The 59,920-nt window shown below is 45.3% G+C and overlaps 4 protein-coding genes across 13 annotated transcripts in view; 1 reads left to right on the forward strand and 3 right to left on the reverse strand.

Moving 5' to 3' along the window:
* nfasca (neurofascin homolog (chicken) a) overlaps window positions 1–975 on the reverse strand; it is a 176,029-nt gene extending 175,054 nt beyond the window's left edge. For both annotated transcript variants that reach the window (XM_080890554.1, XM_080890555.1), the window contains exon 1: window positions 806–975. The gene's annotated coding sequence lies outside the window, so the exon portion shown is untranslated. The remainder of the gene's footprint in view (window positions 1–805) is intronic.
* Window positions 976–7,694: 6,719 nt separating this feature from the next.
* On the reverse strand, window positions 7,695–10,526 carry LOC308402503 (uncharacterized protein). Of its 2 annotated transcripts, none has more exons than XM_080891407.1 (2): window positions 10,234–10,526; window positions 7,695–8,570 (listed from the first exon to the last, which is right to left on the reverse strand). In XM_080891407.1, exons 1-2 carry the CDS (start codon window positions 10,418–10,420, stop codon window positions 7,795–7,797), a joined length of 963 nt encoding a protein of 320 aa, XP_080747533.1. In that variant the 5' UTR covers window positions 10,421–10,526; the 3' UTR covers window positions 7,695–7,794. The 2 variants fall into 2 exon arrangements, with proteins under 2 accessions (XP_080747533.1, XP_080747532.1); XM_080891406.1 differs by having other exon boundaries at window positions 10,204–10,526.
* Window positions 10,527–11,268: 742 nt separating this feature from the next.
* On the reverse strand, window positions 11,269–27,169 carry zc3h11a (zinc finger CCCH-type containing 11A). 3 transcript variants are annotated; one of them, XM_080890563.1, is made up of 17 exons: window positions 26,745–27,169; window positions 25,819–25,891; window positions 23,412–23,536; window positions 23,205–23,324; window positions 22,704–22,827; window positions 19,723–19,887; window positions 19,574–19,639; window positions 19,297–19,470; window positions 19,101–19,160; window positions 18,915–19,013; window positions 18,765–18,827; window positions 18,163–18,675; window positions 17,367–17,422; window positions 16,789–17,284; window positions 14,584–14,744; window positions 14,268–14,452; window positions 11,269–12,366 (listed from the first exon to the last, which is right to left on the reverse strand). In XM_080890563.1, exons 3-17 carry the CDS (start codon window positions 23,463–23,465, stop codon window positions 12,147–12,149), a joined length of 2,556 nt encoding a protein of 851 aa, XP_080746689.1. In that variant the 5' UTR covers window positions 23,466–23,536; window positions 25,819–25,891; window positions 26,745–27,169; the 3' UTR covers window positions 11,269–12,146. The 3 variants fall into 3 exon arrangements, with proteins under 3 accessions (XP_080746689.1, XP_080746690.1, XP_080746688.1); XM_080890564.1 differs by having other exon boundaries at window positions 27,062–27,153; XM_080890562.1 differs by having other exon boundaries at window positions 25,819–27,169.
* A 603-nt stretch (window positions 27,170–27,772) lies between these two features.
* On the forward strand, window positions 27,773–59,089 carry sypl2a (synaptophysin-like 2a). 6 transcript variants are annotated; one of them, XR_013972671.1, is made up of 7 exons: window positions 27,811–27,886; window positions 28,448–28,522; window positions 39,750–39,865; window positions 51,680–51,878; window positions 52,143–52,313; window positions 54,826–57,291; window positions 57,402–59,089. XR_013972671.1 is itself a non-coding variant. In XM_080890569.1 (6 exons), exons 2-6 carry the CDS (start codon window positions 28,454–28,456, stop codon window positions 54,949–54,951), a joined length of 681 nt encoding a protein of 226 aa, XP_080746695.1. In that variant the 5' UTR covers window positions 27,773–27,812; window positions 28,448–28,453; the 3' UTR covers window positions 54,952–59,089. The 6 variants fall into 6 exon arrangements, 5 of the variants coding, with proteins under 5 accessions (XP_080746695.1, XP_080746692.1, XP_080746694.1 ...); XM_080890569.1 differs by having other exon boundaries at window positions 27,773–27,812; window positions 54,826–59,089; XM_080890566.1 differs by having other exon boundaries at window positions 54,826–59,089.
* The last annotated feature ends 831 nt before the right edge of the window (window positions 59,090–59,920 follow it).

Here is a 59,920-nt window from a genome sequence, read left to right on the forward strand (position 1 = left end):
CTGATCAGCATCCACCACAGCTAGTTACGTCATATGAGACATAATAATCAATCGTGATCATTGACACACTGTTAGCTGCCAGCCTGAGGCAGTGCGTGCTCTGTTAACACTGTTAGGACACAGACACTGGTCAGCACCGCTGATGACTCCTCACACAGCTGGGACAGGCTTACCAAAGCTCTATAACACACAGCTAAGTTTCTTCTGAGTGGACGAACATGACAAAGTGCTGTTTGATAGCTGCTGTTGGCGAACACCACACAAACTCCTCTAAATCGGCTTTCCGATGTGATGCAGTTCCGGCGCTCACGGCCATACCTGCCTCGCTGTGCGCACAGGCTGCAGACCCGGGGCCTAAGTTGAAGCCCTTTAAATGTCCTCGTTCGGTCGTCCTCTGCAATGACACCTCCTCTCCCACATCACACAAAGGCCTCTGCAGATGCACACAGCCAGGCTGGGACGCTCAGCTCCGCAGACTATCTTTATTTGCAATTTGCGCAGAGCAGCAGAAATCCCACAAAACCGCAGCATCATCCAGAAAATGCGCAGAGAGAAGCGCGGTGGGGGAGGGGGGGGGGGTATCTGGCGCACCGAGTGGCCGGTAAACGATGCAAATTACGTGTAAACTGCGCTCCGAGCCCCTGGGACGTGGCTCAGGCTGCAGCATTTTTCACATCATCGGTTCTCCTCGGGATCCAGTGCGGCCGGAACCAGGACACCACCCGATGCGTCAGCGCTATGGGAGCCACGACTATGCCCATCATAGAGCCTCCATCACGGTGGAAAGTACAAACGGTCCGCTTACCTGCGATTGTCAGCCGCTCCACTTTCCGCTTCACCACCGGGCACCGTCAGCTCGGCATCAGAAAACTATCCACCTCCTCCTCTGTGCTCTTTCTCGTTAATGCAGTGCAGGGCTCTCCTCCGGCTCGCTCCCTCTCCGTTGTGGTCTCCGCACCTCCTCCCTCCTTGTCTGCGCTCTCTCGGGTCTGCTAGCGAGCATCCGGGTGTGCAGATGTGTGCACATGGAGCTGATGGGCAGGTGGTGGAGCTGGAGGACAAAGAAAAGAGGGAGAATTCAAAGTGCAAAAGATGAGAGAGGTTTGATTTTTGTGACAGGGTTCAAGCAAAAACTAGGCGCGTGCATGTGCTGGCTTTATTCTACTTTGACAGTTTGTAGGGAAGTCAAAGGAAAACATTTACATTTTAGAAGCTTTTGCTATAATGGACATACAGAATGATAAGAAACGTCAGATACAACCCCCATACATCTCTACACACCGCAGCAGCAAGCAGCACGGCTTGAAGTAACGCTGTATGGCAGTGCTGTCATTTTGGCCTTCAAATCAATCTGCTGAGCTTGAAGGAGAGGTCAAAGGTCAAATGGGATACAGTAGACCTGTAAGAATCAGCAGCTCTTTAGTGGGCTGGACGCAGATGTGTGAGGCTCTCTGATGTAACTGTGAAGCTGAACACCTTCATCTTCTGTCAGTGCGGCAGCAGCCCGGGTGGCTAACACACTGTGGTCTATGTTAGCTAACTAGTGACAGCATCCATAACTGAGTGACTCACACTGAAACTGAGAATAGGTGTGAGGGCGTGGCTTTAGTGCCGCAACAGTGAGTCCATGTTAAGACAACATTAACACAGGTAATCTGGGCAGCATTGCTCACATGAGAGCACAGGTGTAGACCACTAAGTGCCTGGAAATATTTGTTTTTGTATGTCAATCATTGTGGAACTAAACTCGTGAGTCAGTGAGCATTTTATTCAGTGCCAGAGAAAGTGAGAAGCACTGAACCTTGAGGTGGACACTGATCCTCGCAGCTGCAGGAATACCAGCCCATAAAACGCAGCATCTTAATATCCATGCAATACGTGATGGTGCTGTCAGGGAGCTGTTACAAGGACCAAACCAATGACACTGAACCAGCTGACCTCCACAGAGCCCCCGTACATCACATTCATTTATTTCAGCCTCTACACATGACTCACGGTTCAGCACTGCAACTCTTTAGGAAGTCTGACACGTTGTGTTGTATTTGTAGACGCTAAAAAAGTAAGTGGATACACAGTTTTATGGGCTCTGCATAGAACTGCAGTGCATTCTGGGTGTTCAACCAAAACCAGGACCGATACCAACAGCAAACAAAGAGGGAAATATACCAGTGAAGTCTGACACACAGTGTGACGCTAACGATGAGGAACGTTCTTAGAAGAAATTCAGAGTGATGGGAACATAAGGTGCCTCGATTTATAGGAAACACCATACTGTGCTATACTCGTGACCCGTCACCTGCAAACAAGGGCACAGTTATAAACCAGTTCCAGCTCTCATGGAGACGTGGTGGAGCCAGTCAGGCACCACTGGTTCTGTAATACATGCAGAGCATCTCCTCACCCTGGACTCAAAGTCAGCGTCACTGTCCTGTGTACAGTCATACACAGAATCTGAAGCCCTCAGTGGACACTAAAACAATATAAAGACTCACTCTTTTTACAGTTTATTTTACACAATAGTTCATATTCTGCTGTGATCAGTTTACTTGTTTATATTTTTACATCCCATTGCACATATTTAATAGTATTTAATACTGCAATGTAGTAGTTTCGACATTTATTACAGCAGTGTTTGTGTTTGCATACATCCTTCACATTACTGCCACCTTCTGGCTGCAGTCAGCAAAATCCTGCTGCTCACATACAAGGTCTTAAATAATCAGGCCCCATCTTATCTTAATGACCTTGTAGTACCATATCACCCTATTAGAGCACTTCGCTCTCGCTCTGCAGGCCTACTTGTTGTTCCTAGAGTATTTAAAAGTAGAATGGGAGGCAGAGCCTTCAGTTTTCAGGCCCCTCTTCTGTGGAACCAGCTTCCAGTTTGGATTCAGGAGACAGACACTATCTCTACTTTCAAGATTAGGCTTCAAACTTTCCTTTTTGCTAAAGCATATAGTTAGGGCTGGACCAGGTGACCCTGAATCCTCCCTTAGTTATGCTGCAATAGACGTAGGCTGCCGGGGATTCCCATGATGCACTGGGTGTTTCTTCTTCACTCACTATGTATTAACAGACCTCTCTGCATTGAATCATATCTGTTATTAACCTCTGTCTCTCTTCCACAGCATGTCTTTATCCTGTCTTCCTTCTCTCACCCCAACCAATCACAGCAGATGGCCCGCCCCTCCCTGAGCCTGGTTCTGCTGGAGGTTTCTTCCTGTTAAAAGGGAGTTTTTCCTTCCCACTGTCGCCAAAGTGCTTGCTCATCTTATTGTAGGGTCATTACCTTAAACCAGGGGTGCCCAATCCCGGTCCCCGAGAGCTACCGTCCTGCAGCTTTTAGATGCATCCTTGTTCCCACACACCCGAATCAAATGAATGGCTTGTTATCAGGCCTTTGCCAAACATGATGGCATGCTGAAGAGGTAATCAAACCATTTGATTCAGCTGTGTTGGAGTAGGGATGCATCTAAAAGCTGCAGGATAGTAGCTCTCGAGGACTGGGATTGGGCAGCCCTGCCTTACAGTATAAGATGCAGTGAGGTGACTGTGGTGATTTGGTGCTACATAAATACAAAGCGACCTGAGAGCTGACAAAGCTCCGTCACTGCTGGTTTTCAGTCAGATCTGGGGGGCAGCTGGTCCATGGACAGCTTACACAGTGGGGCATGTGTGAGTATGTGTGAGCTGAACCTTCACCCCTGCTGAGCATCCATGCAGGCAGGGGCGGGACTTTGTTTCGATGGGCACACCAGGCAGCCAATCACATGCAAAGACAGATTGGGATCATACCATTATGTGAAAGAAGAAAGGGGGGCAGACGTTCTGAAGACGGGGAGTGTAGTGGTCCAGGTCCACAGAGAGACGGGGAGCTGGGTAAAGTCATTTTCCACTGTGGAGGACAAACACTTTCAAACTTGTCCATCACAGCAACACAAACTGCCTCCTTTAAAAAGACTCGATGTGCAGTTCAGTATTGACAGTGACATCACATGAAGTGCATATAAAGTGTGTCTGAATGGCAGAGATGCAGACATGTGTGCATGTGGCACAGAGCCATGGCTCAGTGTCTGAGTGAGCTTGAAGCCGTTTATGATTCTGAACCACAAACAAGCTCAAACTTTGGACTTTGAAGCCTCTGTTCTTCACTCTGCACTGCAGAAATGTCAGGTTTTTGAAACTACAGGTAACAAAAGAAAACAAAAAGCTAATAAAACTGGACAGTAAGGACAATGAGCCACACATCAGCTGACAGACCAGAGAAACCAGTTTGTGACAGCTTGTCAGTCTGGTGGACAGGCTCTCCTCCACACTGTTCTCATTCATAAAGTGCTTACAGAGCTGAGCATTACAGCTAAAGAGAGCGAGAGTGGACAGTACGTCCTCGGCTCATCATAAACTCATTGTGGCAGAACAAAAGTTGATAGGTTTGTAGCTTGAACCTATTCGCTGGAACGTTGAGGACAATATAATTACACAGCAAGCAAGACACGAGTAGGCAAAGTTCTTCATGTTTCTCGTGCACGGGAGAGACCGGACAGACGCCGTTCCTTCGCTTGACCCCAGTTGCTCTCGTCCGTTCCCCCGTAACACTGCTCTTTTATTGAGGTTACGTGAATATGCATAGGGTCATTAACATATGACGTCTACATACACACAAAGAGTACCGTGTGTGTGTGTGTGTGTGTGTGTGTGTGTGTGTGTCTGTGTGTGTGTGACTGTGTGTGTGTCTGTGTCTGTGTGTGTGTCTGTGTGTGTGTGTGTGTGTGTGTGTGTGTGGTGTCCAGATGTGACCCTGTGAAGACTCCCCAAAGCTGGTGCCAGGAGTCTAGCGGTCCATCTGAACAAAAGGCTCTTATACTTAAACAGATATACGTGTGTTTGCTAAACCATATATCAGCAAGAGAAGATACGACCTCTCCTAGGAGGTGTGATCTATGCCAGAACACTCTGTAGAGGAGTGAACGCACTCTCCTCTTCATGCTACACAGAGCTGTTACAGACCTCCTAGGATGAGACATTCTTTCAATCTACAAATGATTATACACCTCTAAGCACATATGAGTAAATGTTTCTAAGCATAAATGACAATCAACAATACAAAACCTAACAAAAGTGACTCTTATTGCTCCTGTCAACATGAACCAATGTAAAAATATTGGCCACAGCCACCCAGCCTGCTGACGTCTCGTTCTGCACTGACAGAAGATGAACGTGTTTTTAAAACGGATTTGTTGAAGCCAGCTTCAGTTACATCAGAGGGCGGGGCTCCACTACGCACACCAGCCTTCATACGCTTTCATGTCACAGGTCATGAAGGGAGCTGCTGTAACAAACCTGTCTGATGGAGGCCAGCCTCCCAGGCTGCTCCGCTCGGTTTCTGTCAGAGATCAGCAGGGTGGACGATTCTGAGCACTTAGAGCTGGGAGAGGCACCACTCCCACTTCACCTCCATCTGAACTGAACATCCCATGGTGGGCCATGCTCATGAGATCTGAGCTTAGGAGTATTTAATCAGAGAGCCAGCCCAGGCCCTGGATCCTGACGATCCACAGGCTGTATTTAATATTTACAACTTCAAATGAAATCAGAGACGTTTCCAAACTGGAGAAACAAAGAATTTAAACTGGGTGTCATTTTAATGACAGTGTTGAAAGTAATGATTGGACTGGTGGTGAGGTGTGCGTGTTCCAGTAGGACAGGGGTGGGCACTCTCAGTCCACGAGGGCCGGTGTCCTGCAGGTTTTAGATCTCACCTTGGGTCAACACACCTGAATCACATGATTAGTTCGTTACCAGGCCTCTGGGGAACTGCAGGACATGTTGGCTGTGTCCCAATTCAGAGACCGCACGCTTGAAGCACGCATTTTAAGTGCGGTTACGTCACTGCCACGCGACGACGGCTGTCCCAATTTGAAGTGTACTTCAAATACGCCTCGGTTTCCCCAAATATCAAGCGTGGTCCGGTGCACGCTTCGTGGTCCCATATATCCCACAATTCATAGTGCGGCGGTGGGTGTGGATAATTTTGCGGCAAAATACGGCAGAAGGGAGCGGCCGAAGAGTGAACTGTCAGAAAGAAGTACTGAATATGACGTTGTTACGAGTTCAAAAATTGGGGATGGAGACAAGAGGAAAAACCACAATACCGGTAACAACACTGGTCCGGCCGGGTTGAGTCAAACCATGATTTTAATAGTCACACGCGTGGGAGATGGACACCGTACGCAGACAGCATCAGATCTCCAAATGGTGGAGCATTGATCAAACTCTCTCTGGTGCCTCCACCTTATCATAAAAGCCTAAACATTCACATGCTTTCTCTCACACGGCGCCTAAGCTACGACCTTGGCTCCCAGTTTATCTGCTCCTGCTGAGATGGGGCAGAAAACTCCAGCATGTTCTCTTCTAATCAGACAAATAAGGCGATGACTTTCTGCGAACAGTATTTCTTATAACATCATAAAACAATATCATTCATCCACAATAAATCAGCAGTCTAATGTAATGCAAATCAGTTTAATTAATGCAATAGTTATCAGCTTCTTCTAATTCACGAGCATAATGCAAACTAAGACTACATAATAATTCACAATCTTTAGTTAGGGGCATAACATGGCATAAAATAATATTATAATTTAACAACGTCACTTATTTATGTGCGAATGTTTAATAATGAAGAACATTAAACATTACTGTTGGTCACATGTCAGCAAAGTCATGTGACATTAGTGACGTTTGTACTAACTTGGTTTCAAAGCCTTTTAAATATACGCCGTTCAATAGTCGACCTTAATCTGACAGAGACTCTGATGATTTATGGATAATTAAAGTCAGTCATATATCCACAAACACAACAAGCTGAAAGTCAGTGATGCTGCTCGGTTTGCAGTCCTGAACATCACGGCACAAGCAGGATTCACTGCACTGTTAATGTGAGCTATGTTATATTGCTGCCTCTGTTCGGTGGTGTCGAGCCAAACGCACTTTAACGTGTGTTTGAACGAGCTGACGGTTCACTCGTTAAGCTGAAAGAAAGATGCTTTAATCACAGCAGTCACACATGTGTCCACTGCACCATACTCAACTAATCAAAGTGATGTCATGATAAAAATGAATGAACAACAAAACATTTTTCTCCTTCATTTCTGCCAAACAAAGCTGAATATAACATTTCTCACGGTTAGTATTAAGGCTGCTAGGCAACCTGAACAGCGCGACGGAGGCTAGACCGTCCCATTTCACAAGCCTCTCACTTCCGCACTTCTCGTACTTCCTAGTACGCACCGTACGTAGTGCGCGTACTTCAAGCGTGCAGACCCTGAATTGGGACACAGCCGTTGAGGAGCTACTGTAGCCATTTAAATCAGCTGTGTTGGTTGGAGGACACAAAGCCTGCAGGGACACCGGCCCTCGTGGACTGAGTAGGATGTCATGTTCTCAGATTGCCACACTGAGCCTTCCACAGACAGTGCAGAGAAGGAAACAAAGCATTATGAACCATGTTCAGGAACGGTCTGTGGCCTTAGAAACAGCACGGCTAATTCTCACAATAATACAAAGATACAAAAGTGCAGCATTGAAAGAGAAGACAAAGGAGACATGGTTTACTCTCCCATCTTTAATGTCCAGCCTCGCCTGTCTGCGTAGCTACAACTACACTCATTAACACCAGCACACGTCACCGCATCTGCAGTTGTCATGTTTATTGCACAACAAGACACAAGCACACACCACCACTGTACACCACTAGAAGAAACAGTTCTTGGTGTTTACACATGAAGCGGGTTCCTACTGGGACAACTTGCAGTGTGGCGCTCGGCTCCAGCCGGCCCTCTCTCTGGTGTGAAGCCTGAAGTGGGTGTTAAGATGAGCTGACTGGTTGAAGCATTTCCCGCAGACGTGGCAGCGGAAAGGCTTCTCTCCGGTGTGGATGCGGTGGTGCCTCTTCAACATGCTCACGGTGGTGAAGCTCTTCCGGCACACCGCACAGCTGTATGGCTTCTCTTTGGTGTGCCAGCGCATGTGGACCTCCAGCTGGCAGGCAAAGTTGAAGCCCTTCCCGCACTCATTGCAGCTGTGCCACCTCTGGATGCTCTGGCTCGGATGATGGGGCCGCGATGACGACGCCTTCAGAGACTTTACATTTTTAATCTGCAGTATGTGAGCACTTTGCTTTCCGTTTGAGCGCAGCAGCCCCTTCACCTGCTGCTCATTTCTCACAGTCCTGTGTGTCTTTGCAGCGGTGGCACGAGAATCACTCTGAGCTGCGTTAGCGGCCGCTGGCAGGCTGTTACAGCACTGCTGCTTCCTGCTGTCCTCCCCGTCCGTCTCCGTCTTCACCTCTGGGGATGTAAGCGGAGGCAGCGAGGCGGTTTGGGCAGGTGGAGCATTTAACCTCAGCGGCTCAACGCTCCTGCAGTTTCCTTCCTCAGAGTTGCTTACCTGGTGCGAGCAGTGACTTTGAGCGTTTCTTTGTTCATCTTTGACGTGTGACAGCAGCCCTGCACTCCTTCCACACTCAGACGCACAGAGCTGACCGTCTTCCTGGGCCTGAGAGTGGGGTTCTGAAAGGTGACAGACATCACAGTCATGCTGGGTGGATTTATGCACGGTCAGTGAACACTACGATTCACAGTGGTGCTGTAGTGGACGCACAAATCTGCACATGTGAAGATGGCTGAAGCTGGAAACACGTTGAACACTGACTGTAAGTAAAAGCACTTTAATGCTGTATTTGCCTCCTTCCTCATTTTCTTTAAACACGCGTCACGTTTCAGATCATCACACCAAATGTGTCACCTTCGGCATCACTGAGGAGCACCTGGAAACACTCATCTACCTGCTTCGCTCTGCTTCTCCTGTTCTTTGCATCACTACCCACGCTCGATACTCTTGCTCTAGTCCAATCATCTTCTCGCCCGCATTCTTTGAGCCAATCAGCCTCCGCTTTGCATGCTTTAAATCTGTGCTCTCTGCCATTCAGACAACCCTCCTCGTCAGCCTCATTCTTCATCTTCACTACCACTGCATCCTGTCCTACATCCTATCTGCCATGATCGTGATCAGAGTCTAATCATTCATTTCTCTATCTCAGTGAATCATGTTCAGTTCTTCCAAGTGATCTGCCCTTATTGAACTTTAATAAGTAAATATAAACACTGTCTTGTTTTAAAGGGGGGAAGCTATCCAAGCCGAGCTGGCTCTAATAAACTAATGGATGTGTGACCCTGAGTGTTTCACAGCCTCAAGTCATTTATCACAGCAAAGCACAGTACTGGGATTAATGCTGATGAATAATATAGCGTAGTGCAAAGACACACACTCTTACACTCTGAGGTGATGGATGCTGCTATAAACAGAAATTTCTTTCGACTGATATACAGTTGGGGTCAGTGTAAGGGTCAGTGTAAGGGTCAGTGTAAGGGTGTCTAACAGATACACCCTACACATGTTGACTGGACACACACAGATTGTGCAGTTAGAGTGTGTCTCCCTGGTGTCTGGAGGTCTATCTACAGAAACGTGTTTCACAGGGACAAACTGAACGTGGGTGTTTTGGTTTCCAGCACACAAACCTTTTGCGATCTGCAACAACCAGAGTAAAAATTGTGAACGCAGTATTATTAATTGACGTGAGTTGAGTTCACACAGACGTGACTATGGTGTCGTTACACACAACGTCCTCGGTTTGTTGAAATAATCCCGTCCACACACTGGTCGCTACTGTACCGACACTCATCTTTCACTAAAGTCAAACGTCACTGTTTCCACGTCAAGGTGGTTAGAAAGGAGGCGGAGTCAACTGGACCCGCTCTCCCTACCCAGTGCGCGCTCCCGACGCAGGGGAAACCAGTTCTGTCGGGGATACCTACCCTCCCTACGACACCGGCACTGGGCATCAGTTAAAATCTTAACAACCAGGTTAAACGACTAGTACGTCTGGTACTGACTAGCGAAAACAGCGACGGTTAGCGATCACGTGTCTGGCTCCTCAGGAAACTCTCTGACGTCATGTTTGTAGTCATCAGCCTGGGTTTAGCTGATTTTTACAGGTTAAACTACCAACAGTGTTGTTTCCAAACCCCAAAGAGCAAACTGACTTCGTGTGTCTGTGCTAGCACACCTGTGGGTAGCAGCGGTAGCTCCCACATAGCTCTATGTGGGAGCTACCGCTGGGACACTTGCGCTGGTTTTTACCAGTGAGCGCCGTGAGCCGATGCTCTTCACCTGACTGCAGCAGTAGCCGCTGGACGGCCACATTCAGGAGCCGTTTGAGTCGCTCGTTCTCCTCCTTGGAGCGCAGGATTTCACTCTGGTACTCCACCACCGTGTCTTTTACGGCGCGAAAAATGTCTTCGGCCGCCGCCGTGAGCCTGTCGTTCAGAAACACGTTGAGGAGCTCCAGCTTGGTCATGTTTTCAACCGCTTTCTCTCAAGGCTCGGTGTCCTTCTGTTTACATCCTCTCCGACGGAAGCTAAGATACACCGGCTTCTGCGAGCTGTGTGACGCCACCTGCTGCCTGGTGGCGTCACTTCCGCTTCGCCTTCTTCTTCTTCGACGTGTTTTTGGCGGTTGGCAAACAACAATGCGGTGCACTACCGCCACCAACTGGCTTGGAGGGTGGACCAGAATTCGCTCATACCAAATAATCAAAAATGAATGATCAAAAAAATACTACTATATCGTCATGTCTCTGCATACAAATTAGTCTTAGGAACTGAAATAAAGCCATAAAACTTTCACATCTGGAGTTCCTTTGCAATAAATCCTTTCTATCTAGCTTAATCTTTTTTTCTACAAATCTGAATTGAGATATGATTGTCTCCTCTCTCCTGGTCCTCCCTGTTTCTCTTTGAATAGAATAAAACCATCTCCCTGTCCTCTCCTCCTTCCACCACTTTTGCTATCATTTTCTCTTTTACAATGCTCTTCATTTTAGCTTTGCTAGCACTGATATTTAAAACCTCTTGATCTCTCTTAACAGCCTGCTTTACAATTCTGCCACTTCATTGCCAATAACACCATAACATGCTGGTATCCATATGAATTTATCAATGCCATCATATTTATTCTGTAGGTTGTTTGTAAAATCTTTATTAAAATTTCTGGTCTGCCTTCTGAAGCTGGCCAATGATCAACCAGAGTCTGACTTTGACGCCTTTTTTAAGTGTCAAAGTCAGACTCGTATGTACGTATGTATACATATACATACGTGTGTGTGTGTGTGTAAATGAAAAGTAAATAATAAACAAGAATTCAAATTAATTTAAAATAATTTTTATTTACACAATAAATGTACAAGTCACTCTGAATAGTCAGCCTGTGTGAGGGTCAGGACAGAGACAAAGTAAGCTGATCTACTAACAGACCAAACAAAAAAAATCATCTCTAGGCAGTACTGCTAAAATCAAAGCCCCTCCCCCTTTTTTTCATTGTATAAAGAACATAGAAACATGTGAAACAGTCCCTGAGCTGTTCATAAATAACAAAGAGTTCTTACACACTGACACCACCTGCTCTAGGTTAAAAGGACGTCCATTACTAAACGTAAGTGATGAAAGAAACACACATTAATAAAACATATAGAGTGAGTACAGTCACGGGATAGACTCGATCACATGTGAATGACTGCACACACGCCTTTCCAATAAATTACTTTAAACGGTGATCATCGTAGGTTCTGTGACAGTCCTCGCTGAAATCAAACGGATCTATTCCATCACTGTCACGATGTGTGAACAGGCTCGTCCACTCACAGAACAACAAACACATAGTTCTGTTGCATACACAGTATACAGATACAACTTCTCTCTAAATGAACAGCATCCACACAAACCTGGGATCGTGGTAAGCACATCTCTAACACAACAGCTTTTGTTGGAGTGGGATCATAAACACACATGATGAAGAGGACTGAGGCCCTGCAGAGTAATTCCTCCATCATCAAATATTCACCTGAAGAGCAAATTATAGAAGACTGTCTTTGAGAGAAGATGATGAAAATGTAAAGAGCAACATATGGTCTCATAGGTTAAAAAGTTATTTTAAGAACGAAATACATCTAAATAGCCCAACATCTACCATGGAGCTAAGTCCCACCGCCCAGAGAGACACAGGGCCGACTGCTGATTGCGTCCTCTCAGCTGTCAATCATTTCAGAAAGCTCTTGCAGCAGGTCGTCCTCTCCGATACTGGGGTCCACATCATCATCAAGGTGGTCGTCAGTAAACTCATTGATCAGCTCCTCGAAGTCATCCATGGCAGAGGTGGAGGCAGCGGCGCTCGAGGTGGAGGCAGCCCGGGATGCTGCAGTGCTGAGCCTCCTTGATCTGGGCTGAGAGGGTGTCTTCTGTACTGGGCTGAACGACAGAAAGCCTTGTTACTTCATTTCACGCAAACAGAGAAAAACTGACATGCTCTCAGAGAGGAACCTCTTCACCAAAAGCAGAGACACAAATAAATCTCAGGGAACCACTACAAAAACAACAGGTGACACCCGTGGCTCACGGGGTTGCCATGGAGCTTGCAGCAACTGGACAAAAACCCAAGATTAGGTACCAAGCTCCTACTACAACTGAAGGTGCACTGAGTACGAGAGCAGCCAATCTGAAAAATAGGATCATTTTTACCCAGGATGAGACAAACATCCATGAGTACATCAGGAGACCGCTACCACACCGCACGCTTAGTGAATACCTCACTGAGCAGAAACCCAAGAAAGAAGAGGAGCGAGGAGAAGAACAGTGATGGAAGGACAGGACTCTGCACGCTATGTACCACCGGCAGACAGAGGAAGTGGCTGAAAGGCAGCACAGGAACAAGCTCTGAGCACAGATCCATGGAGGCTGAGGTCTACCACACCAGGCAAGACCCCAGGCTGTGGAAAGATGCCCCTGAGACAATCCAGCACATAACAGCAGGGTGCAAGACGCTAGCAGGCAGGGCATACATGGAACGCCATAACCAAGTGGCCGGCATAGTGTACAGGGACATCTGTGCCGAGTGTGGGCTGGAAGTAGGGCTGTGCGATATGACCAAAGTCTCATATCCTGATATCAGACATCCATCGTCCGGTAACGATATAAATCACAAACATGTAACATTTTCTGTAAAGTCTGTGAATCTCGGGCAGCTCGACCTGCGTGAAGTGTTTCCAGCTGTGCGTCGTGTAGCTGAGTCGAGTGTTTTAACGATGCATGAAACGACACATGTTTAGACACAAGTTGTAACGGCGCCGTTTTCTTTCAAAGTTTGAGTCTGAGGTTTATTTTTAGCACCTGGCGTCTTTTTTACTTCTCATCCGTAAACTCTCTGCATCTTTTATGTGATTCAGTTTATTTTGAAAAGTCTCAACAGGATCTTGAGCTTTATTGTGAAAGGTTTATGTGGAACATAAACAAGCGGAGACACGATGGTTTTACTGTCGTTGTTGCTAACAACAACACATAAAAACAGGCGCTTGTCGTCCGTAGTGTGGTTGTATTAAATCTAAGACAGAGAGACCTTTAATAAAGCCGCTACAGTGACCATCAGAACATGAAAACAGCTGGAAACAGTTTATTTTGCAACAGCACCAAACAAATGATAGCGTAAATGAAACGATGTTTTTATATCGTCATCAGATATATATCGTTACATCGAACAGCCCTAGCTGGAAGTCCTGAGGTCAACATGGGAGACGCCCCCAAGGGCGGAGAATGACCGAGCTAAGATCCTGTGGGACTTCCAGATACAGACGGACATGGTGGTGGTAGACAAACAGAGGAAGACGGCCGTAGGGATGGATGCAGCGAATGACAGCAACATGAGAAGCTGGAGAAGTACCAAGGGCTCAGAGAAGAGCTGGAGCAGGTGTGGAGGGTGAAGGTGACGGTGGTCCCAGCAGCAACCATAAAGCTCAAACAAGCTCAGACTGGTTTCCCAAACCTGATAGTAAGTGTACTGTAGTCAAACGGCGTCCATAGTTACTAGATCCCAATCCAACATAGCACATTTGATGTGCAGTCAACAATGCAAAGCACCACATCAGTGTGGACCAACATCTCTGAGGAATGTTTCCAGCACTGTGTTCGGTCTCTACCACAGTAATGACTGTGTTTGTAATGAAGTGCATACCGAACATAAATACTTATTTTCTGCTGTCACTTGCTACTTTTATTGTTCTTTCCCCAAAGCCAGACTGAATGGAACCAATGAGCACTGAGCTGGGGGCAGCAGCACACTAACGCTGATCTGTTTTTCTGTCTGGACTCTCGTTTACCTTTGGGGCACCGTGCAGGACTCTCTGGTGGTCGCACCACTGATGGGCAGACTGCTCTCTGGGCCTAGACTCTGTGTGAAGACAGGGACGGTCTGAAGCTCCTCTCCTGTTGGGCTAGAGCTGGAGGCAGACTCCAGCTGGGTGAAGTGACTCCATGCAGCATCCACGCCGGTGGATGGGAGAGTCTGACGAGGCAAAACAAATTCACAGCACACGAGTAATTAGTCCCTCCTCCTTCATCTGCATTCGTCTGTACAGGATTATCACAATAGAAATTAAACATGAAGTGCATCACACTGGACACATGCACCCTTACATGTCTGTCACTGGTTCGTGGCTCCTCTTTCGGTGCAGAGGGGCTGTTTAGAGGTTTAACAGCAACTACAGCAGACTGTTGTGCTCCCCGCCTCCTCTGGCCAGGCTTAACCAGCACTGCAGGCTTCATCACAGACGGTTTCACATTCAGTTTCGGTCTCTCTGTAAGTACAAAGTAATGCTTTAGTCTGCAGAGACTTTCCTGCCTCACACTAGGGCTGGGCGATATGACCCAAAATTCATATCTCGATATTTTTTAGCTGGATGGCGATATAAGATATATATCTCGATATTTTTTTTAAAGCCATAAGTTGAGAACAAAAAGAGAGTTCTTAGTCACACTGTGTCCCAGATGTCACACGGGCACTTTTATTTACATACAGCGTAGATGTACATGAAGAAATTACTCAAAAATAAATTATCAGCATTTATTAAATAATCATGGTCCATAAATAAAAGAAAACAATGTTGTTTTTGTGCATAACAAAAAGCTCACAATTGTGCAGTCAAAATGTAAACTAATAGACGCTGAGCAAAGACAGATTTCAGAGCTGCACCACGTCTCTGAACAGGTGCCATTTATGGTCCTTATACACACACAGTACGTATCACTCCACGAGGCTCCTCCCCGGTAGCCGTAATCCTCCGACATCAAGCGGTGCAGCTCCGTAGCTTAGCAAAGTCATATTAAAACATTTTTTGACAGATTGCTGAGCGCTGTGTACCACATAAAATCGGTTTGTGGTCAGCAAGCACAACCAGAATTCATACATAAGGCGCACTGTCGATTTTTGAGAAAATGAAAGGATTTTAGGCCGTGCAGCTCCTCCGGGCTGCATGTCGTTAGCGCGGTTAGCTCGTTAGCGCGGTTAGCTCGCTAACACGTTGACGCCGTCCAGCCCCACGCACGGTAACTCGCTAACGGAGATTTTCCGCTTTCATCTTGTCATTGCCTGCAGGTGAAGCTATGGGGGAGGGGGAGTTGTGTTCAGTGAAGGAGAGGCGAGGCTGAGTAACCTTGCGTAGAGACAAAAGTGGACGAAAGAGAGGCAAACCTGCGGCTCCACAAGTATAATTATAACATAACATAGACTATATCGATATAAACGATATTGTCACATCTTATATCTCGTATGAAAATATATCGATATTTTTAAAAAACTCGATATATCGCCCAGCCCTACCTCACACCATAGTTTGGTCACTCTGGTTAGACGTCACATGCTTTTGTTTCTTTTCACACTCCAAGAACTATCAGAGCGAACCCCAGTGTGTCGCTACAAACTACAAGCACTGGGAAACTGTTTGGCTCAAACTAAGCATGCACCTCCTGGTTGGGTCCGTTTAAGGTCAGCTTACAGTGCAGGGACAGGACTTTTTGACCCCCTGCTAAATTTGCATGTTTGCTCACTTACAAAGAAATGAACAGCTTCTAATTTGTGTTTAATCCTTGTTGGCAGGTACAACTCTAAGACATTTCTTTTAGGTGGTCACCGCGTTTAAGAAATTCTCAGGAGGGGTTTTTCTTGCTCGGCCACTCGAAGTTTCAGTTCCTCCCACAGATAAAGGACCAAACACTGGCTGATCGTAGGTGTTCTGGCAGAGGGAAGCAGGCTGCTGTCCAAGATGTTACCATGCACGGCCCACTCCATGCAGTGGAGTCACACTGCTCCCTGGCAGACCTCCACAGAACGGAGCTGCTCCTTCAAACACCGCGAGTCAAACTGATGACAGAGGACTTGCTGTTGGTGTGACCACGAGCCTGCTCTGCATGGTGTACACGTTACGGACTGATTCTTACACAGCGCTTCTCTACTCTCCTGGAGTACTCAGGGGGACTTTGTGGGTGTGAGTTAATCCATTATGGTACAGTTTAACTACACCATACCAATGTATAGCTTTTATGTAATGCGTTTTCTTTTCTGGATTCCTGGTTGATATTCTGCCCCTCTCCATTAAAACGATCCCTGCTCCAGGCTGCAAGCCAAGTATCCTTGGGCAAGATGCTCACCCCATGGTGCTCACCCCATGGTGCTCACCCCATGGTGCTCACCCCATGGTGCTCACCCCATGGTGCTCACCCCATGGTGCTCTCTGATGCATCCACCGGAGTGTGAATGTGTGAGAGGAAGCACCTGTGCATAGATCAAGTGCTTTGAGTGCACTTGGCTTAGAAAGATGAGTGACAGCACGAGTGATACAGTACCTTTGGTATCTGCAGTGTGCTCTGGGGACTCCCGATTCGTGTCCATCGCTTCCTCGGCAGTAGAGGCTCCTGTCACACGAGGCTGCTCCAGTGGTGACAGTGCAGAGGACACCTGCGTCTTCTTGTCTGGAGCGACCCTGGAGCTGGACTTTGTCCCAGCCTGCTGTGGTGAAGAGCTCTGCACAGTAACAACAGCAGCTGTTGTTTCAGGAGCGGCCACACCGTTTCCAGGCGGTGCAGCCGTTGACCTGAGAGTAATCAGCTTGTGAGCAGGAACTCTTTCGGTGGAACCGGCACATGGAGTTTTGGAGGAAGGCGAGGAGGAGGAGCGCGGTGATGAAGGAGCCTTCCTTTTGACGGTACTGCTGGCATTCTGATTGTGAGAAGGCTCCGTTTCAGGTTCTCCCACTTTGCCTTGTTCCAACATTTCCTGCTTTCGAAGGCGTTTCTCCCGCATGATCTCCTCAAAGGTCTTCACCTTGATATTGTTACTGGTCTACAAAGAGAGAAAATTAGCACTGCCAACAGCCCGATGACAAAGAAACCAACACTGAAGAAAAACAGAAAGCAGACAGTACCTGGGGTTCAGGAGATGCACTTCTGTGTGGCTTCTTCTCTGCGGCGATGCTGCTAGCTAAGTTCAACATAAGGTTCATGTTAGTGTTTCAAAACCATGTTAGGAGAAAACAAAACAATCCAGCAACACTTTCCTATATGGTCTACAATCTCTGTGTAAACAATCTATGAGCCTCGTCCAATCAGACGTCTGTAACTGAAAACAGGCATTGTGAAGAAGAAACCAGCTGCAGTCTCAGATGGGCGCGACAGCAAAGGTAGGTCTGATTTATGATGTTATGTTTATCAGTTGTGGACACGTGTGTGGTCTTCTGTGGCTGGTTCAGTGAACTTTGGTGGGGATGTGACGAAACCTGCAGACCCTTTGGACTCTGTGAGATCTATCGGCTTTTAGAGAACGTGTGGTTTGCTTGGGCACACGATGTGATGGCTCGGTCGTGTGTGTTGTGTGAGAAAATGATACTTCGTTTGCAGCATGTGGCGCTATGCGTCAGGGGCACGCGTAAGCATAAAAACGCCGTTATGGAGCGGCTTAATCTCGCCTCATTTCCAGCCATTTTACAGCAAAGGAGTCGCGCACAATAGAAGGAATGAACAATGGAACATGTATTCACCCACCCAGGGGAATTATGGCCTTTGTCACGGCCTGTGTTACACAGTCTTACCAACAGTTCATATAAATGTCCCCCCAAGTGTTGCCGACCAGTCAAAACCAAAGGCCATCAGAAAGACAGTGTAACAGATGTGCATGCACTTCCTGTAATAGCACAGATGTAATATGCAAAAAAGCAGCCTTACTTTGGGGGGCCAGCTTCTTAATGCGCAGCAGGCGGGGCTTCTTGGCACCGCTCTCCTCAGCGTTAGACCTCTTCCTGTTTTCAGCGTCCACTGCCTGCTCGAGCTGACTCCTTGCTGCCTTCTCCATGCGGATTTCTTCCAGGGTCTTTACTCTAATCCGGCCCGCGTTTGCGACCTCAGGCCCAGCTGTGTGGGCCTCCTCCTGGCTCTTGCCCTGATCTCGCTCTGCTGTGTGATTGACCTCAGGGCGGGGCTTCTGTTCCAGCTCCTCCTCTTGTCTTTTCTTCTTGTCGTGAAGAATCTCAGAAAATGTTTTGACATTGCAGAGGGAGGCGTCGTTCATGGCGATGGCTCGCTTTGTTCCACTGCTGGCTTTGCTCTCGGTGGCTTCTGTGGCTCTGGTGCTTTTCTGGTTGTCGCGCTGGGACCTGACCGCCTTCTCCTGTTTGATCTGCTCCAGAGTCTTTATGTGGATAAGCTCAGGAACCTTCTGTGACACCGCACTGCTCTCAGCTGCAACCATGACAACACGTTCTAGCACATGGCTGTGATTTATATTATTCCACAATCGATGTGAGTGTAGCTCATATCAGCCTGCTTACCTGGTTGACTGGCTGCAACGGGATCACAAAGCAATCCAAGTCTTTCCTTTACAGGTTTGAGAGCTGAAGAAACAGAAGACAGGCGAGGCTTCAGTGTGAATGGCAGCATAACGAGTCAGAGGCCACAGCTGCAGCTCTTACAGCACTGACCTTTGTGAGGGGGCAGAAATGGTTGGTCCACATCTACCACCCTACCCAAACGCTTAGCCAGACTCCTTTTCAGGGGGACATCTTCTGCACTTCTTAGATCTATGTCAAGGACAAGCAATGAGCTTTTAATCTCTACATTATTACTCACAATAGTATCTGACAACTGCAGCAAGAGAGCAAGTTTACCAGTGCTGTTAATCTTTCTCCCAAGTCTTTTAGTCACACTAACTCTGGCTCCCCCAGGCTCTACAAACACCAGAGAGATGAGAGTTAAAACACAGAACAGTTCAAGTTTAAAGTAGATCTGCCTCAGCAGCAGCAAACAGGAGCGCCACCAACGTTACACAGAAGACTGGGAAAACACAGCTGTTACACTTTTTACCATCTCGTGAGTCAAATACATCTGGTCGAAATAACGTCTGGATGTTTTCTTTCTCCACACTGGTGGATGTTTCGGTAGTCTGGAGGGGGTAGCCGGCCCTCTTCATGCTGGCCTTAAGGGCTTTCCTTAGCCGGATCTCCTCCAACGTGCTCACTCCAAAGTTCAGGGAATCGTCTGTGAAGACAAAAGGTTTTAGGAGATGTGGGAGGCTAAGATGCTTAACTCACAAACCCAGATACGATGTCAGGTGTGAGCTTGTGTCTCTCTGCTGCTGCACCTGATTTGGGCAGCTTTCTAGGCGAAGGGCCACCCTTTCCCTCCTCTCCCTCTTCTGAGAACTGGTCTGAAAGACATCCGTGATGAGAATCAAAAAAACATTAACTTCATTGCAGAAATACATGTTTTCTAAAGTCAGGTTCAGCTCACCGTCCTCATCCTCATCATCGTCTGCTGGATTAATCACGACTGGTGGATGGGTGGGGCTCGGCACCGGCTCCTGCGTATCAGTCTTGACACTTCTGAGCTGAGGGTTCACTGTGGCTGCCGGGACAGTCTGTTCCTCGTGGTGCTGTTCCTCCTCCTTCCTTGCGTCTGGGACGGTAACAGCCATGGTCATTAGTAGGGCTGGGCCATATCATACACGCTACGAGAACACGCATGTGCAGAGCCTTTGTTTTCATACGCACATGGCAGTAAAAGCATGGCGGCGACAGAGAATGAGAAGGGCGAAAGCGGATCGTTGAGTGAAACGGATGAACCAGAACTGGTTTGTAAAAACGCTGCAACTTCAGTAGGGCTGCTACGAGTAGTCGACTATCAAAATCATCACGACTGATTTAATAGTCGACGCGTCGTTTGAAGCTTTGTAAGATCACAAACGACGCAGGAATCAGTAGCAGGATTTAAGAGTGTAATAACGGACTGAAACAGAAGATGGCAGCACTGCATGTACAAGGATGCCAGCTGCCGTTAAACCCCGAAGAAGAAGAAGCTGTGTCCCAGAATTCATAGCGTGAGCTGTGTCCCAAAACGTCGGCTGCATCCTCCTGAGGACCCGGCCTTTGCGGTCTACGTGGGCCGGGTCCTTCAAAGACCGAGAAGGCTGGAAGTGTGAGGCTGTGAAATGTGACGGTCCAGCCTTCAGATTAGCGTCGCCGCTGTCTCGGAGGAGTTTAATAAACTCGCCGTCTGCTCCTTGCTGTCTAAAATCTAACCGGACACTGGAGTAAACTCTCGACTGTCTCACACACTGTTTAATCAGTTTTCTGTTTGACGTTTAGTCAGCTGTGTGAAAACCAAGGAGGAACCCACCCGGGGGATTAATAAAGTTTTATTTTATCTAATAATCTAATAACTTTGATCTCAGCCAAACGATTGACTCAGGAACAAATAAAACAGAGAAAAAAGGCAAACAATTACATTTTTAAGTTCTCCGAGTGACTTATATCATGTTTAACCTGAGTAGTGAAAGAGCGGGGTCTGAAAACGACGAAGCCGGGAGTCCGCTGTTCTCGCCGGCTGTGTGACCATTGAACCCCCTGCTCGCTATCGAGCTGGTGGGTAACAGACGTCTCTGAAAACGTCGAAGCAGTTTTGCAAATATGCGATATCTTGATAAACCGAGCAGATATTTGAGGTTTACACAGCTACTTTCTCGCCTGAAAATATGTTAAAAGTTTATTTTGTGACCCAGAAAGATTAGTAAGAGTAATTTTAAAACTTAGTAGCGGCCGCCATTGTTGGCAGCTGAAATTTGGCTGGGCCACGCTATGAATTCTGGGATATGGTGGGCCACGAAGGACACACCCGACCCATCCTTCAAATTCGGGGAAATGAAGGACGCATTTGTCGGCTGCATTCAGAGGAGTCGACGAATTGGGACAGCCTCGTCGTCTGGCTGTGACGTAATCGGCCTTCAAATGCGGCCTCAGGAGGATGCAGCCGACGTTTGGGACACAGCTGCGGCCCTGCTCAGCTGTCAACAATGGCGGCAGCTAGTTAGTTTTAATATTACTCTTATTATTCTTTCTGGGTCACAAAATAAACGTTTAACATATTTTCAGGTGAGAATGTAGCTGTGTAAACCTCAAATATCTGCTCAGTTTATCAGGACACCACATATTTTCAAAAGCGCTCCGACGTTTTCGGAGACGTCTGTTACCCACTAGCTCGATAGCTAGCCGGGGGCAAGGCTAACTAGAGCCGTGAGAACACCGGACTCCCGGCAGATCGTTTTCAAACCCCCCGCCGTCTTTCACTACTCAGGTTAAACATGATATATAAGTCACTTAGATAACTTAACAATGTTGTTGTTTGTTATTGTTTTTCAGTATTTTATTTGTTCCTGAGTAAATCAGTTTGGCTGAGATTAAAGTTTTTACACTGAATAAACGTCAAGCAGACAGCTGATCATCAGAAGTGTGAGATGCTCCAGAATATACTCCAGTGTCCTGTTATATTTTAGATAGCAAGGAGTTTATTAAACTTCACTGAAACAATCTGCAGATTTCATTAAAAGTTAAACTGTCATCTTGTCTTTATTTTTAGTTAGCACCTTAAACACTTAAAGCTGTAAGCTAATGATAGTTATATGAGAGCAGATGCTGCTGGTGCAATAAGCTGTACCTGTACGTCCAAAGGATGATGATCTGATTAGTCGGCTATCACAATAATCGTTTGTGGCGGCCCTAAACTTCAGTGGTGTGGAACTGGTTTAGCTTTCGTCTGTCAGATACACAACAAAGCACTATTTTTGGTAGCGCATGCTAGCGGGCCGTCGTTATTACCGTGTTGTTTGGAAAATACGGCGCACTTAAAATCATCCTTTGATTTTTCTGAAAGTCGACAGAGCCCCTTATAACCCCGTGTGCCTCATGTATGAACTCTGGTTGTGTTTACTGACCTCGAAACGATTTTATGTGCACGGCGCTCGAAAATCTGTCAAATGTTTCAGTACGACTTTGCTGAGCTACGAAGCCGCACCGCTTGATGGATTGTCGGAGCGTTATGGCTATCGTAGGCGGAGCCTCGCGGAGTGATACGTGCTGTGCTTCAACATAATGTTACCGTGTTGTGTGTGTATGACCTCTCTTTAAGTTTGTGGATGTTATACATGGTTATGCTGAGGATGTGTCGGCCAGTTTCCACTGGAAATGCTTTTTGGTTAAACTGTCAGCGAGGAGTTTGCACTGTTACATGTTTATATTTTTACTTAAAAAAAAAAACAGCTGCTTGTTTAAGTGGAAATACATTGATGGGTTTTTGCACTAACAAAGTTGTGGAGTTGTAAAGCATTTTGTCTCGTGTCAGTTATATTGTTATGGCACATTTTCAAATGTATATGGTGATAAATACTTTGGGCCAGCATCTTGCTGTAGTGGATGTAAAATGTGTGTGTTTGAACTCACTTTTATCAGGCTGGACAAAGACGCCTTCTATGTAGCGAGGCTTTTCATGGTAGAAGGCACAGTGTGGCTTCTGGCAGCCTGCCGGCTGCTTCTCCCAGTAACACGAGATCTCCTTTCGATTTTTCTGTTTTGATGAAGAACATTAACATGTAAACATTCTGTGGTGTCCATCTGTCGTGAAACAACATGCATGAGGAGAAACGCTCCTCACTCTCAGAGGAGGCTCAGAGCCTCCCTCTTGTCATGAATGGCTCCTCCTAATGACACCACTCTGGACTATGTAGCTAAGATCTGAATGAGAGGGAACGTGCCACCGTTTTAACCAGCCTCGTGTTTCTGAACAGCACTTCAAATCTGACAGAAGGAGTCAGGAGTGGAGATCCTGGTTTACAGGGAGGCTTTTTTACTCTTCATTAATGGCCATTCAAGACACACACAGCCTTGACTGGGCAAAGCCTGAAGGAGAGGACTTCAGCTTTCCTCCATTTACATTTTGCTTACCGTTATTTTCATGTGGCGAAACTTGCAGACAGCACGAAAGCAGCGTCCTTCCTGCCAGAGGCTGCAGGTGGTCTCGTTGCCCATAGCTGCCTCGCAGTGTCTGAACGGACAACTGTCTCCCTGCACAGACAAACAGTAAGCTTGGACTCTTCTTTCTGGTCACCAACACTTTCTAGCCCAATGTGTGCATGTAGCAGGCTTGTTTACTTTGCTGCAGGTAGAATAGTAAAAGAAGTAGCAGTCGTCTCCATGGCTGGTCATAGTAAAGCTGTAGTACAGGAACGACCTCTAAACCCAGCAGCTGGATCTCTTATGGGCCGACAGGAACCTCCCTGACAACACAGAGCAAACCAGACATCACATCTCAAACCAAGCCAGCACCTCTGGTACACTCTGGATGCTTTTCAAGGGAATAGGGCTGTTTGATAGAACGACATCTATCGTTTCATTTACGCTATCGTTTGTTTGGTGCTGTTGCAAAATAAACTGTTTCCAGCTGTTTTCATGTTCTGATGGTCACTGTAGCGGCTTTATTAAAGGTCTCTCTGTCTTAGATTTAATACAACCACACTACGGACGACAAGCGCCTGTTTTTATGTGTTGTTGTTAGCAACAACGACAGTAACAGCAACGTGTGTCCGCTTGTTTATGTTCCACATAAACCTTTCACAATAAAGCTCAAGATCCTGTTGAGACTTTTCAAAATAAACTGAATCACATAAAAGATGCAGAGAGTTTACGGATGAGAAGTAAAAAAGACGCCAGGTGCTAAAAATAAACCTCAGACTCAAACTTTGAAAGAAAACGGCGCCGTTACAACTTGTGTCTAAACATGTGTTGTTTCATGCATCGTTAAAACACTCGACTCAGCTACACGACGCACAGCTGGAAACACTTCACGCAGGTCGAGCTGCCCGAGATTCACAGACTTTACAGAAAATGTTACATGTTTGTGATTTATATCGTTACCGGACGATGGATGTCTGATATCGGGATATGAGACTTTGGTCATATCGCACAGCCCTACAAGGGAATATTTAAACACTCAGTGTCAGTGTGTACCAGGAACCACACAGGGATGCTGCGTCGCCCAAATGTCTACAAATGCTTTGGTTTTTGTAAACAAACAAAACAAAAACAGACATTACTTGGATACTTTGTTTAGCACAGAGCTGTGTATGAGCCAATGTGTGAGCGTTTCAGGAGCAGCTGTGGATGAAAAGGCTCCACACACTGATACACAACAGCAGCAGTGATGACAATGGCATAGTTTAATGTGGAAGCGCACACACCGTGAGGACCAAACAGCAGCGCTGGTCCTGCATCAATAGTAGTGAAACTCTCTGACCTGAGGGTCGTTAGGCTGGACAATCAATTACTATTCAATTAATTCTACACCATCATACCGTCCTGTTCTCAGCAGCTCAAAAACGTTGCATCAAAGCGCAGGGCGAACCTCAGAATACTGATATGCTGGCATTTCTTCACCGCAGCCAGCACTGTAATTGTATCCGAATACTCGATTGAATAATCGATTACTAAAACAATCGACAGCTGCAGCAGTAGTCTGAGTACAGCCAGAGCTACAAAATGACCTCCAGCAGGCCGCTGATGTGAAGGTCTCTGATCAAACAATCAGAAACGGACTGAGGAGGGTGGCCTGAGGCTTGTGGTTTGCCATGACCTCCAGGTCCACCACTGGTGCCCTACGCTGCTGCAGTGGGTCCTGGGATCCTCCTGGTGCACGACAATAACCACAATATGTCCCCGTGTATGTATTCAACACATATGTAAGACTGCTTTCTTCCATTTGTGCAACATCTCTAAAGTTAGAAATATCCTGTCTCAGAGTGACGCTGAAAAACTAGTTCATGCATTTATTACTTCCAGGCTGGACGACTGTAATTCATTATTATCAGGAAGTCCTAAAAACTCCCTGAAAAGCCTTCAGCTGATCCAAAATGCTGCAGCAAGACTCCTGACAGGGACTAGAAAGAGAGAGCAGATTTCTCCTGTTTTGGCTTCCTGTTAAATCCAGAATTCAAAATAGTTCGGGCTGGACCAGGTGACCCTGGATCCTCCCCTAGTTGTGCTGCTGGGTGCTCCCCATGACACGATGACTGTTTCTTCTTCACTCAATTTTTAATTCAGTTCATTTCATTTATAAAGCACCAACCCCCGACGTGCACCCAGCACCTCCACAGAGGGTCGTTGTCAGCCCCTCCCTCAGCCTGGTTCTGCTGGAGGTTTCTTCCTGTTTAAAGGACGTTTGTCCTTCCCACTTCTGCCAAAGCACTCATATGATTGTATTCTTTACTTTACAATAGAAGGCGCTTTGTACAAAAAAAATGAATTAAATTAAGCACTGCTAAGGTCACCGAGGACCACCACCAAGTTTAGCAGCACTAAAAACCCAAATAAAGATACTTAGGGTCAAAGATATTTGACCAGTTTGTAAAAGTTCTGAATATGTACATCACCAACTAGATTCCAAGTCAAACAACAAGAAAACTTAAACAACTTGACGAATTTGTAGAAAAGGCAACAATAGTGCAGTGAGAGTAATCTGTAAAGCTGACCTGTACTCGTGGGAGATGCACTGCTGCTCATTTACCTGAGGTAGTAGAGAAGTGGTCTGCCTCCTGAGTGCACAGCTGGTACGGAGTCTCCACAGTAGTAAGGAAATCCTGAAGGAACACTTGATCCATGAGATAAGAGGAAAAGTGGGGTGGGTCTCCCAAAGACATTAGTCTTCCTACGACTTCCCATTTCTGAGACATCCTGATCTCTGCCAAACCGCTAAACAATACTGATGCTGATGCAATCAAGTCCTTTGGGCATTGCTTGTAAACCATCATTGATACTATTTGGTGGCTACTGAAATAAATAAGTAGGGGGACATAAACAGCATGAACAAGAAAAAATAGAAGAAACTCTAAGCGATGTGGGAAAAAAGTTGAGGAAGGTGGCGTGGTTGGCGGGAAAATCCTCAGCTTCTTCTTGGGCTTGTTGGCATTTACACATTTTGTGACATTTGAATGCTGGAGGTTGGGAGGAAAACCGTGCAGGACTTTCATGTCTTGGTTACCAAATGCTGGAGAAAAAAAAATTCTTCTGCCAATCAACTGGGGGCAAATTATCCGGATCCAGGGATCCCCAAAGAGGGCCAAGAGGACGGGTTTAAACCTACAAATACATCAGAAACACTCCCCGGGGAACTGAAAGGTGGTTATTGAAAGACAAACAGGACAAACACTCCACACAGCAACATGAAACAAGTGTTCTCGGACACACGCACATACTTTTACACTTCAAGTGTCTCATGCAGGAAAATCTACAAGTGTCGTTTTTGGGAGGCTTCACACTACACACGCAAGCCTCAGCCTGCCAGTGATAACCGGCCTTAATTATCATCGTCATCTTAATTAGGACACAAACAGCAATTAAACCGAAACACTCAGATAACAATAACGAATCTCAAACTCGAGGAAAAGATCAATTTAAAGACCAAGACAGCCAAGAAAACATTCACATACTTACTGTTGAATTACAAAAAGTGTCTCAAAGCTAATGAACTACGTGACTCCCAGTCGGAAAATGCCTTGCCTTTATAGCTAACCTGGCTAACTAGTGTCTAGTTTAAAAATGTGAACTCTTAAATTATTATGATTAATAGATGAGCACTTTTTAGCTCGTGTACATAACAGAGGCCTACCGAAACCTTGGACGGTTAGCGACCTTATCGTTAGCTAAGCGTTCACACGGCCGTTTATTACCGTGGTATTCACGTCCGTGTTGTAACGTTTCAATGTAACTGCATACATATGATGTAAACAGTGTATGTAGTGTTCAATTACCAGTTTAAAATTTAAAAAGATATTTGAAAACTTGTAGAATATAGCAAGAAAAACCCGAACCCGCTCGAAGAAAACCAGAACTGCTCTCTGACTCAAGCAAAATGGCGACGGTGGAATACAAATACGAGGAGGGGGGCTGCGTGCTGTGTTCAAGTCGCAAGGAAAGATCGGACATTCGAAAATTACATTTCATTGTGCAGAATTCGCATTACCGTAAGCTCCCTCCAACATCAGAAACGCTAACTAATAATCACACTGAAAGAAAAATGAGACATCGCTTTCTGATTTCAAACATGTGCTTTTTATTTTATTTATTTAAAAGTAAAAACCGGACAGTAGGGTCCGTGCTAGTGATGGTAAATTCGGTTATTTTTACTGAATCGAGTTTGAATGAGTCACTCACCGAAGTGAATCGTGTTTGAGTCATATGAGTCACAGAGTCAGTTGCCCAGAGAGTGCAAAAAATATACATTTTTACTCAAACTTAATTTGTTTCTCTTTTCATGTAAATCCTACTGCTAAGATGAGTGATTGAAAAATAAAAACAACTAGTTTTATAGAGCAAAAAAAAGATTTCTAATGGGAACATTGATTTTTATTTTTATTTTATTAGTATTTTCCTCATATGTGTCAAATATATATTTTCTCATCTAAATGTCCACTGAGCTGTGAGCCAGGGGGCGGTAATGCGCCTTAACATTGGTTGCCAACCAAGAAGAAGAAGAAGAAGCTGTGAGCCAGGAGGGAGGGGGTGAGTAACTTAAATGTGCTGCTAGCATGTTAGCAGAGCGATGCTACTGTGAACTGAGGAGCTGTTGTCTTGATGTGAGCTTCTACTCAGGGTTTGTTCTTCATGTTCAGAGCAGAAATGTTTTTGTTAAGAAACTGTCTGTTGTTTTTTTCCACACAATTTTAATTATAAGCTAGATATATTTCTACTAATGGAATTAGTTTGCTAACAGCAACAGGGATGCGTCAGTGAGTCAGTTGGACTCGTGAATCATGATTCACGAGTCAGTAAAGTGAATCTCGAGTACTGAACGATTCGTTCATGATTCGCGCATCACTAGTCCGTGCACAGTTGAGACTGCCCCCTGCTGTTAGCTCCTATGTCGTCGGCAGAAAACAGACGGAGCAACTTGAAGTTAGCTTTCCATGCAAACTGACAAAAGTAGTACCGGGACACTGACTGCTAGTTTTTACACACTTCGATGGACACTGTTCAGGTTTGTGAGTCTTTTAAAGTGCTTAAGTTGACGTGAGCTAGCGTTAGCATGCAGCTGCTTTAACCAGGGCAGCGTCAGTTAGCTGCAAGGTGACCAACACGTCTCGCCGTTTGCAGAGGTACTTTTCGTTTATACCTGGTTGCGTGTCTTTGGTGCACAGAAAGCGATGGCTGGGTTTTCTCTGGACCTTGGACCGCTGAAGGAGCCTTTGGGATTTATTCGTGTCCTCGAATGGGTAAGCACTGTCACAAACATGTCTTTGTACATTATTCATCCCAATCAGCGTGAAGTGTCGAATATTCGCTGCGATGTCTCCTAGGAGTCATTTGTCCATGTTCCTGGCACCAGTAATAAAACTGGTAAGTTTTATTTCTCAGTTTCCTCATGTTAACCTAGAACAGGGTGTCCGCTTTTATCACACCATAACACCTGATTATGTGTAGGACTGGGGACTCCCACTGTGGCACTCCCAGTGCGGCTGGTACCTGCTGTTGTTGAACCGTGGGGTGAATTTGATGTGGAGTGGCAGCTGCTTGGCTTGTGTTGGATCAAGCTGTAAATCTCACTTGTGTTTGAGCGCAACTGCCCTTTGACTCCGAATAGACTGATCATGAAGGAAAGAAACACATTAGGATTGAGCCCTGTGTGCCTGCACATATGGTGGTGCTCTGTGTATTTTGAGCACCACCAAATCCACGCGCGGACTTGTTTAAATGACTCTAAGGTCGGATCTGCTGATTTTTCCTGTCAGTGGGTTCCATTGGAATGCACAGTAATGTTTGTTTCAACAACGTAAACAAAGAGCCAGCAGAATTATCCACTGTGCCAAAGTGTTGAGCCGCCCTGGTTTGTTGACAGACGGCAGCTGTCTCATAGCTGAGCATTTATAAATGGGTTTCTTTGTTACAGCTGTTTAACACTGACCTGTGAATCATATATATATAAACCCTTTGTTTCCTAACAGCTCGACACAAAAGCCCATAAATACAGTCTTGTATTTATTATTGACAATATTTTATTTGCTTGCCAGACATTCTAATCTGAAAGATGAAAATCAGCCTGGAAGAAGAGAAACAAAGCCTCGTACACCCATTCGCACATGTGCTGTCTAACATTTGAATAGTAAATTTGTGCATTGGAGGAAAACCTGAGGTTAAGTATCTCACCCAGCAAGCTTTGGCATTCAGAGCTGGCACTGGAGCCACCAGGAATCAAAGCATCAGCCTTGCAGTTAGTGGTTTACCTGCCCTTCCTCCTGAGCTACAGCTAGCAGAGATTTGGCTGTTTGTGCTGTGTTCAGAGCTGACGCTGTGTAGTTGGTTTGTAGTTGCATTTGTTTTACATATTTAAGGCAGACAGTCAACACCAGTGTGAACTCTTTGAAGTTAACACAGAGGACTTTTGTGCTATCTGTTATTAGGGCTGTGCGATATGACCAAAGTCTCATATCCCGATATCAGACATCCATCGTCCGGTAACGATATAAATCACAAACATGTAACATTTTCTGTAAAGTCTGTGAATCTCGGGCAGCTCGACCTGCGTGAAGTGTTTCCAGCTGTGCGTCGTGTAGCTGAGTCGAGTGTTTTAACGATGCATGAAACGACACATGTTTAGACACAAGTTGTAACGGCGCCGTTTTCTTTCAAAGTTTGAGTCTGAGCTTTATTTTTAGCACCTGGCGTCTTTTTTACTTCTCATCCGTAAACTCTCTGCATCTTTTATGTGATTCAGTTTATTTTGAAAAGTCTCAACAGGATCTTGAGCTTTATTGTGAAAGGTTTATGTGGAAAACAAACAAGCGGACAGCGGAGCCACGTGATGGTGTTACCGTCGTTGTTGCTAACGACAACATGTAAAAACAGGCGCTTGTCGTCCGTAGTGTGGTTGTATTAAATCTAAGAGAAAGAGAGACCTTTAAGAAATGAATGTAGGCCCTACAGCGACATCAGAACATGAAAAAATATCGCCGTAAACAGTTTATTTTGCGACACCACGAAACAAACGATAGAGTGAAATGAAACGACGTTTTTATATCGTCGTCCGCTATATATCGTTACATCGAACAGCCCTACCTACAATTACACCTGATATGTAGAATCGGACAATAATTACATCATCTGTGGGTCATTGTCTTAAAGACACGATTTATTTGGCTTTTTCTTTTCAAACTCTTTAGAATCAGTTACAGAGTGATGCTGTCCATCCAAACCTGACCCTGCCGACCCCCCAGCATCACAGAGAGGTTATAAGCAGGGCTGCACATAAGTGGTCCGCAGGTGTGCATGCGCTGTTTTTAGTTCCTATATAAACGGCACTGTTTTTGTCCACTAGAGTGGGATTTTCACGGCACATTCTGCACCACATCTCTGTGCGTTCATCATTTGTTTGAAGCCAGCTCACCTCCTGCAACCACTTTTCTGAGAATACGCGCTTCTTTTGTGGTTCGGACTCCTCCTGGCATTTCTTTGGAGGTGGAGGAACATCACAGTAATTGCTTAAAGGAGCTTCTTCAACATCTCTAAGAGTTCTAAACAAATGTCTGTCCTCCTCCAGAAAATCTTATGTACGCAAACGTGCGTTGCAACTTCTTATCTGGTGCGCGTTTTTTATTTTGACAGCGCATGCGCACCTGCGGACCCTGTTTATAAAGAGCAGCACCATGAGACAGCATGGCATGTTGACAGAAAGCGTATGCACAGTAACTAAGAATGTCTTCAGTAGATAAAGTAAATATTAGGGCTGCTACGATTCACTGAATAGATCGACATAAATCTGTTAATCTAGCTGGATCTTATTGTTAACACTACTGGACATCTAAGATCCACGCCTTTGTTGGAAAGGTGGATGTATTCTGTGATAGGCGGAGTTCAGTCATTCAGGAGAGGTTCAGAGCAGGGCTGGGCGATATTCAATTCAATTTTATTTATATAGCGCCAAATCACAACAAAAGTCGCCTCAAGGCGCTTCATAGATACAGAGAAAAACCCAACAATCATATGACCCCCTATGAGCAGCACTTTGGCGACAGTGGGAAGGAAAAACTCCCTTTTAACAGGAAGAAACCTCCAGCAGAACTAGGCTGCTATGAGAATAGAAATCTAATATCACGATATTTCTTTGGCTGTATCACAGTACACGATATATATCGCGATACGTTCGAATGTCAGTGTCAGTGCTGTGAAGAGCCTGAAGACCAGACTGAAACCTCTCAAGAACATCGTGTCCATTTACAAAAGATTGCAGCTGAACAAACACAATCTTTTCCCAAATCTTTGAGAGGAAGGGAAGCTCTGAGATAGGCCTGGACTCTGAGGGGACCGAGGAATCGAGAATATATATCTTAAAATGACGTCTTCATGCCATTACATCGTTCCTCCATCTGATCAAGGCACACAGGCTCAAACTGATCAAAAACAGCTGGTGAATATTTTAGAAAGGTCGTGTGAGGGCAGCTGTTTTATCTTATTGATAACAAACTGAACTGGGAAATATTCAGAGCAGAGTCAGTCATTGAAAAAAGACCCAGAGGATTGTTGGAGCTCAACAACATCAGAAAAACATGGACTCTTCTGCTGTTACAGACGGTCGCTCAGGATGGGAAACGACGTCGTCTTTCCGCTTGCAGCCGTCCTGCTCTCTCGTCTGGCTGAACGAGTGGTGTCATTTATCCACGGGTCCGGTTGTGGTTTCACACTCATAGTTTGTAAAGCAGCAACCTCATCAAGGACAGTTTTGCATTTATTATAAAAATGAGATGTACCAAAGCCGAGGGGAGATCTTACAACGTTTTTAAAAGCAATAGAAAATTGTTGTTGCAGATGGGTTAAACACACTACAACGATGTGTTGGAATAAGAGGTGTGAGATAAAAATATATCAAATGCAACATATTTTCAGCACGGTGGCACGGTGGTTAGCACTGTTGCCGCACAGCAAGAAGGTCCTGAGTTCAATTCCAACATCAGGCCGGGGTCTTTCTGTGTGGAGTTTGCATGTTCTCCCCGTGTTTGCGTGGGTTCTCTCCGGGTACTCCGGCTTCCTCCCACCGTCCAAAGACATGCAGCTTGTGGGGATAGGTTAATTGGATAATACAAATTGTCACTAGGTGTGAATGTGCGAGTGAATGTGAGTGTGAATGGTTGTCTGTCCCTGTGTGTTGGCCCTGCGACAGACTGGCGACCTGTCCAGGGTGTACCCCGCCTCTCGCCCTATGACAGCTGGGATAGGCTCCAGCGCCCCCCGCGACCCTGAAAAGGATCAGCGGAAGCGAATGGATGGATGGATGGATGGCAACATATTTTCATGTTTAGGACCGGTAACTGTAGAGACAGCACAATATGTATGAGCCTGTTTAGGCCCCGACACAGACAGTCTTATCAGACTGATCTCTGGCCAGCAGACTGGAGGGGCAACACGCATCAATATTAAAATCTCCAACAATTCAGGTTTATCAAAGTACGAGACCAGCTAAAAAGTGTGAAAAGTCTTGAACAAAGTCCTTGGGATATTACGGAGGTCTGTACACAGCTGCACCGAGTGTGGGGCGGGGATGCTTGCAGGGCAGCTTCTTCCTAAAACAGCCGCCACTCCACCACCACGCGCAGTCTTCCTCAGCATGTTAAGATATTCACAGTCCGAAGGTAAAAGCTGAATAAAACAGCTGGACTCACCGGCTCTCTGCCAGGTTCCCCTCACCAGCATCAGATCCAGGTCCCCGTTAGTGAAGAAGATTAGTGTTCGCGAGCGAGCATTAACAAGACTTCAGTGGCACCGAAGTGGCTGTCCGACCTGTCGGCCGTACTCCACCCGAGCTAAGACGGGTATTTGACGTGTTCTGTGGTGTGGGAGACGTTCACATGCAGCGTTTGAGACGCTCTTCATTTGTCGTGGAAGAACTTGGCGGTGTTGCCGCATCCTCCTTGATAAATGTAAATCACTGTTCCTCTGTCCTTGGAGTCTTTCTGACAGCAAACAACAAGAGTGCTGACGCTGTTTGGTCCCCTGGATGAGGAGGTGGTGTGTGTTCATGTTTATGAGCATGTGTGTCTGTGTGGCTGGAGCTTTGCCCTGTGCTTCCATGCAGGCTTTCACTGCTGAAAACCAGGCCTTTCATTAATAGATAGACCCAGCCTCAGGCCTGTGGCTCAGACCCTTACTGACCATCTATATTTGTGTTGGCTTGTGAACAAAGCTTTTTATAAAATATCTCAAACATGCTTTCAGTCTGAAAAGTGTTACAGAAGCCTTGAAATGAACGTGTTCTCGTACATCCCACGGCCACTTTCAGTCTTTGCTTCCATGTACCATGGGACGGCTGCTGTCAGCCTTAGCCGTGTCCTTTCCATGTGGAGGAGTAGCAGCTCTATCTCAGTCCCCCCAAATGACTCAACTCCTCACCCTACTGCTAACGCAGAGTCCACTCCGCCTTTCAGAGACGGGCCACTTGTATCCGCAATGTCCTTCTAATAGTGTTAACAAAAGATGAACCTAGATGAACACATCGATGGCGTTTCTCAACAACGGTGAAGAATGGCTGCATAACGTTTAGGACGCCAAAATGTACCAGCATGGGGCATCAAATAACCCTGTACCAATGAGATTACACAACTAATAAGCCCGCCCCTCAGCGTGTTCACCACACTGTTAGCAACAGCCGGCTCATCACTACAGGCTCTGGGTCCTTTATAGTGGAGCCAGTGAGTCCACTGTTAGTTGCGAGGCCGTCACAGATGATTCTCCTTCACCGAGGACATTTCAAAGCCGTGGGTTCGGTGGTCTGGTGGGAAACAGTTGAGCGCCGAGTTTTTGGGCTGCAGGGGTTTGGCCGAGGGTCAGTCCGGTTAGCGATGCGTCAGTTAGCCTGTAAAGATAATGGCAGGGCCCACTGACCTCGTTCTCTGCTTTAGATTACATTCAACTGGGTGATATGACCCAAAATTCATTCATTCATTCATTCATTCATTCATTCATCTTTAGCTGGATGGCGATATACTCATGTTTTTTAAAGCCATAAAGTAAGAACAGAGTTCTTAGTCACACTGTGTCCCAGATGTCACACTTTTATTAACATACAGCGCATATGTACAAGAAAACATTACTCAGAATGATCAGCATTTATTAAATAATCATGCTCCATAAATGAAACAGTGCTGTTTTTGTGCATAACAAAAAGCTGTGCAGTCAAAATGTAAACTACCAGAGGCCGAGCAGAATAACAAGCAGCTGCTCTGTTCCCAGGGTCTACTGCGTGATCCTCTCTGTAACCACCGCTGAACAGGAGCCGTTTATGGCCCTTATGCACTCAGTACGGTAACATTACGCTGAAGCAGAGTACGTATCGCTCCGCGAGGCTCCTCAGCGTAATGCTCCAACAATGCATCAAGCGCTGCGGCTCCGTAGCTCAGCAAAGCTAATGTCTAAACCTGAAAGGTTTCTGAGCGCAGTGTGCCGCATAAAATCGGTTCGCGGTCAGTGAGCACAACCAGGATTCATACATAAGGCGCTCTGTCGATTTTTGAGAAAATGAAAGGATTTTAGGCGTTAGCGCGGTTAGCTCGTTAACACGTTGACGCCGTGCAGCCCCACGCACGGGACGATCCGCGGTAACTCCTTAACAGAGATTTGCCCCGTTAATGCAGTTACGGCGTTAACGTCACGCTGCAGCACTAAATGTCCAACTGTTTTCTTTTTACCGAGCAGCTCCTCTGAGGCAGCTGCCGTGTCCGTCCTGCCTGCGAGGGGGGAGGTTCTGTTCAGTGAAGGAGAGGCGGAGTAACGCAGTGCAGAGACAAAAGAGAGGCAAACTTGCAGCTCCACAACTATAATTATAACGTAACATAGACTATATCGATATAAAGGATATTGTCACATCTCATATAAAAATATATTGATATATTTAAAAAGTCAATATATCGCCCAGCCCTACTTTCAACTAGTCACTTTTTGGCAGTGAGAAAGTAGAGCGATGAAAAGCATAAAGAGCCTGTTGGAGGACATGAATTAGTCTAAGGCTGCGTTCACACTGCAGGCGAAAGCGCATCAAATCCCAATTTTTCAAATCCGAAAATGTTTTTGACCCTATGCGACCATCTATCCCATCATGGTGTGACAGTGTGAACGGCACAAATCCGATATCTTCAAATCCGATCTGGGTCACTTTCGTATGTGGTCCTGAATCCGATACATATCCGATGTTTTAGAAAGCGACTGCTGTGTGAACGGTCAAGTCGCATTAAATCCGTCTTTTACGTCACTGACACAAGACAGACGCCAATTATCAGCTCCGGAGAAGCGCCCGATAGGACATCGCGAACGCATCCTGGCCATCCGGTGAGACTGCTGGGAACACAACGTTGGAGAAACGTGAACATTTTATTTGTCCTGTATAATGTGCAGATTCTGACAGAAATCTGCAGCTATCCTTTGAAGCAGCGCTCCTCTAAAACAGCAATAAGGATCATTATTAGGTTATTCACATTATTATGTAAATAACAAAATAACTTAAAGCAAAAATTGGGAAACGTGAAGTCCGAAGTCTTTATATTAAGGCCATCAGTCAAACATACTGCTGCTCTGGGTCTAAGCAGAGCGCGCTGTGTGTGACGTCTGCTTTTGCGCATGCGGGCGCTCTGAGCGTTCACACTAGAGCGCGTTTGCTGTCGCATTTTATTTGTAGTGTGAACAAGCAGACAAAAACATCGGATTTGATCAAAAAATCGGAATTGAGCATCAAGACCTGCAGAGTGAACGTAGTCTAACATCCACTAGCTTAGCTTGTTCTGATAGTCCAAAGGTTCGTTTACGACCTGCTGAAATTGTCATTCAGAAGAAGTTGACGGCCACAGGAGTCAATTTGGACAGGTGACAGGGATGGAGGGGTGCAGGGGTGAAACAGAACTGTGCCTTCACGCCACGCTGTCCGACTTAGCTTTGAGGGTTTTCATTTGTTTTTGCTTCTGTTTGTTTGAGCCTTGTTCTACACTCAAGTCAAGACAGCAGCTGGGACCAAACTGGGAAGTGGTGGCTGTAGCTCAGGTGGTAGAGCAGGTCACATGGTGCTGTAACAGTAATGTACACTGTTCTCTAATTTAGCTGAATATCTGAGTGTTTTAGTTTGTGGTGGTTAGTGGAGTAAGAATGAGTCCTGGAACATCTCTGCTTCCTACACAGCGGGCTGAGTGCTGTTTCATGGCATTGTGGGCCTTGGAGCTGCATTCCTCTGCATGGAAGATGTTACAGTGACACCACTGAATGTCAGACTGCTGTCTATGCCACACCTTGTAAACATGAACGTGAGTTTGTCAGAGAGCCAGTGTTCGGGCTGTTTTTGCTAGCGTGACCTGCGGGGTCTGATTTTAGGTGACCTTTGACATCTATCTCCTCGATATACTACATACGAATGTAGGATTTTGTTTAAAGCGAAGTGTGGACAGGGGTCTGCCCCCGAGGCTTTATTTGGGGTGGGTCAAGCAAGGCTGAGATGAGCTGAGAAATGTAGTGGAGAACCTGATACACCTGAAAGATGAAACTCATTCCTGAAAATCCTCAGCCAGCCTAATGGCTGCGAAGTTCCTGCGTCTGTGGTTGGGGAGTTTAACTCGGTGTCTATACTGCAGCACAGAGAGCCGTTCGTTTCAAGGCTCTGCTCCTGTGTTGCAGCTCTTCTTTGCAGCTGTTGTGCTGAAGTGGATCTCAGTGATTTGGCAGATAAAGAAAATCGTGTCATTGCAGGAAGGATGTACTGGAAGGAGGACGAGTGTTTATATCATAAGGTGTTACAGTTTAATAGGTGATGTAGCACGAGTAAGAGTCAGTGAGCCTGCCTGTGGGATCACTATTATTTCAGTGCAAAGCTGCTTTTGAACATATCTTGATGTAGGGTATGAACTAGAGCAGGGCGATATGGCCAAAAATATTGATCACGATATATATTTGAACATTTGCGATAACAATATAACTGACGATATAATTGGTGCGAGACAAAATACAACTCCACAACTTTACCAGCGCAAAAAGACAACCTTCCATTTATTTTCACTTAAACAAGAAGCTGGTTTTTATGTACATTAAAGCTTTATAAAAATGTAACAGTGCAAATGCAAATTCCTTGCTGAAAGTTTAACCAAAAGGCATTTCCAGTAGAAATGGGCTGACATGTCCTGAGCATAACCATGTATAATATCCACTGAAGTTAAAAAGAGGTGCTGTGCAACATTAAACTGCAGTGTGCAGTACGTATTTTTCGGACCATAAGGTGCACGGGATTATAAGGCACATTAAGCGAAACAAAGCAGTCAGATAAATCAAACTTTATTAAACTCATTCTTCTTGCTTCCTCCACTTCTGTACCATTGATTCATTAATGTTGAATTCTCTGCAGCTGCTCTATTCCCATGTTGTTGCAGTATATTAATGACTAACCTCGTATTGTGGATGGATTATCTCAGTTGTTCTCCTGACTGAAGTTTGGTCCGTTTACAGCATCCTGCCATGCGATTGCATTTGTCTCTAACCATGAAGAACCTTCACGTTAACTTTTATAAGTGGAAAAGTGTTAGTGTTCGTCCTCCAGCTTCACTGTTTATGTTATGCTAACATAGCTGTGTCGCTAGCGGTCACGTAGCACATCATTATATACCAGCTAGCCCAACTTCAGTAACCCTACAAACGTCACTGCTGTTTAGTTTCCTGTCTTCATTTATGTTGGAAGTGATAGCAGAGCTGTACGTTTGAATTTTTTCAGAAATCTCTCAGTCAGAACATGCTATATCATGCTTAGGTAACTAGCAAAACTAGCGAGCTAACTTCCGCTAGCTTCCTGCTAACTTCTAACTCCTTAAATGTAATAAATTCTGTTTTCATGGATGCCTGGATGTTAAACTTCATAGTTACACCTGGTAAAGCAGCAATGCTGATCGTTTTATTAAAGATGAAAGAATTTAGACAGTTTTTAACTCTAAGTGATGCTGCAGTGTTCGTTTGACTTTGGGACCTGAAGCAGACAGAGTCTGGGACCCAGATTACTCCCAGATTGACGAGCACCTTAGTCCGACAAACACGGTAATAACGACGGCCGCTTGCATGTTCTACAAAAAATGTGCTTTGTTGTGTATCTGACGGACGAAAGCTAAACCAGTTCCACACCACTGCAGCATTTTTACAAACCAGTTCTGGTTCATCTGTTTCACTAAACGATCCGCTTTCGCCCTTCTCATTCTCCGTCACCGCCATGCTTTTTCCTCTATGTGCGCGTTTTACCCATATTCTATCGCCATATTTCATTTTCTTATCGTTGCCTGACGTTATACTGGTATTACCGTGAATGGTGTGATATGGCCCAGCCCTAGTATGAAACTAAACATGTAGTGCTTCATGTAGAAATTTGAACAATGTTGATAAAGTTTAGCTTGTAGGGTTCATGAACAAAAAGGCCCAGATCTCTGTAACATAGTGAAAAGTAACATTAGAAATAGTAGGAAGAATGATGTATTTTAGTAATATCTTGTGTTTTCTGTTACATTCTGCCAACTAGTCAGGTTAGAATTAAAACAAGTCAAAGTGTCCGGTATTCTTGATGCCACGATGTGACAGAGCACTCACTGCTGCTGCAGTGTGTGTCGGGTCATACGCTGCTCCTGGGTTTTATTGCAGAAATGCATCTTTTGTTTGTGTGGAGCTCATTACAAACTGTCAGAGAACAGGATGTATTTACATACAGACTAACAGGAGGTTAGTGCAGTGAGCCTTAAACATCCATGGTGGTGATATTGATCCATGTCAGAGGGCCCGGTGGCGCCTGTGTCCGGCAGCCTCGCCTCTGTCAGTGCGCCCCAGGGCAGCTGTGGCTACAATGTAGCTGCCATCACCAGTGTGTGAATGTGTGTGTGAATGGGTGAATGACTGAATGTAGTGTAAAGCGCTTTGGGGTCCTATGGACTAGAAAAGCGCTATACAAATGCAGGCCATTTACCATTTACCATGTAATGCTGTTTGACAGTAACACAGTTTAATGGTGATGTTTTCATAGTGCAGTACTGCTACTTTCTCCTAAATATTCCTCCAGCACTCTCATTAACAGGAAATTGTTACTATAGAAATATTGTTTAGCAAATATATTATACAATAAAAGTAATAATATTGTAGCATACTTCAGCCAGGAAGGAGTAGGAGGAGATGCAGAAGGCTGTGAGAAAATGATGAGATGGTTTCAGTGGGTCGTGTTAAACTGGGAGGAAGATGTGCATCCATCCCTGTGTCCTCAGGGACCACAGCTGGTCCTTAACAACACATGTAGTGCTATGAAAATACGTTTTATGAATAAATGTTGACTTTGCTTGATGTCTCCTCCCATGCATCCTTATTGAACCAGATTGAAGTTCCTGTTTTTCAGATGAATGCCTCCCCCTGTGTGTGCCTGCTTCGCCTGACACATCTTTATGCCTGTTTTTCTGCCTTCAACAGGTCTTTTCAATCTTTGCCTTTGCCACCATCGGAGGTTACACTGGGACAACCCACCTCACAGTCAGCTGTCCCGACGGAGACCAACCTGTAGAGGCGTTTTTTGCCTACCCGTTCAGGTACTGAAGAGCACTGGCACTCTCCCAGTCTAGTTTCTGATGCAGTGTCCTGATAGGTCCAGTCCACACCTTTACCTCATTAGTGTAATGAATGGTACGATATGATCCACAAGCATAAACTCTGCTTTACAGATGTGTTTGAGGACTTACACAGAGGGACCACAGGTACAGCTGTTTTACTAATGTGTCCGTCCAAAGCTGAATAAATGGTCATTACAGTTCAGCTTGATGAATTGGATCATTTTCTAACCTTTGTGTCCACACTAATGTCCAAAACTACTCCAACCACCCTGCTGCTCACTTACAAAACCTTAAACACGTGTCCTGATACGCCAGATCACATTGGGGTTCGTGGTACCAGCTTCACAAAGACCCATAAATGTCCACCAACTGTAAAACAGTTTCCTCTCTATTCCTGCTCATTTGTGTTTTAAATAAAACAAACAATATAACCTGCTGGAACAAGTCAGTCAGTGCACAGCTGCAGATGGTTGTACATCACTGCAGGTCATCCTCTGGAGTCAGTACATGCTAATCTCTGCATAGTTTGAATATAGATCTAATCCAGGTGATGTGGAATAACACTGTGATGTTAGCCATTCTCTGGTAGTAGCAGGCTAACATGTGGACTTCTTTAAGTTTCTTCAGGACGGGTCAGCTCTCATCTGAGAAGCTTCTTCAGTTCTAAGAGCGACTGGTGGAGAGGCCCACATTTAAGCCCTGGGACTTTTTACCAATGACCTTAATGACCTTAACCTCCTAGGACCTGGCGTCCACATGTGGACATCATATTTTGGGTTGTCTAGACCAAAATACAGAGTTTTGCTCTACAAAGGCCTGATATCCACGTACGAGACGTTATACTGCCACTGTTCTATTAAAATGAACGTCCTCACATGTGCATTTCATTTTTCTCAGAAACAAAAATCAGGTAATCCTGTGCTCTTACCTTCATCAGGTCCCAATCAGCACAAAGAGAAATGCTGTGGAAGAGTTTGGGTCTTAGGAGGTTATTGACTGATCCTGAAAACTTCACAATGTTGATCAGTTTTTGTAGCAGCAGTTTATTTAAACCATATATGAAGTTCCATACTCTACTGTGTAATGCTTTTAATTGTTAAATGTATGTTTTATAACAGAGGGGAGACGTGCATGTAATGTGGTCTGTGCATATCAGGGGGATTGGTGCACATGCATGGAGGTTCTGTAAGTGACAGGGATGCTCTGTGTAGGTTTACATGCTTGTATGCACAGAAAGGTGTTTCAAAGAGGAAAAATGTTGGATTCATAAATCGTGTTTATATCTTTGTTTATGTTTGTAGGTCATCGTACGCATTCGTAACCCTTTTGAGGTATCACTTCTCTCAATAACACAGTCACATAATAATAAAGTGCATGTTGCAGTTAGGATGTAGAAGCCAGAAGAGTGTGTGCTACTTTTATTCTAGTAGTTCTGTTGGACACAGACATGCACATGTAACATTAGGACTGTGATTCTATACCAGTGTGATCAGAATGAAATGGGAACAAATGGAAATGCTGTTGTGACACAAGAACAGATGTTAGAGTCGTCATGGGGCAAATAATTGTTTGATCACCTGCTGAATTTGTAATCAGGCACATGGTTGACTCCCTGGGTTATTACCTCCTGGGCTGCTCCGTCATCTCTGCTTCATGCAGCAGCTCTGTGAAGGATGCAACACTTGGTCCACCCATCTGTATCTGGCCTTGCAGCCTGTACCCCAGGCACTCAGTGGGCACTCAGTGGGCACTCAGTGGGCACTCAGTGGGCGCTGAGCCTGCTGCTGTCCTTCAGTGCCCAGCTGGTGGTGCTCAGCTTACCCAGCTAGATGTCCACCAGGCGGGAGTGGACGGCTTAGGCCTTGCACCGGTGGACAATTGCTAGCGTTTCCATGGCAATATTGTTTGTGACTCTATTTGTCACGGGGCTTTCTGCACATACCACTGGTGGGTCCACTGCCACAGATCACTGCTGTGACCCTGTCAGCCAGGGGAGGAGCCACACAGGTGTATCACATCAACCTCCTTAAAGGATGGAGAGAGGCTCCCCTCCCTCCATTGACCGTCTCACACAGCTGTGTTCTCCCCTCTGCGTGGCTGCACCTCATAGAGCCTTTTGTTACACACCTTGTGACGGTGCGTTCATGACCCTGAACACAAAAGAAAGATGGTGCAGAAAGAAATGGCTGAAATGCTGAAGATGGAAGTAATAGACGAGTCGCACATCACCTTCCTTCACTACATAGTCCTTGTAGTGAAGGAAGTGTTGACTACTGCAGGGTACATGAAGGATCAGTGTCCTATGCCCCAGGTTGGGCACTGCACTGTTTTTCTGCTGGCAGATTGCCGTGTCTCCAGAAGGGAAAAGCGTCCTTCTCCGCTCCGTACAGCTTGGTTCGTCACGTGTGTTCGACTTTTTCAGAGCCCCAGCCACTGCAGTGCCACGTGGCCACGCAGGAGCACCTGCAGATGGATAAAACGGCAGCCATCATATCCTGCCAGCATCCCAAGGTGCCGCGGTTCTTTCGGGCTAGCTGGTTACTACCACCAGTTTGTGCTGAACTTTGCAGACCTGACCAAAAGGGTGGCCCAGATCTGGTCTAGTGGACGGAGCAGTGCCACAGGCAAAGAAGGCCCTCTGTGGGGAAGCCCTGCTTCCCTCCCATTCATTCTGCAGACGGACACCTTGAACAGAGCCTGGGGGCCATTTTGTCCCAGCAGGTAGGGTGGACCACTCTGTCATTTACATCAGCCTGTCAGAGTGGGTGCAGCACCGTTGAGTTGGAGATGACTCCGCCTCTGTTACCTCCCAGGCTGCCCATTCAGCAGGGAATGAAACCATTATTTTCCTGTGTTTTTTAACTCTGTGGGGGATTTTCAGATGATCATAACCAGGGATGTGAACCATGAGGCCTGCAGGTCAGAGTCAGGCCAACAAAGACTTCAGTGAGGCACTGGGGGCTGCTTCGGGAAAGGGCACATACGTTTTCAACTTGTAACTGTATTTTTATAGGTTTATAGTAGGGCAGGGCGATGTGGCCTAAAGTCCATACCATGGGCTAATTTGAAGCATGTGCCGTAACGATATCTATCACCATATGTTCTTGTCTTCTGTACAGCGCTCCCTCGCTATAACGTGGTTCACCTTTCGCTGTTTCGCCTTTTTTTCCTGCATGCTGTTTTTTGGGGGTTTTTTTACAGCTTATTGTGTTCTGCGTCCTGATTGGCTGTAGACCATTGTCAATCAATCGTGTGCCGTGTCTCCTGTACAGGACAGGATGCGGTCAGCTTGTCAAACGTAAATCTTCGATCCTAGCAGTGTGACTCTGAAGTGCTGCACTGTATGTTTGTACGTTTTCTCCTCAACAAACAACAATGTTGACGAATCGTTTCGCACCGTCGAAGGCTCCAGCAGGTGCCGTTGGTTTCATTCTTTAACACTGGACTTCTACGAAGGTTTGAACTGTGAGAGTTTAAACAAGAGAGAAGAGTGTGAAAATGTTCCTGCCTGTCTGAGAAAAGAGTATAACGTGTGCAGTGACGGGTTTTACAGCCTTTAAACATCTATAATAATTGTAAAAAATAAAGTTGGCTACTTCGTGGATTTCACCTATCGCGGGTTCTTTTTAGAACGTAACTCCTGCAATAAACGAGGAACCGCTGTATTTCATATTTTCCGCACTTAAAATCCTTTAATCTTCTCAAAAATTGTCAGTGCGCCTTATGTATGAATCCTGGTTGTGCTCACTGACCTCGAACCGATTTTATGTGCTACACGGCGCTCAGAAAGTGCAACTTTGCTAAGCTACGAAGCCGCACAGCCTGATGGATTGCTGGAGCATTACGGCTACCGTAGTCAGGAGCCTCGCAGAGTGATCTGGGTCCTAAACTCCGCCTCTTCAGGTCCCAAAGCCAAACGAATGCTGAGAGTTAAAACTGTCTAAATTCGGGGGGTCCACTAGGGGGCGCGTTATGGAGTAGACGTGCAAACCACTAGGTCCCATTTATCTGTTAAATTACTTTATGGTTCACCTATTGTGGCCCAATTCAGAGATTTCTTAAGCTCTATTAAGAAAGTCAGCATTGTTTTAGCTGTTGTTCTTTCCGTCTTTTTGCCTTATCTCGAAGTGAAATGCCTCCTAAGCAGTCTGCTAAAGGAGCGCAGGCTAGCTGCTCAGAGACCGCTAGCAAAACTACCGTTGACCCAGCGACACTGCTAGCTTTCCGCGACATTGTCAAACAAGTGATTCAAGAGGAAAATGACAACCTACGGGACGAAATTAAACGAGCCATTTCGCCCATCCAAACCACTCTTGACGAATGTACTGAGAAGTTGGGCGAACACGAGGAAGGCTTGAATAATCTGGACAAGCGGCTAGAAGTTATGGAGACATGTTTCGCAGATCTGAGTAACCAATACAAGAAGTTGCTGCTGAAAACGGACGACTTGGAGAATTGGGGAAGACGATGCAACTTGCGTATATTAGGAGTGCTGGAGGGAGCCGAACAAGGGAATCCCACTAAATTTGTTGCTGATCTGTTGCACGTTGTACTGGGTGGTCCCGGCGGTTTGGAGCAGGCTCCGATCCTGGACAGAGCTCACCGGGCGGCGGTTGCACTGCCCACGGAGGGAGGGCGACCGCGGCCGTTCATTGTTCGCATTCATTACTACCAGGAGAAGAAGCGGATACAGCGCTTAGCCAGACAGAAAGGCCGGCTGGAGTTTCAAGGGAAGCAGATCTTCATCTTTCCTGACTACAGCGCCGACCTGGCCAGACGCCGGGCTGCTTTCAGCGAGGTGAAGGGACTACTACGGAAAAAAGACGGAGTTCGCTACGGTCTTCTTTATCCTGCCCGGCTTTGGATCTCGTTTAATGGAGAAACAGGTATTCGACTCTCCTAAAGCAGTGAAAGATTTCATTGACTCCAAGTTTGAGTCATCTCCCAAATGACATTTCATAAGAACCACCGGGACTTTCATACCATCGTGACTATATTTTTGTCAATCAATAAACGGACGATCTTTGGTTTAGCTTAGTTTCTTGTTCAATGTTCATTTAGAAATCTCAGATGTTGGTGAGTTTGCCCTTGTTTCCTGGGAGGTTAACTATATTCCAGTACTTGTCACTTAAAAGGGACTCCGGGGTCAGCTTTGATGAGAAGTGAAACAGGTCCGTTTTTCGGCTACGGGTAAATTTGACGTGGGAGTTTTTCTCTTTCCTTCTCTTAATTATTTTACTCTATTGTGTTGGACTTTGTGACTTTCTAATTTGAATATGTTTTGGACTACATGTGTGATTCATAGTTCAGATGCTTCTGCTCATGTGGGGCTGTGGTTATGAATAAGGTGATTGGGACTCTTAATAGAAGCAGGGGAGCTGTGGGAAATTGGTGTGCGTCGTTTGGGGACAACACTGAACACGGGGAGGTGGGTGGGAGGGACTTATCTACTTTTTCTCTTTTTTGTTGTATATTATTTGCTCAGATTATTGTTAACAACAACATTTCAGTGTACACCCATGATAGGATTGGTATTTGCGTTTGGAACCGCCTTTTTCATCATGTACTTATATGGTGATGACTTCTGTTGATGATACTTCAACTGCTGTGAGTAATGGCTGCCATGTTAACTTTATTAGTTGGAATGTGAAGGGATTGAACCACCTAGTGAAACAAAATAAGGTGCTCTCTCATCTTCTTTATCTTAAAGTACATGTAGCGTTTCTTCAAGAAACACACCTTAAGCATACAGATCATGCCAGATTAAGACGAAATTGGGTTGGACAAATTTTTCATTCCAAATTCAATGGTAAAGCCAAAGGTGCAGCAATTTTGATTAATAAGAATACTCCGTTTATAGTCTCTCACACAATAGCTGACCCAAATGCTCGCTATGTAGTTGTGACAGGGTCCCTGTTTAATACTTCACTTATTTTAGCAAACGTATATGCTCCGAATTGGAATGACTCAACTTTTTTCAATGACTTTCTTAATTCCCTTCCACAGATCAATACACACCAATTGATCCTTGGAGGGGACATGAATACTGTTATGGATCCAGTACTAGATCGCTCCTCAGATAAAAGACTTCCACTCCCTAAATCCTCATTAGTGTTACAGTCATATTTACAAACCTATGGGGCTGTTGATGCGTGGCGATTCCTCTACCCCTCCACTAAACAATATTCCTTTTTTTCTGCAGTGCATCAAACGTATTCTCGTATAGACTATTTTTTTGTTGACAAAAAATTGCTTCCCAATATCAAGACTTGTAAATACAATAGCATAGTAATATCTGATCACAGTCCACTTGTTTTGGAACTCGGCTTCCTGGATGAACCCTTTGTGTACTCCTGGAGACTCAATCCTCTTTCTTTGTCAGATAAGGAGTTTGTGGAATATCTTTCCAAACAAATTGATATCTTTATAAGAACCAATATTACGCCTGGTATGGCCTATAGTACGGTTTGGGAAAGCTTAAAAGCATTCTTACGGGGCCATATTATATCATACTGTTCATATACAGTGGGGCAAAAAAGTATTTAGTCAGCCACCGATTGTGCAAGTTCCCCCACCTAAAATGATGACAGAGGTCAGTAATTTGCACCAGAGGTACACTTCAACTGTGAGAGACAGAATGTGAAAAAAAAAAATCCATGAATCCACATGGTAGGATTTGTAAAGAATTTATTGGTAAATCAGGGTGGAAAATAAGTATTTGGTCAATAACAAAAATACAACTCAATACTTTGTAACATAACCTTTGTTGGCAATAACAGAGGTCAAACGTTTACTATAGGTCTTTACCAGGTTTGCACACACAGTAGCTGGTATTTTGGCCCATTCCTCCATGCAGATCTTCTCGAGAGCAGTGATGTTTTGGGGCTGTCACCGAGCAACACGGACTTTCAACTCCCGCCACAGATTTTCTATGGGGTTGAGGTCTGGAGACTGGCTAGGCCACTCCAGGACTTTCAAATGCTTCTTACGGAGCCACTCCTTTGTTGCCCGGGCGGTGTGTTTTGGATCATTGTCATGTTGGAAGACCCAGCCTGGTTTCATCTTCAAAGTTCTCACTGATGGAAGGAGGTTTTGGCTCAAAATCTCACGATACATGGCCCCATTCATTCTGTCCTTAACACGGATCAGTCGTCCTGTCCCCTTGGCAGAAAAACAGCCCCATAGCATGATGTTTCCACCCCCATGCTTCACAGTAGGTATGGTGTTCTTGGGATGCAACTCAGTATTCTTCTTCCTCCAAACACGACGAGTTGAGTTTATACCAAAAAGTTCTACTTTGGTTTCATCTGACCACATGACATTCTCCCAATCCTCTGCTGTATCATCCATGTGCTCTCTGGCAAACTTCAGACGGGCCTGGACATGCACTGGCTTCAGCAGCGGAACACGTCTGGCACTGCGGGATTTGATTCCCTGCCGTTGTAGTGTGTTACTGATGGTGACCTTTGTTACTTTGGTCCCAGCTCTCTGCAGGTCATTCACCAGGTCCCCCCGTGTGGTTCTGGGATCTTTGCTCACCGTTCTCATGATCATTTTGACCCCACGGGATGAGATCTTGCGTGGAGCCCCAGATCGAGGGAGATTATCAGTGGTCTTGTATGTCTTCCATTTTCTGATGATTGCTCCCACAGTTGATTTTTTCACACCAAGCTGCTTGCCTATTGTAGATTCACTCTTCCCTGTCTGGTGCAGGTCTACAATACTTTTCCTGGTGTCCTTCGAAAGCTCTTTGGTCTTGGCCATGGCGGAGTTTGGAGTCTGACTGTTTGAGGCTGTGGACAGGTGTCTTTTATACAGGTAACGAGTGGGGGACAGAAAAGCTTCTTACAGAAGACGTTACAGGTCTGTGAGAGCCAGAGATTTTCCATGTTTGAGGTGACCAAATACTTATTTTCCAGCCTAATTTACGAATAAATTCTTTACAAATCCTACCATGTGAATTCATGGATTTTTTTTTTTCACATTCTGTCTCTCACAGTTGAAGTGTACCTCTGGTGCAAATTACTGACCTCTGTCATCATTTTAAGTGGGGGAACTTGCACAATCGGTGGCTGACTAAATACTTTTTTGCCCCACTGTACTAGAAAACAGAAACAGAAACGTCTTTCTGAATTGATACACCTTATTTCGCAATTGGATGAGCAACACTCTACAACCCCCTCTCCAGATTTGTATAAACAAAGACTAACGTTACAAACTGAATTTAATTTAATCTCAACCCAGCAGTCAGTCTATGATTCTTAAATCTAGAGGAAGATGGTATGAACACGGAGAAAAAGCATCTAAAATTTTAGCACATCAGCTTCGTAAATCAGAAGCAACTCGTATAATCCCTAAAATTAGGACTAAATCTGGACATGTCACCACTACACCACAAAAAAAAATGAGAGTTTCAAAATATTCTATTCCAGTCTCTATGATTCTGAATCTTTAAACACGCCTGGACTGTTTGAGGCTTTTTTTGATGGAATGACAGTTCCGACTTTAACCTCGGCATTCAGAGGCCAATTGGAGGAGCAAATTACAGTGGAAGAAATTAAATTGGCGATTAGCTCAATGCAGAATGGCAAACCCCCGGGTCCGGATGGGTATCCGGTTGAATTTTTCAAGACCTTTAAAGTTTATCACCTTTATTACGAGACATGCTCATTGAGTCATTGGTTTCAAAATGTCTTCCCCTAACGCTTCGACAAGCGACCATCTCACTCCTATTGAAGCCAAATAAGGATCCATTAGAGTGTTCATCATATCGTCCTATATCACTCTTAAATGTAGATTTAAAAATACTGTCAAAAACACTTGCTCTCAGGCTAGAGCAATACCTACCATTGTTAATCTCTCCAGATCAGACAGGTTTCGTGAAGGGTAGGCATGGTTTTTTCAACCTGCGCAGGTTTTTAAACATATTACACACCAAGTCAACTACAACCCCTGAAATTGCCTTATTACTCGATGCTGAGAAGGCATTTGACCGGGTGGAGTGGGATTATCTGTTTTATACTCTACATAAATTTGGATTCGGCCCTAATTTCATTTCATGGATTCAGTTACTTTACTCCTCACCTATGTCACGTGTTAGAACAAATTCGTTATTCTCTTCTTATTTCCCACTTCTCCGTGGTACGAGACAAGGTTGTCCCCTATCCCCTCTTCTTTTTGCATTATCAATTGAACCACTGGCGATTAAACTGCGAGCTGACAGTTGCATTAAGGGCATCTTCAGACGTGACCAGGAGCACAAAATATCCTTATATGCTGACGACCTCCTGCTGTATATGTCAGAGCCTTTATGCTCTCTTCCCCGTGCTCTTGCCATTTTTGAATGTTTTGGTAATATTTCAGGTTACAAGTTGAACCTGCATAAAAGTGAACTTCTCTGTGTCAACTCTATAGCCAGAAAGATTTCATTTTCAGGTTTTCAATTTAGCGTTAAATCAGGGTATGTGACCTATCTGGGGGTTAAGGTTACCCACTCATACAAAGATCTTTATGAAAGAAACTTTGTCGCGCTGCTTAAAAATACTGAGACAGATCTTCAGAGATGGAACAATTTACCACTGTCATTAATTGGCCGCATCAATTCTATCAAAATGAACATACTACCCAAGTTCCTTTACTTATTTCAATGTATCCCATGCTACTTACCCAATAAGTATTTTATAACACTGAATAAGCATATCTCTGCATTTATTTGGAATGGCAAAAGTCCACGAATTCGTAAAGATTTCATGCAGAGGACTAGGCCAATGGGTGGATTAGCCTTGCCAAACTTTCAGTCTTATTATTGGGCAGCAAATATTCGTAATATGCTGTACTGGATGAGTAATGTTACTACAGAGACTCCAGCTTGGCTCCAAATTGAGTCATCCAATTGTGGCGAAGTTTGCCTATCAGCTTTGTTGAGTTCAGCTCTCCCATTAGAACTATACACCTATAAACGTAACCCTTTGTTGTATGACTCGCTCAGAATCTGGGTGCAATGTAGGAAAAGGTTGGGGTTACACTTAATGTCAATTAAAGCACCTATCTGCTCAAACCATATGTTCCCACCCTCCATGATGGACTCTGCCTTTAAAATATGGGAAAGTAATGGCCTTAGAAATATCAAAGACCTTTTTGTAGATGGGATTTTTGCCTCATTCACGCAGCTCCTGAAGCAGTTTAATGTTCCTCGGCAACATTTTTTCCGCTATTTACAAATTCGTCACTTTGTAAAGAGTTGATTTCCTTCATTTCCAGAACTACCTGAGGAAACTTCTTTGGATAAAATTATTAATATAAACGTTCATAAGAGAGGGGCGATTAAAGAAATCTATGCTATACTATTAGATCTTCAATCTCCTTCTCTCTCCATCCTTAAAGCACAGTGGGAGAAAGACCTTGGGATGACTATAACAGATGAGCTCTGGCAATCTTTTCTCCAGAGGGTACACTCTTCTTCGATATGTGCCAGGCATGGGCTCCTTCAATTTAAGGTCCTACACCGATTACATATCTCCAAGGAAAAGTTAGCCAAGTTCTATCCAGGAGCTGACCCTCTGTGTAACAGATGTAAAGCAGAAACAGGTTCGCTCCTTCATACCTTTTGGACATGCCCCAATCTTCATAATTATTGGGTGTCTATATTTAACACTCTGTCAGAGATGTATAACGTTAAATATGATCCTTCTGCTCTAACGGCTATCTTTGGGGTGATACCTCAAGACATCACTTCGAATTCTATTGCCTTTGCTTCACTTATCGCAAGGCGCCTTATACTTTTAAGATGGAAGCAGGAAGCTCCTCCCACACATGAACAGTGGCTTGCGGAGCTCATGAGGTTTTTACATTTAGAAAAGATGAGATATACACTGGCAGGTTCAACCACCAAATTTCTTAAGGCATGGCAGCCATTCCTGATGTACATGGAAACATTTAAAATGACCACCTTATCATGACCGGATGCCATATCTCTATATCACTATCATAGTTAACTGTACACTGAATGTCCCTTATACATTTTATTTTTCTATTTGTTTGTTGTTGTTTGTTTTTTGTTGTTTTGTAGGGGTTTCTTTGGTTTGTTTGTTTGTTTTTTCCTTCTCTATTTCTGTTATCTTTTGGGGTATTGTAAATACTGAACAGCAAACTACTGTATGTTCAACGTTTTGTTGTTAACATGCTGCTGTGACTGAAAATAAAATTTATTAAAAAAAACTGTCTAAATTCTTCCATCTGTAATAAAATGATCAGCGCTGCTGCTTTACCAGGTGTAACTATGAAGTTTAACATCCATGGAAACAGGATTTATTACATTTAACAGAGTTAGAAGTTAGCAGGAAGTTGGCTCACTAGCTTCCACCTAAACATGCTGCATTCTCTATGCTGTTTAATTATTCATTTCAATAAAGAGCTTTCATTTCTTAGCCTGTTCATCCCAAGCAGACACAGTGGAGGACTATTGGCACAATGTAGCATATCACATCAGGAGAGTTTCCATTTGTTTCCTCATTTAAAAAGAACAAGGGGGCCACACTTACAGATGTTGCACAGATGACAAATTTCTTGTAAGAAAGCTGTCAGTTTCCATACTCCAGTCCCTGTAAACTGTGTAATGGAGTGGAGCTGAAGGCTTACTCGGAGTCTCTTTTGATGAATCCTTTCTTTCCTCTTGCATTCCTTGGATAGAAGAGTAACTCAGGTGAGCAGCTGTGTTCTCTGAAGTCAAATAATAAAACCAGATGTGTTGGGAGCAGCGGGTGAATGTGCCTTCTTTCTCTCTAATTTCCTCAGGTTGGCAATGAAACCGTATTGTCTGCCACCATCATGTAACGGCTCGTGCACTGAGACCTATCTGCAGGGCGACTTCTCCTCTTCAGCACAGTTCTTTGTGTGTGTTGGTGTGTTTGCCTTCCTTTATTGCACCGCCACACTCATAGTCTACCTGGGCTACCGGAGCGTCTACCTGCAGACCAGCCGTGGTCCCGTCATAGTGAGTGCACGTTTTGTAGAGCAGTGAGCATGTGGGTGCTACAGACGGAAGGTTTACTGCATGGTAACAAGACGACCAGTGTTACTGGCTTCATCTTGGAGTGGGTTTAATGGCTGATGGGTGTAAGCATCGGAGAAAGCTTTGTCCTCCTCTATGCTGCTTAAGTAAAAATGTTCACATCCTATAATCTGCAAATGTAACTCCACATCAGTGTGTCATTGAAAACTATACATGCATACATTGGTGAGCATTTGTGTTTGATAGGACCTGCTGCTGACCGCTGCCTTTGCCTTCCTCTGGCTCGTGTCCTCCTCGGCCTGGGGCAAAGGCCTGACCGACGTTAAATATGCCACTGACCCCAACCGCCTGGTGCAGTTGTGTACCAGCTGTAAAGCAGGAGAGTTTCCTTCCATGGGCAGGCTCAATGCCTCTGTGGTAAGTGTTGCTTACAAAGGCTTACATCGATGATATCAGTGATAGGGCTACGTTTACGGCAAACATGTAAAAAGCATGTTCTTGTAAATCAAATCAAATCAAATCACTTTTATTGTCACATCACATGTGCAGGTACACTGGCACAGCACATGCGAGTGAAATTCTTGTGTGCGAGCCCCACAAGCAACAGAGATGTGCAAACACAACAACACAAACGAGCAAAATACAAGAATGGCCAACCTGAAACTAATAAATATATGTACAATATATAATAGTGTATGCATTTCTGGATGTGTATACTAAATATTTTCCTACGTGTGTGTGTGTGTGTGTGTGTGTGTGTGTGTGTGTGTGTGTGTGTGTGTGTGTGTGTGTACACATTTTTACAAATTAAATAGTAAAAAATAAAAAATAATAATAATAATAATAATAATAATAATAAAATATATAAAAATATACAGAGTTGAATATGTGCAAAACAGTGGCATTTATATACAGTATGGAGTGCATAATGTTGAAGTTCCAGTAGTGAAGCTGAGGTGTCTATGACGTGTTCAGCAGTCTGATGGCCTGATGGAAGAAGCTGTCTCTCAGTCTGCTGGTACGGGACCGGATGCTGCAGAACCTCCTTCCTGATGGAAGCAGTCTGAACAGTTTATGGCTGGGGTGACTGGAGTCCTTGATGATCCTCCCCGCTTTCCTCAGGCACAGCTTCCTGTAGATGTCTTGGAGGGAGGGAAGCTCACCTCCAATTATCCGTTCAGAGCACCGCACTACTCGCTGGAGAGCTTTCCTGGAGAGTTGAAGTGTACCTCTGGTGCAAATTACTGACCTCTGTCATCATTTTAAGTGGGGGAACTTGCACAATCGGTGGCTGACTAAATACTTTTTTGCCCCACTGTATGTTGGGCCATGAAGTCTACACCGACCCATCCTTAAAATTCAGGGAAATGAAGGATGCATTTGAGGGCCGCATTTCGAGCAGCCTTTGAATTGGGACACCCTTCGTCATGTTGCTGTGATGTAATCGACCTTAAAATGTGGCCTTTAAGGCTGCAAACCCTGAATTGGGATACAGCCCAAATCCGGTCATTGGTACTTCCTGGCTTGTGTAGTTACTAGGTAACAAAAGCTCAACACTGCCCCTAGCGTCCTGGAGCACTTCCGTTGTGTTTTGGAGTTTGCACGTGTTTTGTCTCTAGGGGCCACCGTACATATCAACTGTAAGAGCTTGTGGAACAGGGAGTGTTCACCAGTTTCCCAGTGAGCCTAAGCAGTAACACACAGGCAGTCCCAGTGGTGTAATCATGTACAGCGAGAGGAATCTGGTCAAACTGGGTCCATGGTTGTTGTTTTTCAAATGAATGCAAAGGTTCATAAGTGGTGTTTGTGGTGCTTCATCGAGCCCTGCAGAAGGTGAGAGCGTGTAAAGGCAGCAACTTGTTTTTACGTGGCCGGTCATATCAACTTTAATATGTTCAACAATTAACAGCAAACGCACAAACTGTGTGAAGTTCACTCAGAGATGGGAAAGCTCAGACAGATGGGACAGAACAGGAAGAAGAGAGGTTGTGTCTCAGTCCTACACCGGGAAAATCCTCATGTATGTTTGTTTGTTTGTTTGGCCCCCAGCTGTAAAAGGCTGATGTCATCAGCGGGTGGGAAAGCATGGCAGCTTGTGACTGAACTAACGAAGCGACGTTTGATGCCGAGGTGAATGTGATAGCTGAGAACAGGAACCATGCACCTGCTAAAGGTCACATGTCTATATGGACTTGTTTCTTTCATAGTGGGAAACATCCAGCAGCCTTTCTGTTATTGAAATACTTTGTGGGATATAAAGCTGACCACAGTAACGCTGTGCTGCTATAGTTGGGTTACATAAAGGGTAGCACAGAATATGGAGACATGATGCTCATGATCCAGCTGCATATCAGCTGCTGTGCTGTTAGCTCAGCCAACCAGGAGAACTCCTGAAGCGTGTTTGCATCTTTGTTTGAATGAAGTTGTGTAAGATCAGTAAACCTCAGAGCAGCAGCAGCAGGGTCAGCTGATCACAGCTGTTCAGGTTTAAATGTAAAGTCAGCTTCAGTCTGTTCACTATCAGTAAAACTGAAACCGCTTGTGTTCCCCTGCACCAGTTTACTATATCAATATAAAGGTTCAGCTGGCTTTGCTGATAGAAACGTCTTCAAACAAGCTGCTTTGGACTTTTTCACTTGTAAAGAAGTATTTCATGTGTTATGTTTAAAACCATTTAAGTACAGTTGGACCTCTGCGTAGGACTAGGCTGCAGCAGAAGTTAACTCCAAACAACGACACGTTCTCTTTAAATATTGTGTGAATGAGTGTGTTGAAGCTGTAGTTACTGAGGCCAGCTCAGTCATCTTTGATTTAAGGTAACAGTTTAGCTCACGGCTCTTTTGAAATGTGGCAGAAATGTTTTTCTGTCTTCTTTTTCTCATGTTTTACATTTTAATGTCATCACTTGTGTTTTCATGTGTTTCTGCAGATTTTTGGCTTTCTGAACCTGATCCTGTGGGCAGGTAACTGCTGGTTCATTTACAAGGAGACTCCGTTCCACAAGGTTCCTGCCCCCCCCACCACCATGCAGGAAGGCGGAGCCCCGGGACCCTAATCATGTAGTTAGGGTTCCCCAGCACAGCCACGCACCCTTAAAGAAAAGCTTGATGTCCCACACTGATGTAGAGAAATCCCCCCAGTGAAACACTGGTCTGTAGCAGCCCCCTCCAGCTTTAGCGTGTCAGGACCCTCAGCTCACATCCACAGGTGGCAGCTCCCAGCAGGGCCCCTCAACATTTGTTCTGGAGATTCAGCACTGCAGCTCCTGTTGCATGCTGCCTGAAACAGTCACACTACAGTCTGCTGTGTTTGTGAAGCCTTGCATCACTGCAGGCTGGTTACACACTGACTCCAGGAGCTTTTCAGGACACTGTGTTTGTCTCATTGCAGTACTATTACACTACACTGTACTTTAAATGTCTCCATGTAACACTAGTAACATTATTTATGTTTGGCTCTGATTTCTCACTGTGCAGCAGCAGTGTAATTACAGCGCACTGATTACTGTTTGTGTTGTTGATGCTGAATTTGTGTTGATGCCAAAGGAGAAAAAGCCGTGACTGAAATATGTTCTGTCTCCTTCATTCGTATCACTGGGGTGAGCTCGTATTAGTGCAACACTGGCACACACATCGAATGAACTGATTTCATTCAAACATCCTCTCATATCAAACAGTGTGGAGAGAGTAAACAGCTAACAGATCCTCTGCTTATTGAAGAGTTTCAGTCAGGTTTCAGAGCTCAGCACAGAAACGGCTTCAGTGAAGGTTACAGACGATCTTCTCGGACAGTGGACTCATCTCTGTGCTTGTCCTGCTCGACCTCAGTGCAGCGTTCCATGCTGTCCACCATAATATCCTATTAGAGCGATTACAGCATGAATTAAGTGCGGCAGTTTCATTTATTCCTGACGATGGGAGTCACACGCTGAGCTGCACTGCTGGGACCAGTTCCTTTCTCCTGTGGCAGCATCAGCTCACTCAGAGACATCCATTCATTCTTCCTCTTCTTCTTCTTATCGGGGTCGTGGAGGGTGGAGCCTCTGAGCTACCACAGGGCGAGAGGCCCATGGACTGATTGCAAATATGATGCAGGGTTAACACACAGAGACAGCCTAACTCCACCTGACTGTGGAGGGAAGGCGGAGTACCTGGTAATAACCCACACAAACACAGTGAGAACATGAAGTCCACACACACTGGTGGGTGGTGGAGTCGAGCTGGAACAGTGCTGAGCGTTCGAAGGCGTAGCGTGCGGTTTCATTCCTGTGCAGATGATATTCAGCTTTATGTATCGGTGAGTCAGGTAGACCTGGATGGACTCTAACTTCAGATCAAACGGAGGTTGTTGGAGAAACATGGTACCTGTCAGATGCTCACTCTGGTCCAATCGAGCTGTCATGTGAAAAGGCTGATTCCTCAGCACAGTCCTGTTTGGCACCATGTGAAGCTTGAAACAAGCTCCTTCATCAGCTCAGAGCTGAACTGGCAGCTTCTCTGTACCGTGTGACAGCATTTCTCCCTCAGCTGCTCTTTGTGTCTGTTTGATCAATAAACATGCTCTCTGCTTCTGGCCATTTGTAAACATAATGAATAAAACATAGAATAATGAGACACACTCTTTTAATAGGTTGGGAGTGTGCCTGTGCTGTGAGGCCCTGCCTCCCTGTGCTTATGTGCAGGTGCATTATAACTCGTGTTATAATGAAACTCCAGGGCTAGAGTTGCTCATGCACTGCTGAAGCAATAACACATTAGTGTATTTGTTTTTGATTTAGGAGCAGGCAGTACATCCTCGCTGCTTCCATGACTCCCAGTATGTCACAGACTGGTTCACCAAAGATCTGACCCATGATTCACTTCCTTAGACCACTGAATCAGGCACAGAAGCAGCGATGCACCAAATGGAGCCGGGACATCACTGATCACGTGCCCTGCTCGTCTGGAAAAACCAGGCCTAGGCGCAGTGTGCAACGACCAGCGCTAGCCTGTAACAGTGTGCATATGAAAGCACTGTATAGCACTGCTTTGTTCCATTTTTGCAGTGTGTCTAAGGTTAGAAACATCCTGTCTTTCAAATGATTCTTTCACAAACAAAAAGCTTTTTTGTGGCCTCCAGTTGGCTCAGAGCTCGTAGTGTTTGTCAGCAGGTGGATATAAGCGGAGGTACTTCTGCCTGCTTTGGTTACTCACATTTTAGCACATCTTTGCTCTTCCTCTGGTCTGTGCTTCAGTTCAGGGCTTCCTGGTGCTTCATGATGTCGTCTGTTCGTGTCCACGTTTGTATTTCAGGTGTTGACGCCACCTGTAAGTTCTATTAAAAGATCCTCCAAGCAGCCTGTGCTGCTGCAGAAGCTCCACTCTTTACTAATCCCAGAGGAAACCCTGCTGTCTCAGTAAGAACAGTAAACATCCCCGTATATTACACATGCATATTACAGTGCTAAGTATGTATGCTGGCACTGAGGTGCCCCTCTTATCAAACTGTACTTTATTTCCTCTGCAGAGGATGTGCAGGTAGCGGTGTCACGATCAGCGTTTGCAGTGCATTCAGTGGAGGAGTGGTGCAGCCATGTCCACGGCAGGCATGAGCTCCTGTCTCGTTCAGTGGTGCATCATGGGTAATCTCAGTCCCCCACTGAGCGTGCTGGCCAGCACGTCATGGAGTGGGTGAGAGCTGTTGTCCAGCATTGTCTTTATCTTGGACAACATCCGCCTCTCAGACACCACCCTAAGAGAGTCCAGCTCCGTCCCCACTACGTTACTGGTCTTGTGCATCAGTTCATGCACAGCTGTTAACCTGCTGTCCCAGCATGCAACAGCATAGAAGATGGCACTGGCTACAGCAGACTCATAGAAAACCCTATTGTGGGACAGATGTTAAAAAACCTCAGCCGCCTCTGACAGCAGAGTGAGCCGGTGGATGGAGCCGTGTAAGGGTCTCATCAGTGCCACAGTCAGGGCTTCTTACACTGAGGAGGAGGAGGGAGACAACTCAGCGGTGACTAACTGAACGTCAGGACCAGCTTAAATGGCAGACAGCTGATTGTCAGATTGATTCAGGTGTGTCCAGGAGAATCTGAGCTCCCAGGAGGATCCTGTCTCTGTAAAGTAGGTCACCACAGAGACAGGGGAAACAAAGGGCAGGGACAGAAACGGGGGAGATGCACAGGAGGAGTCATACCATTCCCTGAAGACCACTTTGAACTTCCAGTGTAGACCCTAGAAGGTCCAGAATCTTATTACAGTTGTAGTCTGCCGGCTCTGTGTTATTAGCCTCCTGTGAGTGTTGCAGGAGCGCAGCAGAAGCCGTCTGCGCTGCCAGCCGGACCACCTGCAGTACAGATGGACCCGTGCTGCCACTCACACATTCAAGGTCAAGTGTATTTATACAGCACAACAGGCCATGCTGCACAACGTGCTTGTCAATGTAAAAGGCCACTATAATAAAATGCACAACAATGATGCAGTAAAATATAGAACGTCAATAAAAACAACAACTAAGGCTGTTAAAAGCGAAATGTTTGTGTCAACGCGTGCTAAAAGCCAGGCCATAAAAACGCGCCGTTAGTAATGATTTCAAACGTCCGAGTGTTTGTGCAGATCTGATATTAGCAGAGTGTGGGCCTCCCACTCTGTCACCACCATGGTCCCTCCAAGCTGCAAAAATCGAACCTGCAATTAACGTGAATACTTGAACAACTCTGTCCTGCAGTGTGAGTCAGTGACTGGCTGCTCCTGTATGGGATCAGAACCATGCCACCTTATCCCACAGTCCAGCCAATGATGCCATTCACATTCGTATATACGCAGCCAATCAACGTCGCTGACAGGCTATGACAGCGTCCTCATGCGCCCACACCGGTGTTGTAGCGAGCAAAGCGGCTGATGTGGCGTGAAGCCACGTTAATGACAACGTGTACAACCCAGGGGCGATTCTAGGATCAGAGATTTGGGGGTGCTGAGCACCCAGAGAGCTGCCCAGCCAGCCAAGATAAACCCGTCTCTGTCAGTCCCTGCGTCCTTAAATGTTGTCCCGAGTTCCCTCTGACTGTCTCCTCGGTGCATTTAAACCCCTGCTCCTCCCTGTCCTCATCGTCTGCTGTCTTCATCTCCGTCATCAGTCATCATAACTTTACCATCTCTGTGCAAGTCTGCAAATTTCTTTATTAAATCATAAGATTCTTAAATTCATCAAGTCTCTCTGTGCCTGGGTCCTCGTCACAAAACATGACATCACTGCTTTGTACATTTGTGACTTTTTTGAAAAGTCTGTAACAAAACCATCAAATCTGATCAAGGTTATTTAAATGCTGCCAAAGAAGAATGGATTGGAATAAATAAATACATATGCTAACCTTCATTACTGGGAGAATAATGAACGATGCTCACAGTGAGTAAGAAGTAAACTGACTGTATTTTTTGGACAGAGATTCACTTTTAATGTGTGTTTAATATAATACAGACACATAAAAATACACTCCAAAAACAGAATAAATTATTACAAAATATTCATTTAAAAAATGGAGCCAACTCTGCCTGTGGTAGCATGTATGAAAACATCTTTACTGCAGATGCTAATTTTGTGTTGTAAGATTTATGAGTTTCATGCTTTCATGGTGGTGCTTGGGACAGCTTGACCTTTTATCAGGTGGTCCACACTGTAACAAGTGTGAGAAACACTGAGAAGTGTGTGTGTGCTTTTGGAAAACATTTAAAGCTGCAGTACAGAATCTTTGAAACAAGCTTAAAACACTTTTAGAAACAGAGCATCTGCTTCTCTTTACAGCTGCTCGCTCCACCAGGACAGTCTTTGGCACTGATAGTGTTTCAAATGTGATGCACGTACTGCAGCAGTCATGCAGACAACTGGACGGTCCAAAGGTTGGCCGACCTGTTACTGGCTGAGGTTTTAGCAGAGCTGTGGCTGAACCACATAAAAATATATCATTAACTTGAATCTCCCCGATCAATGATAATGTTATGTTGGGATGTTGTTAAAGAGGGTCAAAATGTTTCAGCCCA

This window comes from Rhamphochromis sp. 'chilingali' (assembly GCF_963969265.1).
Source record: "Rhamphochromis sp. 'chilingali' genome assembly, chromosome: 9".
NCBI classification, from domain to species: Eukaryota; Metazoa; Chordata; class Actinopteri; order Cichliformes; family Cichlidae; genus Rhamphochromis; species Rhamphochromis sp. 'chilingali'.

What these genes read in the sequence shown, in the direction of transcription:
- LOC308402503 (XM_080891406.1), bottom strand. Translation starts at nt 10,420, where the DNA reads ATGACCAAGCTGGAGCTCCTCAACGTGTTTCTGAACGACAGGCTCACG. An exon ending in TCGGCTCACGGCGCTCACTG is followed by an intron (nt 8,571 to 10,203) that starts GTAAAAACCAGC and finishes GTCACCTTTCAG; the next exon opens with AACCCCACTCTCAGGCCCAG.
- zc3h11a (XM_080890563.1), bottom strand. Translation starts at nt 23,465, where the DNA reads ATGACCAGCCATGGAGACGACTGCTACTTCTTTTACTATTCTACCTGC. An exon ending in TAAGAAGCTGGCCCCCCAAA is followed by an intron (nt 17,423 to 18,162) that starts GTAAGGCTGCTT and finishes TGTTGAACTTAG; the next exon opens with CTAGCAGCATCGCCGCAGAG. An exon ending in GTGCATCTCCTGAACCCCAG is followed by an intron (nt 17,285 to 17,366) that starts GTACTGTCTGCT and finishes CTCTCTTTGTAG; the next exon opens with ACCAGTAACAATATCAAGGT.
- sypl2a (XM_080890566.1), top strand. Translation starts at nt 27,839, where the DNA reads ATGTTAGCAGAGCGATGCTACTGTGAACTGAGGAGCTGTTGTCTTGAT. An exon ending in TTTTTTGCCTACCCGTTCAG is followed by an intron (nt 39,866 to 51,679) that starts GTACTGAAGAGC and finishes TAATTTCCTCAG; the next exon opens with GTTGGCAATGAAACCGTATT. An exon ending in GCAGGCTCAATGCCTCTGTG is followed by an intron (nt 52,314 to 54,825) that starts GTAAGTGTTGCT and finishes GTGTTTCTGCAG; the next exon opens with ATTTTTGGCTTTCTGAACCT.